This window comes from Lutra lutra, chromosome 7, assembly GCF_902655055.1.
Source record: "Lutra lutra chromosome 7, mLutLut1.2, whole genome shotgun sequence".
NCBI lineage: Eukaryota > Metazoa > Chordata > Mammalia > Carnivora > Mustelidae > Lutra > Lutra lutra.
The window spans coordinates 81,361,773-81,433,861 of NC_062284.1; the positions used below are offsets into that span (position 1 = coordinate 81,361,773).

At 39.1% G+C, this 72,089-nt stretch overlaps 2 protein-coding genes across 3 annotated transcripts; both read right to left on the reverse strand.

Annotated features, from left to right (window-relative positions):
- Positions 1-28,979: 28,979 nt before the first annotated feature.
- Positions 28,980-37,991, reverse strand: DTD2 (D-aminoacyl-tRNA deacylase 2). The gene is made up of 3 exons (XM_047737938.1): positions 37,779-37,991; positions 34,046-34,115; positions 28,980-30,021 (listed from the first exon to the last, which is right to left on the reverse strand). Exons 1-3 carry the CDS (start codon positions 37,887-37,889, stop codon positions 29,696-29,698), a joined length of 507 nt encoding a protein of 168 aa, XP_047593894.1. The 5' UTR covers positions 37,890-37,991; the 3' UTR covers positions 28,980-29,695.
- An 11,972-nt stretch (positions 37,992-49,963) lies between these two features.
- On the reverse strand, positions 49,964-56,849 carry GPR33 (G protein-coupled receptor 33). Of its 2 annotated transcripts, none has more exons than XM_047737563.1 (2): positions 56,732-56,849; positions 49,964-52,308 (listed from the first exon to the last, which is right to left on the reverse strand). In XM_047737563.1, the coding sequence occupies exon 2, from the start codon at positions 52,298-52,300 to the stop codon at positions 51,281-51,283; it is 1,020 nt and encodes a 339-aa protein (XP_047593519.1). In that variant the 5' UTR covers positions 52,301-52,308; positions 56,732-56,849; the 3' UTR covers positions 49,964-51,280. The 2 variants fall into 2 exon arrangements, with proteins under 2 accessions (XP_047593519.1, XP_047593520.1); XM_047737564.1 differs by having other exon boundaries at positions 49,964-52,306; positions 56,725-56,849.
- Positions 56,850-72,089: the final 15,240 nt, after the last annotated feature.

Sequence of the window (72,089 nt, forward strand, 5' to 3'; positions counted from 1 at the left end):
AATGTTGCAACTATAGGACAACGAACATTTTTCCTGAACCATTCGCTATTTAAGTTGCCGACATGATGCCGTATTATTCCTAAATACTTAAGTGTGTGTCTTACTAATAATCACCCTCAACTATGTAATCACCATCTACCAAAATCAAAACATTTACATGATACATTACATTTAGCCAATTGTCCCAGTAATTTTTTTTATGGAAAAAAATTATTCAGTTTAGAATCAAGCATTGTGTTTACTTGTCATGTATCTTTAGTTGCTTTCAATCTGGAACACTTCCTCAGTCTTACCTTTACTTTCATATCCTTTACACTTTTGAAGATTCCCGGCCAATTATTTTGTAGAATGGCTTTCACTTTCCATCTGTCTGATGTATATTTATGATTAGAATCAAGCTAAGTGTTTATGACAGGACTGTCACAAAAGTAATGCTGTGTTCTAATTCTGAGGCCAGATGCTTGGTTTCTCAAACTGTTTTGAAAGCAAAAGCAGAACTATAGTTGTATTAGTTGCATTATTAACTTAGCTGCACATATTGTTTTGTTCCTTATGTTTTATGAACCTTTTTTTTTTTTTTAAGATTTCATTTATTTATTTAATTGACAGAGAGACAGTGAGAGAGGGAACACAAGCAGATGGAATGGGAGAGAGAGAAGCGGGCTTCCGGCCAGGAAGGGAGCCTGATGTGGGACTTGATCCCAGGGGATCATGACCTGAGCGGAAGGCAAATGCTTAACGACTGAGCCACCCAGGCGCCCCTGTTTTATGCACCTCTTACCAATCATTAACTTAGGTTTTTCTACTCCTACTCCCAGTTTACCCACTGATTTTAGAAACCTAATGGGGTCTCACCGATAACATTAGTCTTGAAATTATCTGACATACCTGATCTTACAAGGTCCCAAAGGATGCCTCATTATCCAGAAGAATGCACACCTCCAGGTTGTTTCAAGCTTCCCTCCCTTCAAGGTGTCAAGAAACCCCTCACCCTCCTCTCGTGTATTCACCTCCTTCCCCAAACATATATAAGCTGTCTCTAGGCTTAACAGGTCACAGCAATCTTTAGAATAATTCCTTGCCTTCTCCTTGGGCTGCCCTTCTCACAGGGCAGCCCAAGGAGAGGGCTTTCTTAGCTTTCTTAAAGCTTTTTTAGCTTTTTTTTTTTTTTTTTTAGCTTTCTTAGCTAGAAAAACTCATGTCCAAGATGTTGGCTTACTGTGCATCAAGTGCATGGAGAAGTTTGAGTTTGGTAACAGTGGCATTCTATCAGATGCCAGGGTGGCTCAGTTGGTTAAGCCTTTGGCCCAGGGTCCTGGTATTGAGTCCCCCATTGGGCTCCTTGCTCAGCAGGGTACTTCTGCCTGCAGTTTCCCCAGCTTGGGTTCTTTCTCGGACATTTATTTATTAATACATAAAATATGTAAAAAATAAAAGTAAAAAAATTGCATCCTATCAAGTGGCACATTTTAATTAGTCTCATTATTAATGTTTGTTTTAATAAAGTAGTATCTACCAGGCTTCTGCACTGTAAAGTTACTTATTTCCCCTTTGTAATTAATAAGTATTTTGTGGGGGGAGGGTCTTTGAAATTATGTATTTTCTCATCAAAATTTTAATTTAATTGTCTATATCTATAAATTCAGAGTTTCCTATTAAATGGGTCATAATCTATTTCTATCATTGTTTATTTTGATGTTAAAATTATCCCAAGTTTGGTCTGGGGGAGCCCCATTCATGCTGGTTTCTGTGTCTTTGTGTGTTTTAAATTCTTTTGCAATATCTTTTATAAAACACTTTTAAAATACAGAAAATTTGAAAGAGTTTTATATGTCATATACCCACTATCCATAGTCTACACTAATATTTCACTATTCTGTGCCCTTCTGACACACCTCCATCATTCTTTGAGCACTCCCTTATTTTCTGGCAGTGTAAGATGTTCTAAGATCTTCTTGCCCCAATCCTAGATGCAGCCATTTATGCAGGAGCCCTGGTTCTTTTAGTGGAGAATGGTATTTAGAAGCACTAGGTGTGCTCAGTGCTATTGGGGTATCACTGCTCAGGCTCTCAGTGGATGCGGCTAGGGAATATTTATACACTCATACAGTGCATCTATATAGATAACTATATATATATATATATATATATATATATATATATCACATTTACACACACATTTCTTTATCCAACAATATATATTGAAAAACCATATTTCACAGTATTATCTCCAATCTAGCATCACACAGTATATTCTATTTTTCGCCCATATTTGTAACTCCTTTCTCCTACAGAGAGAAACCTGGATCTTATTATCCTTGAGATATTTACTTGTTTGAATACCTCCTCTATATTTAAGAAATAACCCATAGCTGCCATCTCTCCCTTTGGAGGATGCTGCTTTACCCACTACAGTTCTGAAACCCAAAATTAGCCATGACAAACCACCCTTCCAACTTTCTTCTTTTCTTACCCCTGCTCCCAAACCTTGTGCCAGTGCCCAGTCCATAAGCCCTCATCACTCTGCTCATGCTCCATCTCTTGTCAAGCATTCCCCTAGGCATCCTCTTTACTCCACTTGATATATATAGACACACACACAAACACAGACAGACACATACACAGACACATTGGGTACTATAAATTACCCTGAGAAAGGTACTAAAGTATTATAAATCCTGAAGGAGAGAGAAATTACTATGAAGTTCTATTGGGAGGCTCATAAAGGGTTTAAAGAAAAAGATGACATTTAAAATGTGGACTTTGGGGGTGCCTGGGTAGCTCAGGTGGTTAGGTGTCTAACTCTTGACTTCAGCTCAAGCCATGATCTCAGGGTCCAGAGACTGAGCCCCACGTTGGGCTCCAAGCTCCATGTGGAGTGTGCTTGGGATTCTGTCTCTCCCTCTGCCCTTCACCCTGCACTCTCTCTCTCTCGCTCTGTCTCTCAAAATAAATGAATAAATAAAATCTTTTTAGAAAGTTAAAAAAAGGGCACCTACATGGGTCAGTCAGTTAAGTGTCTGACTTCTGCTCAGGTCATGATCTTGGGGGTCCTTGGACTGAGCTCCACACTGGGCCAGAGGAGAGTTGGCTTCTCCCTCTCCCTCTACTCCTCCCCCTGCTCATGCTCTCCCTCTCTCAAATAAAAATAAATAAATAAATAAATAAATAAACAAATAAATAAAATCTTCTAAAAAATAAAAAATAAAAATAAAGTTTTAAAGATAAGTAAATAAATAAAATGGGCTTTGAAGGATGCATAAGAATGAATGAGTAGGATGTACGTATTCTATTAGATACTAAAAAAAACTCTGGAGGGCGCCTGGATGGCTCAGTCGTTAAGTGTCCACCTTTGTTTCCTGTCGTGATCCTGGGGTCCTGGGATCAAGTCCTGAATCAGGCTCCCTGCTCAACGAGGAGCCTGCTTCTCCCTCTCCCACTTCCCCTGCTTGCGTTCCCTCTCTGGCTGTCTCTCTGTTAAATGAATAAATAAAATCTTTAAAAAGAACAACCCTCTGGAAAATAATTTGAGCAGGCCCAAGGAAGAGAGTGTAATTCATTTTAACTGAATGTGTAGTACAAAAATAACAACACTAGAATTTTTAGAGCTGGAAGGGATATTATGTATCATTGAGTCCGACTACTAGTTTTACAGAAGATTCAAAGATGACTCCAAACTTTGAGCTTAAATGACTAAAAGAATTAAATGAGAAGGAGGAGTCAGTTTGGAGCGGTAAATAACACTTTTAACTGTAAACATGTCACATTTGAGTAGAGCATCCAGGGAGAAATGTGGGTCAGAACCAGAGATCTAGTTCAGAACTTTTTCATATGGAGCTGACAGCTGACACAAGGAAAGAGGAAAAGAAAGAAAACAAAGATAGAACCCTGAAAAAGAACCAGTTTACTTTTAACCAAACAGAAATGTGTTCTACCTTTCAACTTCTATTTTACTTTGTTCAGTCCCGTATTGGGATTTTGAGTCATGATATTATAATTAGCATTATTATAATAATAATTTTCTGCTAATTATAATTAGCAAAAAGAACACAGCTTTGGAATTAGGTCACTTGTGTTCAAATCCCAATTCCCCCACTTAGTAGGTATAACCTAGGGAACACCACTTCGTATCTTTGAAGCTCAGTTTCCTCCCTTTAAAATGAGAATAACGACTCCCTCTCTGAGGTGTAGCACAAGATTCAAGATATAATGGAAATAACTAGCAGGTTGCCCATTGTCAAATAATAGCTAGCATTGTCAGGCACTTGCCTTATTTTTCTGTCCCAACTTATTCCAGCTTGTTAACTCAGTTGGTGTTCTGTTTGGCACACAGAAGCCTCCCATCTGGTATTTGTTGAAGGAATGAAGAACTGTATATATTTCCTATTTTTTTAATACTCAGCAGTAGAGTGCATTATACTACCTCTCCTCGGCTTTTTATAAAGGAACAACTTCCCTACCAATAAATGAAGCATTCTTAGAACTGTTGATATTTAATGATGTATGTAAAAATTACAAAGTAAACCAGTAGTTACCCATTTGACTGGCTATGTGATATCTTGCTTTAATTTATTGTTTAAACACATCTGATATAATAACTCTAGGTTCCAAGCAGCATACATTTGGGAAACTGAAGATGATAGATTACTTTTAAGATTACCTCTACCCCTGAGATTATAAAATTCAATGATGGTAGAATAGTATTATCTAAACAATGGGACTCCAGCTCCCATAAAACTATAGGGTCCTGCTCTTTATTGTAATCCTTAAGAGGTTAATAGGTGTTCTTTTAAATAGGCATTCTTAAATAAATTTCACAAAGACTATATATTAATATAGCCATCTTCTAGAGAATCATCATGGATAAGAATAGGTGCATTTTATGTGGGGTCTCCCAAGCTTATTTGGCAATGGAATATAATCTCTTTTTTAAAGGAATGCATACTCGTATCTTTGAGAATTAGTCTTCCCTTCAGAGCAGACTTTGGGAAATATAGCTCTGGAAGTTTGTTATTAGTGATCCACTCAGTCTTAACAGGTTGCTCAGTTGATGAAACCATCAAGGAAACTGGAGCGTACATGTAGCAAGCTCATGTCACAAAACACATGGGTTGGACACAGCTTCCACCCTGTCGATTTCAATATGATCTAAAGCCTGAAATCACATTGATACCCCAGTCCAACAAAAGATCTGCTCACCCTTTGTGATACAGCTTTCTACTTTTTGGTCTATCAAGCATTATTTGTCAATGTACTGCTGAATATGCTGTAATCTGTGACAGATTTTTTTTTTAAGACTTATTTATTTTTAGAGAGAGAGAGCGAGAGAGAGCACATGAGGTGGGGGAGGGGATGGGGCAGAGGGAGAGACAGAGAGAATCCCAAGCAAACTCCCCACTGAGCCTGAAGCCCAATGCAGGGCTTGATACCAGGACCCTGAGAACATGACTAGAGCTGAAATCAAGAGTTGGCCATCTAACCAACTGAGCTATGTAGGCGCCCCTCTGTGATAGCTTTTAGCACTAGATTTCTTTTTTTGTTTAAGATTTATTTATTTATTTTTGTTTATTTGTGAGAGAGAGAGAGAGATAGCGAGAGGGAAAGCACAAGCAGTGGGGGAGAAGGAGAAGCAGGCTCCTGCTGAACAGGGTCTATCCTAGGACCTTGGGATCATGACCTGAGCTGAAGGCAGAACCTTAACAGACTGAGCCATCCAGGTGCCCAAAGATTTATTTATTTTAGAGAGAGAGAGAATGAAAGAGAGAAAGTATGTGTGCTGGGGGGAGGGGCAGAAGGAAAGGGAGAATGAGAGCTCTTGAGCAGACTCCACACTAAGCTCAGAGCTGACATTGAGTTTGATCTCACCACCCTGAAATCATCACCTGAGCTGAAATCAAGAGTCAGCAGCCCAACCGGCTTAGCCACCCAGGCCTCCTAGCACTAAATTTCTAATAAGAACTTTTGAGCCATGGGTAGGATTTTCTACAGTTGGTAAACTACTACTATAAATATTCAGCCAAGAAGTGATACTTACAACATAGCACAGGTCTTGATCTATGATGGCAAGTAAGTAATAGTAGACCATCTAACCTTGAAAGAAGCACTTAAAATCAGGGCTAGTGTTTCTAAGCAGAAATATTGAGCAAATGTAGATTTGCATCTATGCATTTAATACTTTATGCAAGAAACAATTGTAATTATGTTCATACTTGACTAGGACACCTAAAGTCCCTTCCAATTCATTTTTCTCCAATCAGATGAAGAAATACTGTGTTTTGCATGTGCACAAACTTTACAGTTTTGTTCCAGAGTTGCTGCCATATATTTTATAAGTCAGCTTTTTAATCTCTTTGGGCTTCAGTTCCCTCCTCTGGAAAATGAGCATGCATATTAGGTTTCTAAGATCTCTTCCAATTTTAAAAATTCAAATATTCTACTGTTATTCTTATAAAAACACCTTCAAAGTAGATAGAATAGCTATTATTTGGAAGAAATAGAAACCCAGGTTCAGAACAGCGAGGTGATTTGTCCATGTTTGGAACAAGATTCCAGAAGTAAGATTTAAGACTAGGCCTTCTGAATCCTCGTCTGATATCTTTTTCATATTATCATAGTACCATATATATTCAGAAATATACAAAATATGCTAAACAGAACAGCACTTTTAAAAGTTTTTCTTTAGGGCACCTGGGTAGCTCAGTGGCTTAAAGCCTCTGCCTTCAGTTCAGGTCATGATCCTAGGGTTCTGGGATCGAGCCCCGCATCGGGCTCTCTGCTCAGCAGGGAGCCTGTTTCCTCCTCTCTCCTCTCTCTGCCTGCCTCTCTGCCTACTTGTGATCTCTATCAAATAAATAAATAAAAGGTTTTCTTTAATATATATGTAGTAATGTTTATTTTAAAATATTCACATTGCTTGAAAATACAACTTTTTTTTTTAAAGATTTTATTTATTTATTTGACAGAGAGAGATCACAAGTAGATGGAGAGGCAGGCAGAGAGAGAGAGAGAGGGAAGCAGGCTCCCTGCTGAGCAGAGAGCCCGATGCGGGCCTCGATCCCAGGACCCTGAGATCATGACCTGAGCCGAAGGCAGCGGCTTAACCCACTGAGCCACCCAGGCGCCCGAAAATACAACTTTTTAAAATGCAAGGAAACAAAAACATAATCCTACCACCTCCACATAACAATCATTTTCACTTATTTGATTTTCTTTCAACTGTTACTTACATGTCTAAGTAAAGCGATATGCATATGACCTATCAAATTCATATTCATAGTCATTTCATTACACATAGACATCTAAACATCAGTTCCTGGTTATAGTACTGCTAGCATTTAGTTACCTGAACCTGAAGAGAGAGGAAAAAACTGCTCTCTCCTACTTACAGGTAGGTGTAATTGGCAAGGAGTGAAGAGGACCTAAAATGACTCTAGTTTACAATGATAACCCTTTTCAATTAATTTCTGGCTTTAAAATCTCATGATTAGACTCATTCTTCTGGTTTTCATAAAATAAAGCAAGAGACTTCAGGAGGCTGACGTTAAGATGCTCTTACTTGGGGTGGGAGAGAAAATCATGGAGATCTCCTGGCTTATTTCTTTAATATAGTTTCACCTTGGAAGACAGGGAGGATGTGACCCTGAAAGATTGATCAGCGGGACAGGAAGGTTTCCATGGTAAGGGGGAGGACTAGGCAGCAACAAACCTTCAATAGCCAGGGAAAGAAGGTTCTGGATAGTGGGATCCATAGCAGATTCCAGGAAGAGGAGAGGAGGTGTCTGTGGGGAATCAATAAAAATGGGGCTGAGAGGATTTAGATGAGAGTCCTTGGTCAGCTTGTCAATTTTTCCCTGCCAGAAAGTTCCTGATGGGAACCACAGGAAGCACCATCATAAGCCAAATTAATCATGTAGTTAATCTGTCAAGGTGAAGGAATAAAATTTAATGTCATTAGCAGCTTCGTTCTAAACATGAGCCAAAACCCGAGGAACGGGATAGGTCAAGCAAGAACTAGGACTAAAGAGGAGGGCTGTGTTACTAAATATTTTTAAAATTAACATACAATGTATTATTTGTTTCAGGGGCACAGGTCTGTGATTCATTAGTCTTACACAATTCATAGCACTCACCATAACATATACCCTACCTAATGTATTACACAAGCTGTCAACTTTAGCTGCAAGCTCTTTAGAAAGTAAATTATTTACCTGTAGACAGGTAACTTAAGAGAATAATTTAGTGCTTTCATTTAAGGATATTTTGTTCTTTATAAATAGCATATAAGGCATCCCACCAAAGCCTTATTCATCTGACATTTGAATGTAAAAACTGAAGATGGATAATTATCTACTAAAAAATGAAATATATTGAAACAATAATTATACAAGATAACATGGTAATATTAAGACCCATAAAATTTGTTGTAAAATTCATAAGCTAAGATTATTTGTCTAATTCAAGAAATTGAACTTCCCCACTAAAAGGACAAAACTCTACCTGGTTGATTAATAGTATTCCTACTGAATTATCACATGTGAGGAGAAACTATATAAAATATTATATGACATACTTATGAAAGTGTAATGTGTATATATAAGTCTATTACTAGCTTCTTTGGGACATGTTATTCTTGAAATAAATTCTAATAAAAATTAGTTCATATGTCAAACTTCTTGCTTACCTACAAACTTATAAGAGAGAATATTATCTAGATGCAAATATTTAACTGACTAGTATGAACAATAACTCAAATTAAATTAACCATATGGGGCATCTGGGGGGCTCAGTTGTTAAGCGCCTGACTTGGACTCAGGTCATGATCCTGGGGTCCTGGGATCAAGCCCCATATCCGGCTCCCTGCTCGGCAAGAAGCCTGCTTCTCCCCCTCTCTCTGCTGCTCCCCTGTTTGTGTTCCCTCTTTCGCTGTGTCTCTCTCTGTCAAATAAATAAATAAAATCTTTAAAAAAAAAGCTGTATAATATGATTATGGTAATCAGTGGAGCTGGAGTCATAGATCAGGAAGAAAAAGAAAAATGTTAATAATATGGAATAGAATTATATACTCTTGAACTCAATTTGCCAGCCTACAGGCATTCACAGACCAGAACACAAATCCATTTATAGACCATACTTGCTCATCTTAATAATATCTTACTGACTTACACATTTTCTCCTTTTGTCTGCTTCCTCTCCCTTACACTCCCTGAGAGCAAAACTTAAAAAAGAAAAAAAAAACAGTTTCTTATATACTTAAAATATAATATTAAGCCACAAAAAAGCAATAGCAAAATATAAATCCTTTTATACCTAAACTGTGTTAAAATATGTGTGTGGTTATGAACGAAGATTATAAGGGAATAAATAAAAATAAAATTATTGTATTTGAGGGGCGCCTGGGTGGCTCAGTGGGTTAAAACCTCTGCCTTCGGCTCGGGTCATGATCCCAGGGTCCTGGGATCGAGCCCCACATCAGGCTCTCTGCTCAGTGGCGAGCCTGCTTCCCCTTCTCTCTCTGCCTGCCTCTCTGCCTACTTGTGATTTCTCTCTCTGTCAAATAAATAAAGAAAATTAAAAAAAAAAAAAAATCCCACCTCCTAATACCATCACATTTAGGGGTAGGGTTTTGACTTATACTTAAAAAAAAAAAAATTATTGTATTTGAACAATGAGATTATAGGCCTTTTATCTTTTTTGATATTTGTAATTGTTTATCTTGCTTTTACAAAAAAGAAAGAAAGAGAAAAAGAAAAGCATTTTTAAAAGTTTTTTCTTTGCAATTTCCTGGTGCTATTTCCCCCCTTTTGAATAAGTACCTGACACATAGTAAGTGCTCAACATAAATTTGTTGAGTAGGTATGCAAAATGGCAATTACAACTGCTGGCAGATTTTCTTTAGGGAGAAGCCAAATGATAGCCCTGGCTATGTTAAGCTAAGGATAAAATAAGTCAGCATTCACTTACCCACCTGCATAGGTGCTTCTAATTACCTATCCTTGAGATTGTTATTTGTAGATTGTCCATATAAATTGTTGTCTACCTGGACATTTTTGAGAATGAAAAGACTTGCTATTTATAAATATGCTGGGTTCTTAGATATGGCACCTAAAGCATAAGCAACCAAAGAAAAAGATATGTTGGACATCATCAAAATGAAAAACCTTTGTGACTCAAAGGACATTATCAAATAAATAAAAAGATAACCCATAAATGGAAAAAAATTTGCAAAGCATTTACTCACAAGGGTCTAGTATCCAGAATATATAAAGAAAACTTATAATCAATAATAAAAAGACAGCTCAACTAAAAATTGGAAAAATAATTTAAAGGACATCTCTTCAAAGATGATATACAAAAGGGGAATCAGCACATGCAAATATGCTCAATGCTGGTTATAGGGAAATGCAAATAAAACCCAAAATGACATACTGCTTCACAGTCACTAGGATGGCTATAAGAAAAAAACTTGAAAACAACAAGTGTTGGTGAGAAGGTGGAGAAACTGGAACCCTCATATACTGCTAGTGGGAATATAAAATGGTGCACCTACTTTGGAAAATAGTTTGGTAGTTTCCCAAAAAGTTACAGTTTCTGTACAATGCAGCAATTCCACTCCTAAACATACAATCAAGACAAATGAAAATGTATGTCCATACGAAAACTTGTACTTCAGTGTTTATAGCAGCATTATTCATAATAGCTGAAAAGTGGAAACAAGCTAAATGTCTATCCATTAAATAACTGGATAAACAAAAATGTAGTATATCCATACAATAGAACACTATTTAGTCATAAAAAGAATAAAGTTCTGATATGTGCTACAACATGGTTGAGCCTTGAAAACATTATACTTAGTGAAAGACACCAGACATAATAGGTGAAATATTATATGAGTCCATTTATATAAAATGTATAGAATAGGAAAATGCAGAGACCAAGGGTTTGTGGTAGAGTGGAAGTGGGGAATGAATTCAATGGTATAAAACTTCATTTTATTTTATTTTATTTTATTTTTATTTATTTATTTAAAAATTTTTTTAAAAGATTTTATTTATTTATTTGACAGAGAGAGAGATCACAAGTAGGCAGAGAGGCAGTCAGAGAGAGAGGAGGAAGCAGGCTCCCTGCTGAGCAGAGAGCCCAATGTGGGCCTCGATCCCAGGACCCTGGGACCATGACCTGAGCCAAAGGCAGAGGCTTTAACCCTCTGAGCCACCCAGGTGCCCTAAAACTTCATTTTAAAAGGAAAATATTCAGGGCGCCTGAGTGGTTCAGTCGGTTGTGTCTGACTTCTGATTTTAGTTGAGGTCAATATCTCAGGGTTATGAGAATGAGCCCTGCACTGGGCTGTGTGCTGGGCATGGAGTCTGCGCTAGAGCGGGCAGGCTGGGATAATGGGGTGGACTGGAATTGAATTATGCTCATCATAGATCAGGCATTCGATGTATTTCCAATCCTGAAACATAAATAAATACTTGGAAAAAGTTGGGGTTGGAGAAGATGCCTAGATGTTTTTCCCCAGAACAAACCTTTTAAACCTGAAAACAAACTTTAAAAGAGATGCTATGCTAATATTAGATATCACACCTAGATCATCTCCATTTTGCTTCATCTCTCCTAAACAATATTCAGGCATAATTAATGCTTTTGTTTTAACATCCCTTCTCTCTCTCAATTTCTTTTGCTTCATTTATGACAAACAATATTCAGACAAAAATTAGCATTATAATTGCACTCACATTTCTTCTCTCACCTCCCTGCAACTCTTGTGTCCTTCTTTTTTTTTTTTTTCAAAGATTTTATTTATTTATTTGACAGAGATCACAAGTAGGCAGAGAGGCAGGCAGAGAGAGAGGAGGGGAAGCAGGCTCCCTGCTGAGCAGACAGCCCAATGCGGGGCTCGAACCCAGGACCCTGGGATCATGACCTGAGCTAAAAGCAGAGGCTTTAACCCACTGAGCCACCCAGGTGCCCCATCTCTTGTGTCCTTCTTAATGCCTTGTCCCCTCATCACGTAAGTCTGTCTAGTCACTTTTTCTTTTATCTGCTCTCTTTTCCTATGCAACGTACTTTGCTTATTCTCCTAATAATCCCACTTTATCTTCTAAAATACCATCCTATTGCTAATAAACTTTCTTATATTGTTAACCTGTCCTTAACAATCTTTTGACCTCTTTGCTATAGTGGAAATCCAACTTCCTCCAGAACACACACTTCCCTTCAAGGCCAGGAAATGGAGCTGACATTTCCCAGGCTTTCCCAGGGGTTTCAGACTAGCTCTCTTGTGGTCCTCCTCTGAAATTCACATCCTCCTGGAACACTACTCTCTCTCCAAACCCAACTCTGCCTTTTGCTGACCTTCATGTTATACTCTCACAGTGGTTAAGTATTTGGGCACAGGATTATGGGTATTTCTATCTATTCTGAGTCTTATCATTCTGGATTACCTTCATTGTCCAGATGGCATAGTCACCAACCCATTACCTTTAATTTTTTTTTTTTAAGATTGTATTTTACTTATTTATTTTAGAGGCATAGAGAGTTAGAGACAGAGTGGTTGGGGGGTTGAGGGTGGAGCAGAGAGAAGAACAAGCAGACTCCACACTGAGTGCAGAGCTCCATGTGGGCTCAATTCCATGACCCTGAAATTGTGACCTAGCTGAAATCCAGGGTCAACCACTTAACTGACTGAGCCAGCCAGATGCACCCTCGCCTCCGACACACCACCTTGTAAATTCCTTGACACATATACTGCAGCTACACAGTCCCATGGCCTCATCCCAGATCATATTATGACTCATGATGGCTCTACCTCAGAGATTTCATACTGTGCTTGGTCTCCAAGCCTTCCATAGCTCCCTCTCTTTGAACTTCCTCTGCTAACTTCTTCCCTTTCTAGTCTTCTTGACCTCTCCTGTCATCTAATCTGTTAGCTACTAGCTGCTTTTATTATTACTATTTCTAATCTTTTCTTTGTCCAGTTTGGTTTCTGAAGTCAGGTGTTTCAACCATTTTCTTACTTGCACTCCTAATTCCTTCCACCCCATGTCCCCTGCCAATCCCTGAATGTGGATCAAGCCAACCATCTGCGTTTTCTGATCTGCTCTTGGACTGCCAAGAGAATTACATAACCTTGCTTTCTAATTTGCTGCATTATTTATGATTTCTAGCCTCAACTAGTTGGCTCACTTACCCAATTCCTAAAGTGGCTTTGTCACACATGCACTACTGTCCTTCAGCCCTACTCTGAGCCATCTTCCTTTCTCCCAGATGATCAAGTCATGTTTTATAGCAAAAGAAGAGGGCATGATGTCTGAACTCCATTAGAACTCTCCTTTTCATCCTACATTTAGCAATCTTTTCCTCATCTCAGAGGATACCCAAAGTTTTCCCAAAACATCTGTCTACCTATGCCTTTGATATGGATTTTGCTCCATAAGCCCTTGGTTGTTTTTTTGTTTTACCTTCAATTTCTTTCCCTACTTCCCCTTCCTTTAAAAACATGCTCAGATTTTTTGCATCTTAAAAAAAAATCCTTTAATATTGGCTTCATACAAAACTATACCTCTTTGATTCCCTTCATCCTCAACTTCCTTGAAAGAAATTTGGCTTATCTCATTCCAAGGAATCTGTATTCAGTAACATTCAGTGACCTTTAATTGTCAATTCCAACAGCTTTTTAAACATTCTTTCCTATTTGTCCTCTCTGGTAGACTGGATATCTTTCACTACAACCTCCTTGAATAGAATCTCTCCCTTCTCTTGAGCTCCATGACATTATACTCTTTTAATTTTTCTGCTCTTATACTCTTTATTTTTTCTACTGATTACTGTGTAATTTAGGATGAGTGACTGTTGTAAGCTTAATGGTAGGTATCTTGCAATATACATATCTGTTTGCTTGTGATGTCAACTGCTGCTTTGCATATACTAAGTAGTAAGTATCTGGTTAATTAAATAATCTCAAATATTAATCAAACCGAGGGTATCAGTGGCTCAGTATTAAAATACTTGCATAATTTCCTACTTCTAAATGAAAATGTCAAGGAAAAAAAGAGGAGAACATATGAGAATTAATATGCTAGTACTATACTCCTACACATTTTTTAGGATAAACACAAATATGTGGGCTATATACTGGATGGACTTTATTCTGATCACATGACCTCAGTGAGTAAGACCTGCCAATAACATTTTCAGAAAAGCTTAGCAAATAGCAAATTTGTAATACCACTGAAAAGAAAAAGTAAAAACGTTGTTAAAGGATACGGGCACTCATCATTATTATTTATGAGATGGTAGCAAGAACACTGAGACACATTTAAAATAATATTCTGAAATCATCTTGAAACTAAAATTAGGCCCAGATTTACAATGGAAAAAAATCCTACCCAACATCAAGGTGACTGAGGGCACAAAATTTAATTGTTGCTCAAGACAATCAAATGTTTTTCTCTTTCCCTACTAAATATAGTTTTAAAACATGCATTAACTTCTGCCAATTCAGAGCCCTGAGAAAATAAGTCACTTTCTTTGTAGGAAAAAGGAGAAGGTTCTTATCAACAATGTAAAAGGAATGCAGTGTGGCCACAGCTTAGAGTGGACCTGGCAGATGATGAACGCTGGAATCACCAAGGAAACGTGGAGCTATGTAAGGGCAAAAGACTGAGTGAAATGCCTGAAGCTCATTCCAAGGTTCAGCTTTGAAAAAACCAAGTGAGAATTCATGAGATGCAAGAATTTAGTTATTGTGATGGGTAACTAATGAGCTAGTTGAAAGAAAGGAAACAAATATGGCTCGAATGAATATAAGCCTAAACATTTCTTTTCAGTTCATCTGATTAAAGTTTCACCAACAGCTTCTAATTCACGAGATTCAGTTTTAAGAGTTCCACAAAATGGTAGAGGTGAATAGAATCTTAGAATGAAGAGAACAAGAATCTCAGACCAAGTATAATTCCTTCCCCTTCAAGGTATGTCCTAGAGGGATTGAGTTACCCTAGGGTAGGATAACACACACAGTCCACGGGAAAGCTGAGACTCCAAAAGAAGTCTCCTGACTCTCGGTTTGGAGCTATTGCCACTATACGAGCAATTCTCAGATGCTAGTCCGCATCAGAGTTAAAGGTGGGAAAACAATGACTGTTAAAATGCAGATTCCCAGGCCTTGCATTAGGAATTCTGATTCAGTAGTTCCAGGGTGAGATGCAGGAATTTGCATTTTAACAGGTTTTTCTAGTAATTCCAATTAAGGTTGTCCTCAACCTGTCTTTTGATAAACTGCTAGACAGATCATGGAGCCATTTAGAAACTGCTTCTTAGCCATTCTCAGGTTCAGACTTCCAGGGAGAGCTTACTAAACTACCTTGAAGGGTGGGAATATTATTTCTCCCGTGAACCATCATTCGGGACCTTTCCTTTAAAGAAAAGGCACATGGAGTAGAGAGGTTTTCCCATAAAGATAGTTTAGGGAATCTGGGCTTATCAGTGAAATGCAGCAGGCTCACAACAACCTGGGCTTCTGAGGGGATAGGCTTGATCAGCAGTGGCAAAAAGTGAGGACAGAGGAGGAATAAATTAAAACCCTTGGCAAAACAAAATAGTCTCATTCTTGGAATAGACCCATAGATAGATAGGTATTAAAGCAAATATAACAAGATGCTAACTACAGAGTCCAGGTTGTGGGTATATGGGTGTTAACTACACAATACTTTGAACTTTTCTTTCTTTCTTTCTTTTTTTTAAAGATTTTATTTATTCATTTGACAGAGAGAGAGATCACAAGTAGGTAGAGAGGCAGGCAGAGAGAGGTGGGGGAAGCAGGCTCCCTGCTGAGCAGAGAGCCAGGTTCGGGCACCCATCCCAGGACTCTGGGACCATGACCCAAGCCGAAGGCAGAGGCTTTAACCCCCTGAGCCACTCAGGCGTCCCTATTCTTTGAACTTTTCTATATGTTTATATCCACTTCCCCAATTCTTGAAACCTTAAACTCCAGGATACCAGTGTTTCCACTTATTTGTTCCACTTTCTCCACCTATCTCTATCTGTCTGATGTTTGTTTGTCAATTTTTCCTCTTCCGTCTGTTGCTTTAAATCTGGTTGAAAGTCAAGTGCTTTTTTTGTTCTCTATATTCTCTCTTTCATATCTCTTTTTTAAATTTTTTGAAAACTTATTTGACAGAGAGAGAGAGAGAGCATAAGCAGAGGTAGAGGGGAAGGCAGGCTCCTGCCTCTGGGCTTGATCCCAGGATCCTGGAATCATGACCTGAGCAGAAGGCAGACACTTAACCGACTGAGCCACCCCAGCGCCTGTCTTATATCTCTTAATCTTCAAAATTATACTAAAATGTTAGTGCTCTCCTAACTAGAAGAAATCTCTATCTCCAAATCTCCACAGTACTGTTTTTATCTCTCTTCTGGCACCTCCAGTTTCTCTGTGTTCCAGTTAACTGTCCTAACACACCAGTTGTTACAATCTCCAAGAGGACAGAAATCACCCTTTTTTTTCTTTAGTGTACTTATACTTACCAGAGTAGGCACTCCATGAATATTGGATGATTAAATTTTGTCTATTTCTGGGGCCTCAACTATCACTTTCATAAATAAGACTTCCAAGTCTGTACCCTCTCTGACCCAAGTAACAACTCCACTTGGCATTTCCACTTGGATAAACTTCAAGCTCAATGTATTAAAATCTGAATTCATCTTCTTCGGTAACCCACACATGAGATTTTAATTTCTGATTCGTCCCTTTAGCCCCACCACAACGAGGCAGCTGCCTTGAATTGTACTTGTTTTCCAACACCTTCCAGTATCTCCAGTTATGTTTATTTCCATGTTCACAGACACTATCATGATCTAAGTCAGCCTTAACTTCCTTATGCCTGTACGGCTAAAAAAAAAACCATCTTCCTGCCACCAAATTTTCTTCTCTTTGAAATCCTCATGTACCACTGCCAGGTCCATCCTCCTTAAAATTGTTTTAATTATGCCACTCTTCTCTTTAAAATCCTCCAGTGACATCTTACTAATTAGCCCAACTAATAGAAATGCCTCTCTACCCCCTCCTTTGGGCCTATAGAAATTCTACCCATTCTTCAAGGGATAGCTCAAATTGCCATGCCTTTGTTAACAACAGGGATTTACCACTCCAGCCAGAAGTATCTTCTCTATCTGCTCCTACTCTATAGTTTACTGATGGCATCATCCAGATGTCACTGACCACATACTTGTATCTATCATGTTCCCTACTAGATGGTAATAAATTCCTTGAGATTAAGGATCGTATTTAAACAAAATGTATTTCACACAGCTCTCAGCTTGACTGCTGACCCGCAGATTCCAAAGACTACAACCTTTAAGTGGAGAGCAACTATCCATGATGCAGTATTAAGCAAATGTTAAAAGAACATTTTCAGGATGCCTGGGTGGTTCAGTCGTTATGCATCTACCTTGGGCTCAGGTCTCGATTCCAAGGTCTAGTCCTGCATACAGCTTCCTGCTCAGTGGGGAACCTGCTTCTCCCTCTGCCTGCCACTCCCCCTGCCTGTGCTCTCTCTCTCTCTCTGACAAATAAATAAATAAAATCTTAAAAAAAAAAAAAGAACATTTTCAACATCTGGCTCAAAAAAGGCAAGCATGTATACTGTGAAAAGAAATCAAAGCCATGAAGACTATCTGAAAGTAATGAGAAAATAAATTAATCCAGGCACTGAGCAAACTAAACTTTGAAAATGATCACATCTACTCATGAAGAGACTTCCTTGGGGCTGAAAAGTAGCTTAAAAGAATTAAGCCTTGAGGGGCATGTAGGTGGCTCAGTTTTAAGCCTCAGACCCTTAATTTTGGCTCAGGTCATGAGGTCCTGACCTCAGGGTTGTGGGACGTGTTGGGTGTGGAGCCTGCTTAAGATTGTCTCTCTTCCTCTGCTTCTCCCCCAGCTCTCTCTCCAGAAAAAAAAAATAAAAAAAGAAAAAGAAAAAGAAAAAGAAAAAAAAAGCCTGCATAGAAAGTGTGCCTTAGTTTATCTATGTGAAAACAAAGCTAAGTAAACAATATCTCTAAGTTGGAGTCAAGGATGGCATTTTTGCAGTCAGATTTTCCCTTAAAAACACTAACATTCCCCCTCCTCCCCAAAAAGTCCACAATTACTTTCCCAACCCCAACTGTTTATAGCTAATGGTTCTCAGATACTGTTACATAGGGTGTGGTGCATTCTCTACATACATTCTTCCCACATTCAGAAAAAAAGCTGATATAATAGGTCAAATTTTATTAAGCTTCTTTAGAGAAAAAATGCTGGCTAACCCAGAGCAAAAAATTTGTTCATATGGGAAAGTCTGGTAAAAAGAGGTAGGGTCATATTTATCACAAAGTTGGCTATTTGTGATGCATCCCACAGAACTGCTTTATTTTGTAATCAAATATAGAAGGGTCTTATTACTGCTTGATGCTTTAAAATTCATATTTATAAATAAAACACTTTTTAAAGATTTATTTATTATTTATTTCTGTGAGGGGGGAGAGAGAGAGAAAGCATGGCGGGGGGAAGGGGCAGAGGGAAAAGCAGGCCCCCACTGAGCAGGGAGCCCAATGTGGGACGCTATTCCAGGACCCTGGGATCATGAACCCAGCAGAAAGCAGGCACTTAACCGACCAATCCACCCAGGCACCCATAAATAAAATACATTTTTATTTGGTTCACAATAAGTTTGTTTTATGAAGCACTCAAATATAGGTTTCTTAAATGAAGTAGTTTTCCCCTTCTGTATTTTTAGAATGACTTGCTAATTTTACACCTTTTTAAAGTACGGGGTTATTGTGTAAGTACAGTTATACTATATATATAGAGAGAGTGAAACTTCAGAAAATGTAAAGTGACCACTCTGATGTAATAAAGTAATAAAACAGAAATAGCAATGCTCACAATTGTATTGAATCTCTATCTGTTTTAGTTTTCCTCAAACTTTTCTGGTGTCATCTACTATATTTTTGAAGCAAGGTGTAGCTATATTAAACTTATTTCCTGTGCATTCCAAACTTTTTATTCCTCAGTAGTAAAGAAATCCATATATTAAATACTGGTTTTACTGATTCAAAATTAAGAGTATTTTGGCCAACTGACGTATCTTCAAACATTTTTTAGAGATTTTATTTATTAATTTGAGAGACAGAAACAAAGAGAGCACAAGCTAGGGGAGCAGCAGAGGGAGAGGGAGAAGCAGACTCCCTGCTGGGCAAGGAGCCTGATGCGGGGCTTGATCCCAGTACTCTGGAATCATGACCTGAGGTGAAGGCAGATGCTTAAATGACTGAGCCACCTAGGTGTCTGACATATTTTCATATTAATTCAGGTAATATTTATGGAGAATTATGAGCATAGACAATATGCACAGTGATGTGTAAGTACTGTGGGAAACTACAAAAAACATTATACTATGTTATGTATGCTATTATACTGTCTCTGCCCAATGTTATTTATACTCTTACAGTTAAGACACATAAAACATAAAAGATTTAGAGCCAATGTACCCAACCTCATAAGACCCATCACAAGTGTCAAGAGTGGGACAACTACAATTTGGAGGAGGGTAGAGGCAGAACAAATTAGTCTGGGATCAGAAGAGATTGATTTGAGCTAGATATTGAATCCTGAAGGATTTAGCAAAGCATAGGGTAACTCAGGCATGAGCATTACTTAAGAAAAACAAGAGTTACAGTGAAAAATTTCTATTGGAAGTAGTGGGAGAAAGGGTTAGAGAGTCAAGCTGGAGAGCACCTGGGTGGCTCAGTCAGTTAAGTGTCTGCCTTTGGCTCAGGTCATGATCTCAGGGTCCCACACTGGGCTTCCAGCCCAACAGGGAGTGTGCTCCGCCCTCTCTCTCTCTGCCCCTCCCCCAACTTGTGCACTTGCGCAGGCTCTCTCTCTGTTTCTCAAATGAATAAACAAAATCTTAAAAAAAAAAAGTCAAGCTGAAGCCAGAGTTTAAAACTTTGAAAGCAGCCTCAGAAGTCTGGGCTTCATTCAGAGGAACAATGGTTCTGGGATTCCAGTGTTTATGAGCATCACCTGGGGGACACTTGTGACTAGAAAGATTTTAAGCCCTGAGATCTTTTTAATTAACATTTTAATTTTTTATTAGCATATATTATTTGCTTCAGGGGTACAGGTCTGTAATCATCAGTCTTACACAATTCGCAGCACTTACCATAGCACATACCCACCCTCCCCAATGTCTAAAACCCAGCCACCCTATCCCTCCCCCTCCACCCTTCAGCAACCCTCAGTTTGTTTCCTGAGATTAAGAGTCTCTCTTATGTTCTGTCTCCCTCCTGATCCTATCTTGTTTTATTTTTCCCCTCCCTACCCTCCATGACCCCCTGCCCTGCCTCTCAAATTCCTCATATTGGAGAGATCATATGATAATTGTCTTTCTCTAATTGACTTATTTTGCTTAGACTAATACCCTCTAGTTCCATCCACGTTGTTGCAAATGGCAAGATTTTGGTTTTTTGATGGTTCCATAGTATTCCATTGTATATATACACCATGTCTTCTTTATCCATTCATCTGTTGATAGATATCTGGGTTCTTTCCAGTTTGGTTGTTGTGGACATTGCTGCATAAACATTTGGGTGCACATGCCCTTTTGGATCACTACATTTCTATCCTTAGGGTAAATACCCAGTAGTGTGATTGCTGGGTTGTAGGGTAGCTCTATTTTCAACTTTTTGAGGAATCTCCATACTGTTTTCCAGAGTGGCTGAACAGCTTGCTTCCCAATAGTGTAGGAGGGTTCCCCTTTCTCCACATCCTCGCCAGCATCTGTTGTTCCCACACTTGTTAATTTTAGCCATTCTGACTGGTGTGAGGTGGTACCTCATTGATTTTGATTTGTATCTCCCTGATGTCAAGTGATGTTGAGCACTTTTTCATGTGTTTGTTGGCCATTTGGATGTCATCTTGTTCTTGTTGGCCATTTGGATGTCTGTTGATGTCTTCTGCCCATTTCTTGATTGGATTATTTGTTCTTTGGGTGTTGAGTTTTATAAATTCTTTATAGATTTTTGATACTAGCCCTTTATCTGATATGTCATTTGCAAATATCTTCTCCCATTCTGTCAGTTGTCTTTTTTTTTTTTAATATTTTATTTGACAGACAGAGATCACAAGTAGGCAGAGAGGCAGGCAGAGAGAGAGGGGGAAGCAGGCTCCCTACGGAGCAGAGAGCCCGATGTGGGGCTTGATCCCAGGGCCCTGGGATCATGACCTGAGCCAAAGGCAGAGGCTTTAACCCACTGAGCCACCCAGGCGCCCCTGTCTTTTGGTTTTGTTGGCTGTTTCCTTTGCTGTGCAAAAGCTTTTGATCTTGATGAAGTCCCAATGGTTCATTTTTGCCCTTGTTTCCCTTGCCTTTGGCAATGTTTCTAGGAAGAAGTTGCTGCGACTGAGGTCGAAGAGGTTTCTGCCTGTATTCTCCTCAATGATTTTGATGGATTCCTATAAGGTCTGTTTTTTCCAAAGCCTTTTATCTTTTTTTTTTTTAAGATTTTTATTTATTATTTTAAAGAATGAGAGAGAGAGCACATGAGAGAGCGAGCCCATGAGAGGGGCAAAGGCAGAGGGAGAAGTAGACCCCCTGCTGAGCAGGAAGCCTGATGTGGGGCTTGATCCCAGAACTCCAGGATCATGACCTGAACTGAAAGCAGCCACTCAACCAACTGAACCACCCAGGTGCCCCTCACATTGAGGTCTTTCATCCATTTTGCGTCTATTTTCATGTGTTGTGTAAGGAAATGGTCCAGTTTCATTCTTCTGCATGTGGCTGCCCAATTTTCCCAACACCATTTGTTAAGAGACTGTCTTTTTCCCATTGGACATTCTTTCCTACTTTGTCGAAGATTAGTTGCCCATAGAGTTGAGGGTCCATTTCTGGGCTCTCTATTCTGTTCCATTGATCTATGGGTCTGTTTTTGTGCCAGTACCATACTGCCTTGATGATTACAGCTTTGTAATAGAGCTTGAAGTCTGGAATTGTGATGCCGCCAAATTTTTGGTTATCTTTTTCAACATTCCTCTGGCTATTCAGTATCTTCTCTGGATCCATATACATTTTAGGAGTATTTGTTCCATTTCTTTGAAAAAAATTGATGGTATTTTGATAGGCATTGCATTAAATGTGTAGATTGCTTTAGGTAGCATAGACATTTCCAGAATAATTGTTCTTCCAATCCATAAGCATGGAATGTTTTTCCATTTCTTTGTGTCTTCCTCAATTTCTTTGATGACAACTTTATAGTTTTCTGAGTACAGATTCTTTGCCTCTTTGGTTAGGTTTATTCCCGTATCTTATGGTTTCGGGTGGAACTGTAAATGGGATGACTCCTTAATTTCTCTTTCTTCTGCCTTATTGTTGGGATATAGAAATGCGACTGACTTCTGGGCATTGATTTTATATTCTGACATTTGCAGTATTCAGTATTTCAGTGACACTTTCAGTATTCAGTGAAGTTCCTATATGAGTTCTAGCAGTTTTGGAGTGAAGTCTTTGGGTTTTCCACATAAAGTATCATATCATCGGCAAAGAATGAGTTTGACTTCTTCTTTGATGATCTGGATGCCTTTAATTTCTTTTCTTTTCTTTTTCTTTTCTTTTTTTTTGTCTGACTGCTGAGGCTAGGACTTCTAGTACTATGTTGAAATGCAGTGGTGTTAGTGGACAGCCTCGCTGTGTTCCTGACCTTAGGGGAAAAGCTCTCCGTTTTTCTCCAATGAGAATGATATTTGCTGTGGAATTTTCATAGATGGCTTTGATGATATTGAGGTATGTCCCCTCTATCCCTGCACTGTGAAGAGTTTTGATCAAGAAAGGATACTTGTTTCTTGAGAAAGGCTTATATTGCTGTACTTTGTCAAATGCTTTTTCAGCATCTATTGAGAGTATCATATGGTTCTTGTTCTTTCTTTTATTAATGTATTGTATCACATTGATTGATTTGCAGATGTTGAACCAACCTTGCAGCCCAGGAATAAATCCCACTTGGTCATGGTGAATAATCCTTTTAATGTACGTTGGATCCTATTGGCTAGTATTTTGGTGAGAACTTTTGCATCTGTGTTCATCAAGGATATTGGTCTATAATTCTCCTTTTTGATGGGGACTTTGGTTTTGGGACCAAGGTAATGCTGGCCTCATAAAATGAATTTGGAAGTTTCTTTCCATTTCTATTTTTTGGAACAGCTTTGGGAGAATGGTATTAATTCTTCTTTAAATGTTTGGTAGAATTCCCCTGGGAAGTCGTCTGGCCCTGGGCTCTTGTTTGTTGGGAGATTTTTTTTTTTTTTTAAGATTTTATTTATTTGACCAAGAGAGATCACAAGCAGGCAGAGAGGCAAGCAGAGAGAGAGAGAGAGGAGGAAGCAGGCTCCCTGCAGACGGGAAAGCCCGATGCGGGACTCGATCCCAGGACCCTGAGATCATGACCTGAGCCGAAGGCAGAGGCTCAACCACTGAGCCACCCAGGTGCCCCTGTTGGGAGATTTTTGATGACCGCTTTAATCTCCTTACTGGTTATGGGCCGTTCAGGCTTTTTATTTCTTCCTGGTTCAGTTTTGGTACTTTTTGTCTCTAGAAGTGCATCCATTTCTTCCAGATTGTCCAATTTGCTGGTGTATAGTTGCTCATAATATGTTCTTATAATTGTTTGCATATTCTTCGGTGTTGGTTGTGATCTCTCCTCTTTCATTCATGATTTTATTAATTTGGGCCCTTTCTCTTTTCTTTTGATAAGTCTGGCCAGGAGTTTATCAATCTTATTAATTCTTTTGAAGAATCAGCTCCTAGTTTCATTGTTCTACTGTTCTTTTGGTTTCTATTTAGTTGATTTCTGCTCTTTATTATTTCTCTTCTGTTGGGTTTAGGCTTTATATGCTGTTCTTTCTCCAGCTCCTTTAGGTGTAGGGTTAGGTTGTGTACTTGACACCTTTCCTTATTCTTGAAAAAGGCTTGTATTGCTACAGACTTCTCTCTCAGGACTGCCTTTGCTGCATCCCAACGATTTTGAACAGTTGTGCTTTCATTTTCATTTGTTTCCATCATCTTTTTCAATTCTTCTTTAATTTCCTGGTCAGCCCATTCATTCTTCAGTAGGATGCTCTTTAGCATTTTGCTCTCAGTTTTCTTGGTTTTGCTCTTGGTAGCTTTTGTTCCATGAACACTTTACACACAGCTCTGGAGGATGGGAATGAAAATGGTGGCCTCCCACTCCTTGGCCTCAGAGTTGCTGAGAGCTCGGGGCACCACTCTTCAGTGTGCCCTCAGAGAAAAGTAGTCAATCCCTCCCATCTCCCTGGTCTCCAGCTGCACTCTGAGCTCACCTAGCCTGTAACTGAGTGTTTCTATCCCTAGTGCACGGCCCCGTTTGGAGTTTCCAAACCCAGCTGATTTCTGCAGCATGCTCCCGCGCCTGTCCTCCCAGAGGACGTAGAAGGGGGTCCCTGCTTGAAGAGCAGTGGTCCGATTGCACCTTGGATCATGGTTTAAGGTAATCTTGAGCTGAGAACTCCCCCACTCGGCTCCATCTCTGCAGCCAGCTTCCCTCCTCCAATACCTGGGAGCTCTGCAAAACTCAGGCATCCCCAGTCTTCCTGTGACCCTGCAGGTCCTGAGACCACACTGTCCCCACAAATACTCCACTCCGGCTTAGCCCCTGGAGCGACATCCCTCAGTGGAGCGGACTTCTAAAAGTTCCAATTTTGTGCTCTGCTGGTCTACTGCTTGCTAGGAACTGGCACCTCGCCCCACTGTCTCTCTTCCTGTATATCTCCTTGGATTCACTTCTCTGCACGTCCTACCTTCCAGTAAGCGGTCGATTTTCTGTTCTTAGAATTGCTGCTCTTCTTCTCTTTGATCTCAAGTTTGTAGGTGTTCAGAATGGTTTGATAACTATCTAGCTGAACTCCTGGAACCTGATGATGTTTAGGTCTCCTACTCCTCCACCATCTTGCTCCTCCTCCCTAAATCCCAAGATTCTAATACATAAGTTTGGGATGGTCCTAAAAAAACACATTTTGTTAAAATATTAGGCTCCAGGTGAATCCTGGTCCACTGGCACACTTTGAGACACTCTGTCCGAGGACAAAAGATTAAGAATCTTTTTCTGCTTCTCCCAAGTCTTGTAAATTTAACCCTATTTTTCCAGAAGCTTGAAAATACCTAACTACTAGGCCTAGAGGTCTCTCCTCAGTCTTTGTGTTATTGTTTTTCTTGAGTATGTGGCACTGACTTTGTCACTATTTACATCTTGAAAATTATCTTCTGTTAATATTGCCATTTTTGGATTCTCTCTGCACTTCCGATCTCTACAGTGTCCTCTGGCCTCTCATTTGTTTGCTCTTCCTTTATGTTTTCTCAAGATTCTGACTTTGGTCCTCTCTACAGTTCTCCCTGCATGATTTCATTCACTTCTTAGGAGTATGGAGAATTTTCATTACAACTTCAGAAATTTAGACTTTGATCCATAGATAAAAGGTTATAAAAGTTTCTGAATGATAATGTAACACTGTATGTTAACTATCCTGGGGTTAGAATAAATAATAAAGCTTCTGAACTGTGGAATATTATGGAGATAAGAATGTCCTAGGATCATTACCTTGGAGATCATCTGCAAAAAGAATTAGAGGGAGGAGTAATAGGATGAAGGGAGAATAATTAGGAGACTTATCAAACATTTAAAGTCATCACTATGGGGTGGTTTTGGAATGAAAATGTTACTTTTCTATAGATCTTCCCTTTCTGAAACCAGTATTATTTCAATAAATTAATAGGTAAGACATTTCTATTTTTTTTTTTTAATTTCAGTAAGGTTGGGAATGATTAAACTTAGTAAAAAATGCATTTAAAGATTTTATTTATTTGAAAGCAAGAGAGAGAGCATGCCGGTGAATAGGAGGAGGGGAAGAGGAAAGGGAAAGGCAGAGAATCTCAGGTAGACTCCACACAGCATGAGGACCCTGATGGGGGCTTGATCTCACAACCCTGAAATCATGATCTGGGCCAAAACTGTGAGTTGGACACTTAACCCACTGAGCTATCCAGGTGCACTAACTATGTTTAAGTATAACAAGACAGGCCCTCTGCAATATTAACCATGGATGGTAAAAATAGGACATGTCACTGTCTTAAAATACCACTATGAGTTCTTTTTTTTTTTTTTTAATGTTTTTTCTTTTATTTATTTGTCAGAGAGAGGAGAGCGAGCGAGCACAGGCAGACAGAATGGCAGGCAGAGGCAGAGGGAGAAGCAGGCTCCCCGCCAAGCAAGGAGCCCGATGTGGGACTCGATCCCAGGACGCCAGGATCATGACCTGAGCCGAAGGCAGCTGCTCAACCAACTGAGCCACCCAGGCGTCCCACCACTATGAGTTCTTATTCTCCAAAACAAGTGGCATAGGACTCCACAGTATTTGATCTTTATACTTGATAAAGTATAAGTTGTTTTTTTTTTAAGATTTTATTTATTTATTTGACAGACGGAGATCACAGAGAAGCAGGCAGAGAGAGAGGAGGAAGCAGGCTCCCTGCTGAGCAGAGAGCCCGATGCGGGGCTCGATCCCAGGACCCTGGGATCATGACCTAAGCCGAAGGCAGCTTTAACCCACTGAGCCACCCAGGCGCCCTGGTAAGTTGAGTTCTTTCATTATGGAGTCAATAAATCATCATTAATTCAGACATGATTCATTAGTGGTGGGCCTTTTTAAATTTGAACTAATGAAGGGATGGTGTTTGATTTTACTTTGTATGAATATATTCAAGATATTAAAACCACATTCATTGGTAATCTGTGTCTTACAGTATTTTCTGTAATTGAACCCCTGTTGTTTCTAAATGGGCAGGTAAAATAATACTTAGAAATGAAATTCTAATTGAGACATTCTAGAATCTTAGAAAAACAGGGCAGAAGGCACATAAATTAGGTTCAACCCTGCTGCCACCTAACTCTATAAGTAAACCAATTTATTATTGGCTGTCCTTTCTTAAGTGATCCACACTGGGAGATGCTAAGCCTTTACCAAGGTCAATTTCAGCTTTTAACAATTCTCATTACAGGAAAAGTAGAAAGATGGATATTATTCCTCCCTATAATGTGATCCTGGGAAAATTATTTAAGCATTGTCTTACTTTCCACAGCACTATCCTCATTATATACTGGGAAGATAAAAGGAGGGATCTCTTGAAAGCTCTTTGAGCACCGTGGGCCAGAAGAGCTATGGAAAGCCAAGGTGTAGTTACTCACATATCCGCTATTTCTCCTGTCTTAACTCTCTTGTCCTAGCTTCCTTGGAAATGAAAGGTGCCATCACTTTCTGCTTAATAACCCTTCATGTAGGTGAAATTGCTATTCTCCACAAGTACTGCAAGCAAATTTTTAAAAAAATGCCTGAACTATAAAACAGTAATCTAGGGCTGTGAGTCAGCATTTCACCTACACACAAAATCAAAATGATTTAAAATAGGTAACACATAATCTTTTCAAAAGACATATACACCTCCTCAGAGAAGCTTTGAGAAAATTGGAGTTTGAAAGTTTATGAATAGTTTATTACATTTCAATAAGTGTATCATGAATCAATAAAGCAAAAGTTAAGGACAATGAGCTCATTACCAAGCCAGTTATTGATTCTCAAGTTCCAAAATAGAATAGTACAGGAAGGATACAGAGTAATGGGATTTTTGTGATAACAAAAAATTTAAGTATCTTAGAAGGACAGACCTAAAGAAATTATGACACAAAGGAATTTTTAGCAGCTACTTAAGATGTTTATCCAAGTTAATTTCTTCATCTTTTGATAATTAGAAATATGATTTGGTGTTTACTCTTCAAAATATCTTTTCAAATAAAGTCAGAGGAGTTTGCAAAAACTTGAGTATTATCTTTTATTGATTCATTAATTCCTTCAGTTTCTTATATATGTTCCTCTCTTGATTGTGAAAAATTTACCTTATTAGCTGTCTATCTTGTATCACTACCTTCATCAGCTCAGGTTGCCCTAACAAAATACCACAGAGTGGCTGAAAAACAGAAATTTATTTTCTCAACCTAGAGGCTGCAAGGTCAAGATCAAGGTGTCAACATGGTCAGTTTCTGATAAGGGTTCTCTTCCTAGCTTATAAATCGCCCCCTTCTCACTGCATCCTTACATGGTGGTAGCAGAGAGAGTGAGCCAGCAAGGTCTCTGGTGACTCTTCTTCTAATCCCATCACGAGGGACCCACTCTTATGCTCTCATTAACCCTAATTACCTCCCAAAGTCCCAACTCCAAACACCACCAAGTTGCTGGATTTCAACATGTGAATGGGGGCAGGGCACAAACATTCACTAACAGAAAAAACACTGGCTCGAAATCGTCAGATAAATAATATGAAAAAGAACAAGTCAGCTTGTTTCCAAATAATTGCAGTAGAAAGCTTCCCTTTTTCTTCCTCCTTTTATGACAAGCTATGTAAGAAAGGACTTCCTAAAAAATTAACATTAATTTCACAAAGCAGTAACTTTTAAAAACCAAGGACAGAAAATGAGACACACATTATTTGGTAAAAAACTGAGAAATACAAGTATTAATTAACTAACTGGTATATTAAATAAAAACAATTTTTAATCTTCATACCTTGTTCTTGTATCAACTAAAGATTTTTTTTTTTTAAGATTTTATTTATTTATTTGACAGACAGAGATTACAAGCAGGCAGAGAGACAGTCAGAGAGAGGAGGAAGCAGGCTCCTTGCTGAGCAGAGAGCCCGATGTGGGGCTCGATCCCAGGACCCTGGGATCATGACCTGAGCTGAAAGCAGAGGCTTTAACCCACTGCGCCACCCAGGCACCCCTCAACTAAAGATTTTTAAAAAAGATTTTATTTGCTTGAGAGTGAGAGAAAAAGCAGAGAGACAGAGGGAGACACAGACTCCCTGCTGAGCAAAGCCTGATGTGGGACTCAATCCAAGGGCTCTGAGATCATGACCTGAGCTGAAGGCAGATGCTTAACCAAATGAGCCACCCAGATGCCCCTCAATTAAAGATTCTTAAAATGATTTAAAGCACTTGGATGCCCTGGATGTAATATAATGCACAATAACATTTCTAGATTACATTTTCACAGATATTATTAAAAGGAACAGTAAATAGCATATTGTTTTCACTCAGAATGTGGAAAACTAAAGTAGTAAAACAAAACTGACAAAACTGCAATTGGTTTGTGTGGCATTTTACCTAATTTTAATAGTTATTTTTATTTCATACTTCATACATTTGAGGGTATAAGAATATAAGGGTATATTAAGGGTATATAAGAATATAAGGGTATATTTTTCTTGATTGAACAAAATTCTTCATGCAAAAATACTTAAATACAGCTCTCTAAGAGCATTTCCACAATGACTATAAAGTGAATAGAAAGCACTTTTCAAGTTTTCAAGTGGAAGTGTATGGGAAAGTAGGACAAAAGGTGGGGCTGAGATTCAGAGTTTGGTGACTTGGCAAGGCAAGGTCATCCAATTAACAGGTTGCAGGCGTATGGATGGCACCCATATTTTCTTGTCTAAAAATGCTGCAGATTAGTGTATTCAAGAAGAGGAAGAAAATCTAATTATAGTTGAGATCACTTTATAGCAGAAAACAACTGCAGAAACTAACTTTTAATTTTTCAAAACTCAATTAGGTGTGTGTATGGTCCGTTGGTATCCAGCTGTAACACTTGCCTGTTCCCGTAAGTACCATGTTCCACCACAACCCCAGCTTCAGCACACTTGCTGTTGGCAGCCAGTTCTTTCTCACACAGAGTCACAAATTGGGAATAAAGTTCTAAGCCTTCTTCTTTTCCAGAGTTACAGTGATACTGCATGTTTCTTCCTTTTACTCTCCCCCCAAGGGTGGCTTGAGGGATGATCAGAACATTGCCAGGTAGATCCAATATAGACACATGCTTGCCATTTTCTGTTTCACTTAACTTCACATTTAACAGTGTATTAACTGGGTGGGGAATAAAGGGAAAACATCTTCAAGTGAGAAACATGAAGAAAATGAATAATCATCCAGTCAGCAAATCTCATGTTTAAAATCTAGTTTGTTGGCTCATGCTTTTACCTAAAATCTCTATTCAGATTTAAAGAACTGCCTCATCTAAGCAAGAAAAATAAGGCAAGTTTCTTGCAAAAAATGGCAAGATGTTTTAAATCCACTGGGCAGTCAAGATTTCCTAAAAATAAATTGATGAAGTAAAGGACTAAAAATTAACCATATACCAAAAACCTCAAAATATTGTTGCCCCAGAGGGATACATTAGAAGATTCTGCCTCTTTGTTCCTTTTTATATTCCATAAGCAAACCTCATTGGAAAAAGGCCATGATGCATCCTCCTCACACCAAATTCTGCTTTACAACAAAGAATATTAAATAGAAATCTTAGAGTAACTTAATTGCCTAGAGTTCTAAGCTGAAACAACGTTTCCAGGTTTATTCTGATTATAAACCAGATAATTTTACGGTTTCATAATCTCAAAGGTACTACTTAACAAAGTCTAATCATATGACAAATGTAACCCAGGGAGAAGAGTAAAGGTGAAGCAAACATCATCAGAAACTCACTGTTACAACCAAAAAATAAGTCAAAAGATACATTGGTATTATGTTCATATATACACAAGAAAACATGGTGTTATTATTTTTATGGCACTGATGAAATTATACTCATAACTAGTAAGAACTGTCAAAAAAGCCATAAATATCTACGTGTAGCTAAAGATTTAAATTTAGAAAACCTGTTTACATCTCAACATTAGTCATTTTCAAGACAATAAACAAAAGAAACACCTACTATGAAGAGCCTTAAGGTCTTCTTGGCTCTGTAAAGGGTATAAATACCTTCTGCTTATAAAGAATATTTCTCAGGAGTACCTAGGTGGCTTGTTGGTGAAGCATCCAACTCTTGATTTTGGCTCAGGTCAAGATCTCAGGGTGGTGAGATCAAGCCCCCTGTCAGGATCCATGCACAGCATGGAGTCCGCTTCAGATTCTCTTTTCTCTTTCTCTGCCCCTCCGCATGCTTGCATACACATACACACTCTGTCTCTCAAATAAATAAAATCTTAAAAAAAAAGGACTACTCCTCAGAGGACAAATGATAAACTATAGACATCTCACACTCCTACCAGTAATTAAGCTTGAAAATGTATGCTTTCTAATAGGGTAGTCAATGGTTTCAAGTGCTGAAGGGTTTGTAGTAAATATTAGTAAGGACCCAGTATGGTTGCCCCACTCTACAAATCACGGAATTAATCTGGTAGAAACCTGCCAAGATGAACACCCAAATGAATTTCTAAGCTATGCATTAAGCACTATCAATTTTCAACTAATTTCTATTTTAAAATACCTCTAATTTTCTCTATGATGAATAGGACTTTGCTATAGAGCCAGCAGTTGTTATTGATTGCTTCTAAGGAAACCGTAACTCTCCAGAGCACTTAGCTCCAAGGGAAATATCTACCCAGCTATCCAGGCCTCAGGCTAGTGACACACTAAGTAGACAATTTTGAAATTAACAGGCGAGCGAGGTTAAGTACAATTTATTATACTTCCACACACCTCCCTCTACTGGCTATAACTGAGAAGTCAATTAATGTTGTTAGTATACAAATAACAGTATGTAGAAATAAACATAATACAAATACAAATGTCAGGAAGTAGAATTAAAATGAGACAATGAATTAATGGCATGTTGAAAACGCAAATATCTTAAGACAGGTTATCAATTAAGTATCTCTAATGATGTATATGGGAAGTTAAGCTTTGACAGGTCCCTGGATCTCAGTTCAATTATACTGAAGATGAATTGAGAAAGATTCTGCACATCTCTATGTTAGCCACATAACTTCAGACTTTATGGATATAACTGGTTATGTTCCCAAGGGGTACATGATTTGATTAGAAAGATATGAATTCATTTAATAAGTATGAGGTGAAGTTTAAGAGAATCCCATCACACTGGCTTACTTTGCCTAGAATAGAGGGAAGTACAAGCTAATGGTATCAGTAATAGATGGTCTTTTTTTGTTTATAACTTACACCAGCAGAATGGGATAGAATCACAGTTCTTTACTGAGAATCATAATATACACAGTTTTGTTTTAGACTGTCCTGTCCACTAAAAGAGTTAAGGTGGACCTCCTAGTTCATCACAATCTTAATGTATGTATTCAAAGTGAACTTAAACACAGATGGAAACACACAGGATTTATTTAGTATAACACAAAATGTAGTTTGGATTTGGTTGGTTCATTTCATTTTATTATGTGTAAAGTGTAAAGTCTAAAACAACTGTAGGAGTCAATCTTAAGTCACAATGACAAAAATTTTCTTCCTGTTTTCACAGATTTCTACTATACTTTTTATGGCCAATGAAAATTTAATTCAAGGCAAAATATTAACTTAGGAAAATGGACAGAATGTCCAATACCCAAGCAATAAGTTTTGGCAAATCATCCTCTGTAATAGGAGTCCTCATTTCATTTGCTCTCTTTTTTAAAGTAATCTCTATAACCAACATGGGGCTTGAACTTATGATCTTGAGATCAAGAGTTGCATGCTCCACTGACTGAGCCAGCCACGTGCCCCCCTCATTTACTCTTTAAACCCTGTAAAGCTCCCTATTGTCTTCCAGAATCAAATTTCAAACCATTGTTATTGGCATTCCACCCTCACCTGTCGTAGTTCTTTAAGTCTAGTTTTCATCCCCTGACAAAGTTGCCAAACATGTTTAATGTCTTGGTATACAATTAACTCTAGGAGTTTATAGTCTTTTGCCCCAGAGGTTCCTCACTGGGCTATTTACCTTAGAGTTCCACTACTTGAAGCTCTTCTAGCTTAACTTCTGCATGTTGCAACTACCCATTTGTATAATTTATATTTCTTTTCTTTTCTTTTCTTTTTTTTAAAGATTTTATTTATTTATTTGACAGAGAGAGATCACAAGTAGACGGAGAGGCAGGCAGAGAGAGAGAGAGAGGGAAGCAGGCTCCCTGCTGAGCAGAGAGCCCGATGCGGGCCTCGATCCCAGAACCCTGAGATCATGACCTGAGCCGAAGGCAGCGGCTTAACCCACTGAGCCACCCAGGCGCCCTATAATTTATATTTCTTATTAATGCAACTAATGGGTGCTGTCCTCTACTAATAAGGAGAATATAACCTGTCCCAACCTTAGGGATAGCTTCATTAATTCAGGTATTTTTGTACATAAATATTTTATCAAATACTACCTAGTACTTGATGTGGTTTTCTGAAACTATGCTATTATCACAATGTGCAGTGCTATGGACTATCAGGGACAGTGGAGAACTACAGGCAGGTAAATTAGTGTTCAGAAGTAAGTGAACACTGACCCTGCTTTTCTGTCCCTGGAGGAGGTGTGGCTGTGAAGACACTGAGCTTTGTTCAAGATCGGGAGAACCTTATGTTTACATACACTTCTTATTAAAAAAAGGTGCATAACTAGTTAGTTAAAATGTTTCCATAATAATGATGTAAGACTTAGCTGTCCTGATTTGATGGCACCCACATCTCACACATAACATGTCACTTACACGCTCCTGTCAGGAACTGTGGGAGACAAGGAAACTATATTAAGAAATGAAGCATCTGCTTTCTTCCTATATGGCCACCCTGCATCTAACCAGTTTCTGTTAAAAACATAGCTGAATCTCAAGTGTGTTGTCTGTGTGTGCATGTGTGTGTGTACACTCTTCTAAACCAATCTATAAGCCATGTGAAATGTGCAGATATTTTGAAAGAATTCCACCACACTTGCTTACTTTAAACTTTAGAAAAGGCAAAAATAGCTAAAGCCAACAACCGTAGTAGAGTTAATTCATTCAAAACTTACCAGTACAACTTAAGGTTGTGGTTTATCTATCTATCTTCTGGTTCATCTATCTGTTGCTATTCATTTTTAACTTTTTTTTTTTTCATTTTTAACTTTTAAAAGCAAACATCAAATACGTACCCATTTTGGGAAGAAGTTCTTTATTAGCTCCTTTGAAAAAACACACGTAGATTACTAATCCTCTCTGAACCTATGAGAAATCACCAAAGAAAACTCAGATTAGAAAAAAATACATAGGGATACAGAGGTAAATGAATAAAACTATGAAACTGTTAAATGGAGATTAAACCCAAAAGAAGAGAAATATATTTTTATAACAGATTTGATTTCTTAAATATGTGAGAAAACAAAGTCTTTTCCAGTATTTAATCACCTCAATTATTATTTCTTGCAAGAATTAAGTTTAAGATATAATCAAGAGCAGGGGCACCTGGGTGGGGTTAAGCTGCTGCCTTTGGCTCAGGTCATGATCTCAGGGTCCTGGGATGGAGCCCTGCATTGGGCTCTTTGCTCAGTGGGGAGCCTGCTTCTCTCTCTCTCTGCCTACCTCTCTGCCTACTTGTGATCTTTCTCTGGCAAATAAATAAATAAAATCTTAAAAAAAAAAGATATAACCAAGAGCAGTGAAGACCACAAGTTGTACACTCAAACATTACTTCTAGTCAAAGTCATTATGACTATGAACCAGCCTCCTCTCCCTTAAGCTGACACACAGAAATGCTTAGTTTGCAGAGCCCCATTTATTCAGCACCAAATGAATTCACATTATATAAGATATGGGTGATGTATAAGCAACAGCATGACTGATGTCTTTTGACATCATTACTCTTTATTCCTCCAAATCCATCTAATTGCAGGTTATAAAACTAAGGGTCTGACTCTACTTCAATAAATTCCAAGAAACTGCCCAATTATTTTTTGTTATTCTCAATGCTTCCAATCAACATAGTGATTAAGGTTTGATACTGCATTTATGATATTAAGTTCTACATCATGAGGTTGCCTGTTATCAGGAATGTAAGCTTTTTTTTTTTTTAAGAGAGAGTGCACTAAGGGGAGGAGGCAGAGTATCCCGGGCAGGCTCCACCTTCAGCACAGAGCCCACCTAAGTGGGGCTTGATCCCATGACTGAGATCATAACCTAAGTTGAAACTGAGTTGGACGCCCAAATGGCTGAACCACCCAGGTGCCTCAGGAATGTAAGCTTTTAAATATAATGACTTGGATATTTCTTTATTAGCTCTTGCAAGATATATATGGAAAAGAGAGAAATGATAAATAACTCTGATTTTGCCACCGAATCATTGAATTCTTATTTTGTAGATTAACCTGGTTGAGTCCAAGAGCTATTATAAAGATTTAATAAATTAATATTTGTAATGTGCTTAAAACAGTACCTACTTCATAGCAAGAGCTATATAAGTGTTTATTAAATTAGTCTGTAAAAATAAATTTAAGGGCTAAAGCACAATTTATTTTACATTTTAATTCCCAAAGCATTTTATAGACATGATAGGGACTCAATTTATCTATTGTTTGCATTTAAGGTCAACTATATCTCATAGGCTCTATGTGTTATCTAAATATGTCTTCTATATAAACGTAATAGCAGCTTTGCACTCACAGTTGATTTACTGGAAAACAAATAACTTTTTAAGAAGTGCAAATGTGCTTCTGGAATAAGCAAAGGTCTCCAAAGCACACCCATAGTATGGCGCTGGCAGGATGAATGATACAGATATTTGCACCACTGTCACAGGCCACTCCACTGGGATTAATTTAGCACCAGCCCAAATCTCAAGCACATTCAGTCAAAACCTCAGGCATATTTGTATTTGGACACTTGAAATGTCAGAATTAACTATCTAATGATATGCAGAAAATAGACACGTGTTCTTTCCACCCACCATACTTCCTCCTCAGTAAGGTATTTTCTTTTAGTTTATTCTAGTAATAGATCTTAAGTTGTGATCTACAAATTCCCCTCTTCAAGTCAGAACCACTTTTCTTGTAGCTTCATTTGGTAGAAAACATTTTACATATACACGAAATCACATATAATTCCCACCATAGTTTTGTTTTGTTTTAAATTTTAAAGATTTATTTATTTACTTATTTATTTATTTTAGGAGCAGAGACAGAGAGCAAGCACATGCATTACCACCGGGAGGTGGGAGGTGTAGAGGGAGAGAATCTTTAAGCAGACTCCCTGCTTCAGGCAGAGTCCAATGCAGAGCTGGATCCCAGGACTCATGAGATCATGACCTCAAATGAAACCAAGAATCAGACACTTAACCAACTAAGCCACTCAGGCACCCCTCTCACTACAATTTTTAAAAAGTTCACCTTCCGAAAGGAAAACAGCCCGTGACAGCAAAGGTCTAAATGAATAAAACTGAGACCACAAGTAACCTTCTAATCTTTTGACAAAACAATATTTTCCTTAGAAAAAATTGTAACTTAGAATAGGGAAGAGCATGTCTGAGGAAGAAGAAAAAATTTACTTTCTCACTAATTCTCAGCTCTTTATATTAATTTAGATATGTGTGGGAGTGAAAGGGAAAGCTTTAGAATAGCTTTTAAAGTTTAGGAACACAAACTGATAGTTTGGAAGGCTGCGATAAAATACCTGACTTTGCATAAGGAACTGTGGCATGAAGAATATAAAAAGATTTAAAAAATGGAAGAAATCTAAATGATTACTAGTTTGGAATTTATAGTCCCAAGAGTTAACTATAAAAATAGGCAATTCTTTGGATAGGATGACAAATAAATTCCACAGTAGGAAGAGAAATCAAGACCTCAAAAAGGGGGGGGGAGGGTTCATAACAAAAACAAACATGAATTCGAGAAAGAAATGGGTAGATACAGGAGTACTTATGTTTATAAATATTTCTAAATTAGCAGAGAGTAATTCTGATTTAAGAATAACCACCCACATATCATAGTTTATGGATCATATTTAACATAATGACTAGGGTTGTGTTAAGGAATGCTAGATCTGGGACCGAATCCAGCAGATGAGTGAAGATGCTACTTCTACATTAAGTTTTCGAGTAGCTCCAGAAGCCTTAATTATCAACTAATTTTTTCATCATTTTAACTTACTCCAAAAATAGGTCGGGGGCGTCAAAGAACATTGTTTTTTGCATAAACTTGGGGCTGGCTCCCTTTAAAGGGCAAATCCTAAAGTAGAAGGAAATCCTATCTCTGCAAAGGTTTTAAACTCTCCTGAGGAACTGTGTTCAACAACAACGCAACATTCTAGTAAAAGTTGTAGTCTTTGTTTCTAGTTGCAAATACATAAAATTTTTAAGTTTCATGAAAAAGGTTTCACGGGAAGTCTCATTTCTGTGCCTAGCTGCAGGGTACCTAAGAGGGAATTCCACAGGATCTGCAGCACAGGTCGGAACAGGTCTTGAACGTTTGCAACTAATCTAACCTACACGGTCGAACCAGACCAGCACTAAGGCGTGGAAAGGCCCTCGCTCGTCTGAAGCAAGAGATCTGAGACGGTCAGTCCGCAGGTCTACCGAGCGCAGGTAGGCAGAAGGTGAGAGGAAGTTCAAATTCCCGCGGTCCTAAGCAGAGGGCACATTCTTCCGGCTGCGTAATAGGTACGACGGAGAAGGGCTGGGGCCGGCTGTGCAGTTCTGCGCGAACAAGCCGAGCTGGCAGGCCTCTGCGGGAGGAGGTCAGCGGGCCGAGCGGAAGTTCGCACCGCCCACAGCACGTGTCAGCGCCACGCACCGCCCGCGCGGAAGGAGACGGGGGGCGTGGTCCCAAATTACCAAAAGAATGCGGGAAGGCCCGCCCCTGCACGCGGTACCGGGAGTGGCGGGGCTGACGTTACCTCCACCCACTGGCTCTCGGCGTCTTCCTCGGCCGGCCGTACTTGCAGCCTGGCGTGCAGACACTGCTGCAATAGCGCCCGGGCCTGAGGTATCCGGCCGCTCTCGGCCATGGTTCGAATCCGCGTGGCAACCAGATACGTTCGAGGATCGCGCTGCGCAGGCTCCGCCTCCAGCGCGCCGGGAGGACGTGGCGGATCGTGGCGGCGGGGCGTTCTAATGGCGCGTGGCACCACCCCTAGGTGGGCGGGGCCGCTGCCTGGCTCCCGGGTGACCCGGATGTGTGGTTTTCAAAGACGATTCACTTAACCCCTACCCTGAAACTATCCAAATTTACAGAAAGCGCTAAGCGGTAAGCGTATAGTTTCAACAGGTGGGAAGACTCATTGGATCTCTTTCCTACACACCATTTAAAGAAAGAGATTTCAGATTAGAAAGCTTAAGTTTCCAGACGTTGAGAAATTTTAAATTTTAAGTCTTTATTATGCCCGTTATGGAGGTAGATAAATAGAACGAATCAATTGAATCACGAAACAAGCAGAAATGGAACTAAAAGGCATAAATCTTTAAAAAATTTCCTTACTCCAATCAGTAAAACAAGATACTTCCTCTATTCAGGAATACTAGAAATCATTCTGATGCTGTAGTTTTGGAAAGATGTTGGTATGCTATGTGAATACACTCTTGGAGTGAAGTTCTTTAGAGAATATCCTGGCTAAAAAAATTCGTATCCAAGAAAGTGTGTCATTGTTGATAAAATTTTTATCGTGCTGCTAAGGCGAAAATAAAACATGTTCTGATGAACATAATGATGTAAATTTTGTGGGGTTTCCTGTAAGTAGATATTAGAATGTAAATAAAATTAGACAAAGCCTTGATCTTCTTTCCCACACAACCTGTTGCTTGAACATGCATCAGATTAGCATTATTTTTCTATGGGCTTGGAGGGTTTAGACGAGGAATAATAGTGCTACCATGATTGCATTACTCAGGTCATTGATTTGGGCTCAGTTGACACAATATGCCTATACATTCGGGTCTGTTGTTTTAGAAGATGACATCACTGACAGTGTTTTTATCCATATAAAGTAGTGTGACTGAAGAAAATAATCCATGCATATTCAATGGTCCTTTCTACACAAAAGTGAAGCTGCCTGTTTGCTGGTTATCTTGCAGCCTGCTTTATATTTTTTGTAAAAACCAAAAAGCAAAATCTCACATTATCTCTGATTGCTGCATTGCAGGTGTCCTGCATTTATTGACATTTGTCTACAAAGCACAGACAAGCTGCATTGTTTGTGTCTTTATTTCATTATAAATATTGAATCTCTTTTCTCTTCACTCCCGGACTTAAGATTTACAGGGCTATAAGGAACTTTGACATAAAGGCCTTTAGCCTTGACCCAGAGTAAGAGAGGCCTATGATGTCCATTTGTATATGAGTACAGAAGACAGTAAGTTCTCTTGAAAATAGGATATATGGTTCCCAGAGATCTTTCCACAGTGAAGGGACGTTAGCAAATTGGGCAGTCCTTCCTGTGAAAGGTGGAGTCTGGTTGGTAATGGCTAATCTCTCAAAAGTCACCAGTTGCGTTAAACCTTTCTGTTAGGTGAGAATGTCTTGGACACTACTGCAGGTAGTAATAGGTTGTGACTCATTTATTCTTCCCTTCCACCTGCAGAGGGCAGTAGAGAGTAGGCACTAAGGTATTCCTTGCTGTATTTTATTTTTTGACCTAATCTCTTTCCACAAAGAATTCAAGAAGGCAAGACATACATGCAATAAAACAGTAAAATGTGAATAAGCATAAAGCACTAGGAGTAAAGAAAATAGAATTTTATCAGTAAGTCCCAGTGGGAGAAATTGGAAACAAATAGATAAACAATGGTTCTTGCCTGGATTGCTGAGATGGTAAGAGTATGCAGCAGTCTTCACAGATATATCACTTTTGGTTACAAAACAGTTATCCCCGGGGCGCCTGGGTGGCTCAGTCATCTGCCTTTGGCTCAGGTCATGATCCCAGGATCCTGGGATCGAGCCCCGCATCTGGCTCCCTGTTCAGTGAGAAGCCTGCTTCTCCCTCTCTCACCCCCGCTGCTTGTGTTCCCTCTCTCCCTGTCTCTCTGTCAAATAAATAAATAACTAAAATCTTAAAACAAAACAAAACCAAAACTCCTTAAAAAAAACCCAAAAAACAAACAGTTGCATCCATTGTCAATCAATCAAGAAGAGTCTGTAAAGTAACCAGGAGCATTTATTTTGGGGACTTAGGGATTACAGTCCTGTACCCACAATCCTGGACTGAAATTGAAAGTGTGTTCAGAATTGAAAGCGCAAAGTGCAGACATATAAAGATAAAGCCCAGGAAGTTATATGACTTTCTTCGATTGAATCGTGATTGGTGCTGACAGAGTTAAAATGACTAATAAACAATGAGCTATTTAGCTGAGAGAGATTACATTATCTCTATTTCAGTCCAAAGTAGAAGGATGTGTTCTGGAAGGTGGTGGGGGTGCAACTGAGGAAAAATCAAAAGTCCAGGGTGTTCCAAAAATTGAAACAGAGGTCCATATGACTTCTTCCATACTCCCCTGATCCTATTTTCGAATGACTCTCTTAGCAATGTTTACTTCACTTTGGAATATTTTTTCATACCATCATATATAATGTTGAGGTGGTGCACATCATACAATTTCCTTCAATTTAAAAGTAAAAGGTGAGAGACAACTGGGTGGCTCGGTTGGTTAAGCATCTACCTTAGGCTCAGATCATGATCCTGGGGTCCTGGGACCAAGCTCTTAAAAAAAAAAGGAAGTAAAAGGTGAAGTGCATCATTAAGTTGGCTCTAGGGGAGGTTGGTGGTTGAACAGGAGCATAAGAGTATGCAAGAAATCACTGTCTGAGCAGGAATAGTTTTTGAACAGTTGTAGTGCTACAGAACGTAGGGCTAGTAGGTTATGCAGGAATGCGTTCTAGGCCCTCTGAGATGGTACAGAGATTGATTTAGAGTTTTGTGGGGTTGTTTTTTTTTTTTATAAGCATATAATATATTTTTATCCCCAGGGGTAAGGTCTGTGAATCGCCAGGTTTACACACTTCACAGCACTCACCTTAGCACATACCCTCCCCAATGTCCATACCCCCACCCACCTCTCCCACCCCTCTCCCTCCAGCAACCCTCAGTTTGTTTTGTGAGATTACGAGTCACTTATGGTTTGTCTCCCTCCCAATCCCATCTTGTTTCATTTATTCTTCTCCTACCCCCTTAACCCCCCATGTTGCATCTCCACTTCTTCATATCAGGGAGATCATATGATAGTTGTCTTTCTCCGATTGACTTATTTCGCTAAGCATGATACCCTCTAGTTCCATCCACGTCGTTGCAAATGGCAAGTTTTGTGGGTTTTTTTTTAAAGATTTTATTTGTTTGACAGAGAGAGAAAGGGAGAGAGTGCAAGCAGAGGGAGTGGCAGGCAGAGGGAGAGGGAGAAGCAGGCTCCCTGCTGAACAGAGAGTTGGATATGGGGCTTGATCAGAGAACCCTGGGATCATGACCTGAGCCAGAGGCAGAGGCTTAACCAACTGAGCCACCTAGGGCCCCAAGATAGATGTTTTAATCTTATAGAGGTTGATAGAAATCTAGGCCCCCCCACTTGAAAGCTCTGAGATTTATTTTTTTTCGGTAGTTAGCGAGGTGATCAGGTTCTGAGAAATTAGTTCACAATAACTATAATGCACACAAATTGGGGTAGAACCAGAATACTAATTTATTCATTTACAATAAGAAATATTGCTGTGACACAGAGTGGAAATCCTCACATAGGGCATGATCAACACCTTTGCCCTTGCGTTCAAGCATGTATACAATGTCATGTTCAGAAGTCTCCTAACTAATTTCTTATGAGAGATAGTCACTCTTCTACCAGAGCATAGGAAACTGAGGTTGGAAAGACCCTTGTGGGATTCTGGCTTTAAGATACTTGGCCACATGCATTAAGACTGTGAGGAAAGAGGAAGCAAGCATACTTAAATAAGAGCCTGAAACAAAACAGTCCACAGGTAAATGCTCCAAACTGCAGGTCTGTATTTTGTCAGGAAGCCTCGTCTTACACAGGCAGAAACTGAAGCCAGGAATGTTAATCCAGTCAAAGCCCCTCTAGGTGGAAATCCGAGGCCTGGGAAAATGACAGTTGCCCATCTAAGAGCTGAGTCTATCTTTTAACATGAATAGTTTGTACAACCAGGTAGAAGATGGGATTTGGAACTTGATATTGATTGTTCTTTTGTTCAATTTGCTTTTTAAAATTATTTTGTTACCGTGCCACTTGCTGGTGGGTTGCCTAGGTAACTTGATACTGCAAGTGCTTTTAACTCTAAGGCAGTGATGGATATCTGGCAGTCTGTAGGTTTTCCCCCTGGTAGGCTAATAAATTACCTTGATCTTTGGGTTATTTTTCAGTCCACAGTGTTGTGATAGCTTAGCAAAGCATTGCATAACCCTTTGAATATTTGTATAGTTGTGTTAGCCATTTTGTCAAGTCAGGCCAGCTGTTGTAAGGGCTTTTTTTTTTTTTTTTTTTAAGATTTATACATTTATTTTAGAGAGGGGGGAGGGGCAGAGAGTGAGGTAGAGGGAAACTCAAGCCAACTCCACACTGAGCAAGGAGCCTGATGCGGCGCTTAATCTCAGGACCTTGAGCTCACCACCTGAGCTAAAACCAAGAGTCGGGTGCTTAACCAACTTTGCCATCCAGGCACCCCCATTTTATACTTTATGTTTTATAATTTGGACACCTGCATCCTTTGTAGGAAAAAAACAAACAAACAAACAAACCAAAACCATGGAAGATTTTGAATGGAGAGAAGAGATTTCTAGATATCCTTTTAAGACAATGCTGGAGCCTCTGGAGATACCTTTGGTCCTAAGGGGCTATTTAGGATTTGTCTTGACTAGGCTGTCTTATAACTCTTTAGAGATAGAAGTTAACTTGTTCAACACAAATTGTAAGCAAATTGTTCCTGTCCATAAAAATGTAAAATTTAATTATTACTCTGTGGATGCGGACTGATTTTGTCCATTTTACATCCCTTTGTAAATTCATTTCAGCATTCCTTTCCCAATCATACATGTGTAGCACCTTGAGTTTTCTCTGTCTTTTGAAAATAAACTTTAAATTTCATAGTAGATTTAGATGTGTAGAAAAGATGCAAAAATAGTATAGAGTTCTTATATACCCCTTACCAATTCCCCCTTTATTCACATCTCAAATTACTATGGTATGTTTGTCACAACTAAGGAAACAGTGCTGGTATGTTAATTAAACTCTATCCTTTTTTCAGATTTCTTTAGTTTTTTCACTAAATCCTTTTTCTGGAATCCATCCAGGATACCACATTACATTTAGTTACATGTTTCCTCAGGCTGTGGCTATTTCTCAGATTTTTCTTGTTTTTGATGACCTTGGCAGTTTTGGAGAACACTGGTCAGCTACATTGTAGGATGTCCCTCCCTCTATGGAAATTTGATATTTCCTCATGACTAGACCAAGGTTATGGGTTTTTGAAGGAGGATCACAGAGGTGAAGTGCCATTCTTATTACATCATATCAAGGGTACATGTTGACATGTCTTCTTTGCTGATGATATTAACCTTGATTAACCGGAATAAAGTTAAACCTTCCTTCCCCTTCCATAATATACTCTTTGGAAACAAATTCCTTAATACAGCCCATACTCAAGGGGTGTCACTATACACATTTTTGAGTGGGGGGTATCAGCATAAATTATTTGAAATGAGCCCTCTTTTGAGCCTTACTGTTTTTTTCCTTATTGAGTTAAATATTAATGAAGTAAAAATCTTTCACACATGTTGATTTTATATTCGTATGAGAGTTTGCAAGTTTATTCTTTTAAAACTTATCCTCTCATATTCCCCTCCCAAAAAATGTTGTGGAAATTATCTTTTATATAGTTCTTTGACATCCATGAGTAAATGCCATACACATTATTTTGAAGAGAAGATACAGAATATTACTTATAGTCAAAGAAAAAAACAAGCTTTTTTAAATTAAAAATATACTTTTTTTTTTTTTAAATAACACTAACTGTCAGTCAGAGTCCCATCAGGAATTGAATACATTCTAAATAGGATAACCTGGGAAATTATTTACAAAGGGACTATTTGCAAAGGTGTAGGTGTAGAGGAACCACAGGGGTACTGTAGTAACCCAGGGCATGGTAGCAGCTGATATGTTTGTTACCGATCCCCCGGCTTGAAGGGAGAAAGGGAGGGAGTCTGGAATTAAGAGGTAGAGACTTAACACAGACCCTTAAGAGAAGGAGTTGACTTTCTTCCAAGAAGCTCAGCCAACTCCAGTTGACCCTTTTGGAGACAGTTAGGAAAATAAATACCTGACCCCATTTTCCATCTTCCATGCATTTCCTGCCAGAGCTCTCCATTGGCAAACCTCTACCAGAAGCTAGGAAGCAGAAGACCTGTTGCTGACCCAGGCTCTGGGGCAGAAGACAGGGTAGAGAATGCTTGAATGTGGATCTGGAAGGAAGCAAAAGGCCCCAAGCTCACTGACTGAGGAAGATGTTTTAAAGGCCACAATGGGGACTCTTTTGTCATCTTTTTGTTGGAAGATGACAGCTAGGGAGACAGAGATAGCTGAGTTAACATTTCTAATGGAGCTCCTTAATTTCTCTAAGAGTTGAGAGAAGTGAAGTTAGACTTCATGAATTATTAGTGTGAGATGAGCCAAGGTCCTTGCATTACAGCTCTTCCCACCTTCACTGCCACCCTGTCCTTTTTTTCCAAGTCATTGGAGGTATGGCTAAGCCCTCAGGGAGGAAATTTTTTTTTAAAGGTTTTTTATTTATTTATTTGACAGGCAGAGATCACAATTAGGCAGAGAGGCAGGCAGAGAGAGAGGAAGGGAAGCAGGCTCCCTGCTGAGCAGAGAGCCCGATGTGGGGCTCGATCCCAGAACCCCGGGATCATGACCTGAGCCGAAGGCAGAGGCTTTAACCCACTGAGCCACCCAGGTGCTCCCAGGGAAGAAATTTTGCTGGGATCCTTGCCTTGCTGAAAATGCCATCTACACAGCCCAACTTGCATGGCAGAAAGAGATGGAGCTGCTGCTTCCAAGGGGTCTTACAGAATTGGATAAGAGGTATGTTATAGGAGACCATTAAAGACCCAAGTCCTGAGAGCTCTTCTGGAATCCTTTGCTCCTTGAGGGAAGGGACTTGGAATCAGATCTGATTTGATATAGAAAAAAATAATGAACCACGTTTACTGTTTCTGAGTGTTGTAACTAAATAAAGTTGATACTGACTCCTACAGGAAGTGAATAATAATAGAAATTTCCACAAAGAATTGTTCATATATACCTAAATCTTCAATTGCATTTGCTTGAGATGGAAGAGGGAAAGCTGGTGTTCTCAGAGACAGCTCCCTGTTTGTCTGTTCCTTTTGACAAGTGAAAGAAATATTATAGATTCTTTGTTTGCTTAAGGAAGAACATTCTAAAAACCTCACAAATAGAATTCTAACTCCAGAATTAATTTATAAGTGCATGTATGTATTTATCCAATTGTTTATAAGCATTTATCTATCATGTAAGATACCAAGTTAGGTGCTGGAAATACAGGAGGAATTAGATGAAGGTTTTACTCTCAGGGAACTTAGAATTTAGTAAAGTGACAAGGAAAATGATGGGGGAGCATTAGAAAAACTGTTTCTCTTTCTACCAGTGTGTTCTTTCCCTCCCAATAGGGAAAAGACACGACTTGGAAGGGAGACCACCTCCTGGAAACCCTGAGTTAAACTAAACTGGGGTGACTGGCCTTAACTGGAAGGAAGATAAGGTCTACCACCCAAACAATTTGGCATAAACTGGATTTTCTGGGCCATATCACAACTAGGCAACTTTTTTCTTAGTCACCAACTGACTCTCTCTTCAGAATACCTCTCCCTATACGGGAATTATGCAAACTTCACTGTCTCCAAAGTACACTCCAGGCTTGACCTCCAACTCAGAAGTTTTCCTGCCTTTAGGCCACAATCCAAAGTCTAATACTCTTTTTTTTTTTTTTAAGATTTTATTTATTTATTTGAGAGAGAGAGAGTTGTACTCAGGGAGGGGGAGGTGAGAGGGGACAGAGAGAGAAGCAGGCTCCCCACTGACCAAGGAGCCCAATGTGGGGGATGCGGGATATGGGGCTCCATCCCAGGATCCTGGGATCATGACCGGAGCTAAAGACAGAGACTTAACTGAGACACCCAGCTGCCCCCCAAAGTCTAATATTCTAAGTACTGTGTTTAGATGCACTCTGCTGGGTGTGAAGTTGATTAAACTAATTCCTATTTACTTGTGAATGAAATGTAACCTTCTTAAAAGGTATATTTGCATTTTAATGGCAGTCCCTTAATGCAAATTAATCTCTAATTAGTAGAATGTGTGAGAGTTACTTTTTTTGTGGGAAGAAGGTAGTGGAATTACTCCTTAATTCTCCATGTTTTAAAGAGTTGCTACTCTCAGAGCCTTTGGCTTCTCACCTCCCAGACACCACTCAGCACGATGCAATTTTGTTTCTCTTCCTGAAGTTAATCATTTTGAAGAGCTTTTCTGGTTAATTTCAATGGACACCATCAACTTTTTTTTTTTTTAAAGATTTTATTTATTTATTTGACAGACAGAGATCACAAGTAGGCAGAGAGGCAGGCAGAGAGAGAGGAGGAAGCAGGCTCCTCTCAGCCGAGCAGAGAGCCCAATGCGGGGCTCGATCCCATTACCCTGGGATCATGACCTGGGCCGAAGGCAGAGGCTTTAACCCACTGAGCCACACAGGCGCCCCGACACCATCAACTTTTGAATCACTTTTATATTTGGGGAAATTGCTACATTATGAGCATCCTTTTCCCTCTCAGGTGGAAATCAGAACTCAGCTCCCTGGGCTGCATGGCAGCTAGGACGCAGGCGTGCTAAATAGATACCTTCACGCAAGATTAAACTTGGAAGCGAGCAATGTGAATAAACAGGCTCTGCATAGGGCTTCCCTGTTCCTTATGGTGGTGTTGGCAGAGCTCTTGGGCACAGGACAGTTCAAGACTTGCTGCAGACGTGGCATTGGTTACAGTAAAACCAAGTTGCTGGTGCTCAAAGCTGAGTGGGAGCAGTAGCAGAAGCTGCTGCTATTTACTGAAGTAGAGAACACCAGTAATCAGATGCCTGGGTGGCTCAGTGGGTTAAGTGGCTGCCTTCAGCTCAGGTCATGATCCCAGGGTCCTGGGATCTAGTCCTCAGTTGGGCTCTCTGCTCAGTGGAGAGCCTGCTTCTCCCTCTGCCTACTACTCCCCCTGTTTGCACTCTCTCTCTATCAAATAAGTAAATAAAATTTTTTAAAAAAATTCAGGCATTTAATGACTGAGTCACCCAGGTGCTCCTAAATAAATAAAATCTTAAAAAAAAAGAAAGAAAAGGAGAACACCAGTGATAGATTCCTGATCTGGGTGGTTCTGTGGTAAAGTTTTGGGCGCTATTCCAGGAATCTTTGTCTTGGATGTTTCTCCAGCCACCCCAGTAATTCCGTGAGCTACTTAATATCCATTAATAAATCAGTTTGTGGTCAAACCAGCAGAATGAAATCTGCTGTTGGCAAATAATTGATACAGGAGTCATCTTCAACTTTCTCCTCTCTTTTGACTTCTCAACCAACAGAATTTACAGGACAAGACTCTGCTTTTCTCCACCCCCACTCTTACTGTCTTAGTTCAGGCCACATCATCTGTTACTTGGATTACTCCAACACTGTCCAGTTCGATCACCCACCCCCAGTTTTGATCTCCTCCTCAGAGCAGCCAGAGTGATCTTCCTAAAATGAAAACTAAATTCTATCACTCTTGGCCTGGAGATCCTGTCATGGCTCCCTAATGCGTGAGGATAAAGCCTTGGATCAAGTCCAGACTCCTTGGCAGGCTTTTAGGATGGAGGTCTAGTTGAATTTTCCTGCTCATCTTGGCCATGCCTGCTTCTCACACCTATACTCCAGTCGTACTCTTTTCTTGCTTGGAACCAGCAGTAATGGATCCCCTGGGATCCTGTTACAAATGCAGACTCTCAGGGTGCGAGGGTGGCTCAGTCAGTTAAGTGTCTGCCATCAGCTCAGGTCATGATCCCAGCGTCCTGGGATGGAGCCCGGCATGGGGCACCTGCTCAGCAGGGAGTCTGCTTCTCCTTCTCCCTTCCTAGCCCCCCACCCCTGCTCATACTTGTGCTTTTCTCTCTCTCTCTCTCTCCCTCTCATGTTTTCTCTCTCAAATAAATAAATAAAATCTAACACACACACACATACACACACACACACACACACCACACACACACACACACACACACACAATCTCAGTCCTACTCCATACTCGGTGAAGCAGGAGCAGCGTTTAACATGATTGTTAGGTGATTTGTGTGCATATTTATCATGGAAAGTGCTGCTTTAGGGCCTCATGCTCTCTTTCCCTCTGGGGCTTTTATACATTCTTTTATACATTCTCCATTGTATGGAGAATACAATACATACTATGGACTGTGTTTCTGTGTTTAAAACTCTGTTCTCCAAGATTTGTCTGGGAAAACCCTGACTGGTGAAAGCTGGGTTGGGGCTTTTTTCCCCCAAACATGGCACTTATTCCTTTGTACAATAATGCCCCTTTAACTCCTTTTTCTTTCCCACGAAACAGGGGTTTTCTGTTCTGGTTGTACTTTAGAGTCTGCCTGAGAACTTAAACAGAAGACAGATTCCTGCGTCCCACCACTAGAGATTTGGGTTTTAATTGATTTGAGTAAGGCCTAGATACTGGTATTTTAAGAAGTGTTCCAGATGATGATAATGGGGAGCCAAATTCAGAACCAGCACACCAAACTTTAAGCTTCTTGGAGACAAGATTGTGTCTTTTCACTGTTGTATTCTTAGAGCACAGTCTCATTGGATAGTTACATAAACTCTACTGGTGAAGAGTTGGTGCCCCTAGTTTCTCAGGGCTACGGATCTGGATTCTGTTGTTCATACCATGCTACACCACAACCCCTCCTACATGTTCACAGCTGGGCAGTCCATTCCTCTCATGAAACCAAGGAGCCATTTCTTGAGGAAAGAACTCGAGCTGGCATTTGAGACATGTCTCTAGTCATCTCTGTATTCTTTTCTTGAGCACATTTGATCCTGACGTAATGAAGCACGTTTATATAATTGGATGCTAATAGGCACATTGTTTTGAAAGACTGTCTCCAAACATGAGTTTCAATAGCAAAACCACTAAATGGGTCCTGAGACCTTATAATAGTGAGGAGGTTGGTGTGATCAATACAGTTATAACAGACAGGTTTTCTCAAAGTTAACCATAGTTTTATGGGAAGTTAAAAAATACACTCTGGGAGAATTTTCTTAAGTTTCCATCCCATTTTCTTAAAATTCAAAGCGACAAGTTTAAAAAAAAAAACTCTCTTAATAATATATGGATGCAGTGTTTTATATTTTAGAGGTAAATTCATTTCCACAATCTCAATAAAGAATGTCCCCATATTATAGATGAGGAAGCTAAGGCCTAGAAAATTTGGATAACGCCTCATATAAAACACCAAATTAGGGGCACCTGGGTGGCTCAGTGAGTTAAAGCCTCTGCCTTCGGCTCAGGTCATGATCCCAGGGTCCTGGGATCAAGCCCCGCATTGGGCTCTCTGCTCAGCAGGGAGCCTGCTACCCTTCCTCTCTCTCTCTGCCTGCCTCTCTGCCTACTTGTGATCTGTCTGTCAAATAAATAAAAATCTTAAAAAAAAAAAAAAAAAAGAAAGAAAAGCCAGTTGGAATATTTAGGGACTGAGTGTGTGTTTTGGCTTAAATGTCTGCATTCTGTATCAGTTGAACCAGAAGAGCTAGACCTATCTATTGATTAATATCTATTGACTGATATATAGAACTAATGAGCTAAATTATGAAACGTAATTATGTCAGTGATACTATGTGATCCTACATAACTTAGATGCTACAAGGTATTGCAAGAACTTGAACCAAAACTTGAAACCAGGGAAGATAAATTAGTATTGTTATGGCTATTCTAAAATTAAATACATTATGACATTACCCAGGTAGATTCTTTTTTTTCCTTTTTTTAATTTAAAAAAATTTTTAAATTAACATATAATGTATTATTTGTTTCAGAGGTACAGATCTGTGAACCCAGGTAGATTTTTGAACATTTGTAATTATCTTAGTCACATATTTCTGAGACAGTTCAATCTATAGGTTTTCAAGAGAGACATTTAAGATATCTTTACATTAAAAACATTATAGTATAAATTCTTTGTACTTTAACATAGATAGGAAAAAATCAGTGTTTTGTCATCCCCATGTTAAATTTTGTCCAAAGCAATTAAATCATTTAGGTGCTATGTAAATAAAAAGGGATCTTGGTCCAAATGTCTATTTGCTAGAAGATTTTGTGACAGAAAAGTCAGATCAGTAGACACTATTGCTATTTAGAAATTGATATTCCTGTAGCCTCAAAAGTCAGAGGTTGAGAATCACATTTGCACCATTTCACACCAACTGGGATGGCTATAATTGAAAAAAAAAAAGGAAAATAATGAGTGTGGGTAAGGGTGTGGGGAAAGTGGAAATTGAACATGCTGATGGGAATGTAACATAGTACAACTGCTGTGGAAAAGTGTGGCTGGTTCCTCAAAAATTCAGACATAAAATTGCCATATGACTCAGTAATTCAAAATAATTCAAAATAATTGAAAACAAGGACTCAAACACATGCTTGTGTATCAGGGTTCACAGTAGCATTATTCACAATAGCGGAAGGTAGAAACAACCCAAATATCCCTTAACAGAAGAATGGACAAACAAAACACACTGTGGAATAAACATACAATGGACTATTATTTAACCCTAAAGAATAAAGTTCTGGTATGGGTTACAACATGGCTGAACCTTGAAAACATCATGTTAAGTGAAGTAGGCCAGACATAAAATAAGAAATGTATGCATCCACTTACATGGAATATCTAGAATAGCAAATTCAGAGACTGAAAGTAGATTGGAAGTTATGAGGGGTTGTGGGGAGGGAGATATGAGGAGTTATTAGTTAATCGCTGCAATGAACTAATCTCTTTAGGGTAATAAAAAGTTTTAGAAATGATAGTGCCTGCAAAACACTGTGAATGTAGTTAATGCCACTGAAATGTACATTTTACAATGGTGAAAATGGCAAATTTTATGTTATATATATTTTACCACAATAAAAACAGAGTAAGAATAATTATATTTGCAACATTACCCATTGCTTGCTTTCTTACAGCCCTTTTCATAGTCATGGATCTAGCCATGGTACAGCCTAGATGTCTCTCTAATACAGGGATTATATTCTATAAAAACAGAGGGTATATCTCTGATGGTGTAATTGATTACGGGTCCATTGTTTCCTCTGGGATCCAAAATTTAAACGTAGGCTTCTGAATTTAGGTTTTGTGTCCTTTCTGCCAAAAATTCCTCACTGAATGTTGACTCAAACAGAGCAAGAAGGGACTTCTTGAAAACATTTTTGAAGTTCTCCCCAGTAAATAGATAGAGTGTAGGAGAAAAGAGAGCATTGAAAGAAATGGTTATCACTGTAAGTAGCTGAGTCACCTGTAAAAGTACTGATTGATGCTCAGTGAGAAGTAAGCCCTGGTGTACATGGTAGGGCATCCAGCACACAAAGAAAGAGAGAATGGCAGTCACCATGACTTTGAACGGCTTATTAGATTTAAACAGGCTCCTCTCTTTCATCTTGTTGGCTACTCTTTTGTAACAAACCGTGATGATAAAGAAAGGCAGAAGGAAGCCCAGCAAGAAGCGGCTGATGAAACAGGCTACATGAATCCTTTTCCCTAATGTCTGCATCTTATTGCTTTCCCAGTTAGGAGATGCAGCGTAGTTATTTTGGCAGGTCACTCTTCCTTTATGGTCATACTTTGTCTCTCTGAAAACCAAATAGGGCATGGCGAGGGCAGTGGCGGACAGCCAGATTCCCAGGACGATGCCGGTAGCCCAGCGTGGGGTTCGGTGAAGCTGTGACCACACTGGGTGAAGAGTGAGAAGGTAACGGTCAATGCTGATGGCTGAGAGGAAGAAAATAGAGGCCAACATCCCTGCCGACAAAGTGGCATTGAAGACCTTGCACATGGCAGTTCCAAAGCTCCAGTGATTGTCCTGAAGGTAGGTGGTGGCTATAAATGGTAGAATCAATGTTGAAATAAAATAGGAGAGAATGAGATGAAAAAATAAGAGCGTATTGACAGTCTTTTTCATCTTGAATTTTAGCACCCACAGGTAGAGACCATTGGTGATGGTACCAATTATAACTGACGTGCACAGCAGAAAGGCAATGATCACATTCGAGGCAGGAACTGGAAAGTGAGTGCTGTTTCTTACTAAAGTAGAGACACTGAGCAAATCAGTCAAGTTGACCAGATCCATAATTACCTATATAGAGAGAAAAACAGAAAACGACCACGAAAAAGAAGCAAAAAAAAAAAAAAAAGGTTAAATATAGAAATATAAACAGTAATCTTTGCATAGTAAGGGTCAAAATGACACAATTTTTAAAAAGGCAAACATTGGGGGCCCTGGCTTAGTTGGTGGAACATGTGAATTTTGAATTCAGGATCTTGAGTTCAAGACCCACATTGGGTGTGGAGCCTCCTTAAAAAAAAATTATAAAATGGCAAACATAATATTTCCACAATAATACAAATCAGATATTTTCCTGAGCTTTATATTTTTATTTTGTATGAAGAATTAAGATCAGATTAATTTGAACATCCAAAATGGAAACATTACAGATGAAATTAATGTGAAAGAGAAATAAAGTTTGGGATATTTGGACTTGAAGTAATGAGCTCAGGTAGCCAAACATCTTCTATTTAGAAATGAACCAAGTCTGACCCTCCTTCATAGTCATAACTTCTTGAATAAGGCAATGTAGGATCAGTTTTATCTGACTAAGTTTTGGTCAGGGCAAATGTTGCTAATGAAATTGAGTAACAAAATTAACAACTGCTCCAAATCAGTAATCATTCAGAGCTATAATTAGTTTTCTCCCATAAGTTAATTATTATATGTAGTAAATGCTAGTATTTTAATAGTCAGCATGTGATAAGAACCAATATTCATTTGGGAGCCCTGGGCTAGAGCACCATAAGAGGGTGACATGTTGGGGCGCCTGGGTGGCTCGGTCAGTTAAGGATCTGACTCTTGATTTCGGCTCAGGTCATGATCTCAGGGTCCTGAGATCAAGCCCCACCTCGGGCTCTACTCTGGGAGTGGAGAGGCTGCTTAAGATTCTCTCTCTCCCTCTGCCCCGTCCCCCCAAAAAAGATTGTAAAGTGCCTTGAAAATCATCAATGAAAGAGGAGCATGTGCTGTTGAGTATAGTGGTAGTTCTTACTTGGGGAAGGAAGAGAGGGAGAGAGGTCAAGGAATTGATATTTATCTAATACTTCTTATATGCCAAGAGCTTTATAAAAGAGTCATTTCTTTTTTTCCTCATAAAGACAAATACTTAAACAGAAGAGAAAGTGAGGCTTACAGGGGTTAAATTTCTTATTTATCAAAATTTCCCACTGTCCCTCCATTTTTGTGGCAGGTGGGGAACCCCACCAGTGTTTTATGTGACTTCTTTGAAAACTAGTAATTCATGTGTAGTGTTTTGATAATGCTCCATGAATCAGAGTATTTGATGATCCAAGCTAGCCCATTTCTTGGAAAGTGATTCCTATAGTATTGAAAATATGAACCTGAGAATGTTTTGGAAAATAGCTATTATATATAGCAGTCATATCAACAAATTGGTTTTTGATAAATTGGATAAATTGCTTTAATGGAAATTGCTAATTTTTTTTCACTAAGCAAAAACATCTTAATATATGGAGAGAAGAAATAAAAGAATTGCTATTAAAACCACAATTATTTTAAGTTAATTCTGCCTTCTAAGGAAGTTGCAAAATTTTTCTCTAAAGTAGAGAAATGGTCCTCTTGGGGCGCCTGGGTAGCACAGTGGGTTAAAGCCTCTGCCTTTGGCTCAGGTCCTGATCCCGGGATCCTAGGATGAAGCCCCGCGCATCCATCCATCGGGCTCTCTGCTCAGCAGGGAGCCTGCTTCCTCCTCTCTCTCTGCCTGCTTCTCTGACTACTTGTGATCTCTGTCTGTAAAATGAGTGAATAAAATCTTTAAAAAAAAGAAAAAAGAAAAAGGGTCCTCTTTAGGGAAATACCTTAGTAGTCTGCTTTGAATAAAAAGCGAAGTCTTAGCACATGGAATGGGTGGCAATGGTGAGTGGAAGAGTGGGAACCTGCGAAAGAGGTTGTGTGAAGGCCCTGGGGCCATGAGTAGAGGGAGGAGGGATTTGGTCTTCAGAGAGTGAGGTACAGGAAAAACACTGCGGGAGGTTAGAAGGTTTGAGGAGGAGAAGAATTCAGTGAAGCAGAAATGGCACAGAGGATTTAAAATGAGGAATTGTTTAATATTCAATTTTAATCCATTTGCTATGCTTTGACATGGTGTAATGTCCCTTCTCTTTAATCACAACTGTCTTGTATTGGTGGTTGCCTTGGGGAATCAAAGGAAAAGAGCTTGTGTTCCTGATTTGGGATGCAGTGGGATGGAGAGAACAGACCAGCAGCAGGAGGTGAGATGTGAATGAGATGATGAATATGGTGGAAACCGGAGAGACATTGGAATATGAATAGAGAAGGAGAAACAAAATCACATGGAGAATTTCTGATGCTGTGTGTGGATAGCCTTTGTGTGTCTGTCTGTGCATGTGTGTCTGTGTCTGTGTGATGTGTCTTTGGTTTGTCTCTATTTATGGTGTATTTGTCTGCATGTATGTGGATATATACTCTTGTGTGTGTCTCTGTGGTGTGTGTTTGAATCCGTGGGGTGTGCATGGAGGGGGATGTGTGTGTGTGTGTGTATCTGTGTGTGGCCTCTGTGTGTATGGTGTACGATGCCTGTAGTCTGTGTGTATTTATCTGTGTAGTGTGTGTTTATGTGGTGTTTGTAGGTCTGCAGTGTGTGTGTGTGTGTGTGTGTGTGTGTGCGTGCGCGCGCACATGTGGTCTTTTGGTGTATGTGCGTATAAAACACTGGATACCTGAATTACAGGGAAGGGCTTTGTTTTGTTTTGCTTTGTTTTTAAACAGTTGTGTGGCTGAGCTATAGAAAGGCATCTGAAAGTAATGTGGGGCTTGAACAAAAGCAACATGGGTAGTGGTTCTGAATAGAATATAAAGTTTCCTAGGAGCTTTGATTAATTGCACAATAACCAGGAAATTTCTTCATTCTTAAAGAGCTTTTAACATGGCCTTAAAGTGCTAGAGTATAAATTAGTGGAGCAGAACCTGGGCTCTAGAGTCCCATAGACCTGGGTTTCCATTCTCTCTCTACCACTTACCAGTTCTGTGGACTCTTAACTCTGAGCCCCTTTCACTTTCTAAAACCCAATGAGTGTTTATGAGGATGGAATGACACAGTGTATATGAAACACTTAGCTTGGTTCATGGCACACATTAAACACTCAATAACTTTTTACCTATTATTTTGCTCAACTTGTTATTTGAAGGCTAGCAAGTACTTCATTTTGCCTTTTAATACTGCAGGCCACCTGGCCACTGCAGTCCTTTCCTCTTCAAAATCTCCCTACTGAATCTCAGAGGACCAGCAGTAACTTCTGAAAAAAATCTAAATGTTCATCTATTGGGGCAGAAGTTCTCAGATATGGAGTTATTTTGAGGCCTTGCTACAGTGATACCTTTGGCACAGAGTCTTTCAGGTAGACCCCTCCCCCACTCCTTGGGAACACTGTGCTCCTGTGGGGTAGGCAGAAGAACCTTGGGCAGCTGATGTGTGTTAATTTAGAAATTTCATTGTAATGTAATAGTATAGTGGTATGTTCTTTTCTTCCTTTTTTTTTTTTGTTTTTTAAAATATTTTATTTACTTACTTGACAGTGAGGGAGCACAAGCAGGGAGAGAGGCAGGCAGAGGGAGAGGGAGAAGCAGACTCCCCACTGAGCAAGGAGCCCAATGCAGGACTCGATCCCACAACCATGGGATCATGACCTGAGCCGAAGGTAGATGCTGGACTGCCCGAGCCACCCAGACGCCCCTGTTCTTTCCCAGCTTTTCTACTACAGCTCTAAAAACTTTCCCAAGAATTAAACAAATTCAATGAATGTTCTCCCAAACAGTGTGTTCGTCATTAGCAATGACCTATCCCATTTAATGCAACAGCATTTAATTAAAAAAACAAAGCACTGGCCTTCCCCCAAATGATACTTTTCCTTTATAATGCTCAAATCTGAAGATTTCTGATACATATTGGAGGTCGCAGGGTCTGTAGGCCCTGCATCTGGATTTCCTGTTGAGTTTGTTGCTGTGGTAGGTACAGGCTCCCCCTCACTGCCCACCACAGGGACTAGAAAACTGTGCACTCATTTCCCCGAATTTCTTTGCAGCGAGCGATTCACTTTTTTTTTTTTAATTTTTTTAAGACTTTATTTATTTATTTGACAGATAGAGGTCACAGTAGGCAGAGAGGCAGGCAGAGAGAGAGAGAGGAGGAAGCAGGCTCCCTGCCGAGCAGAGATCCTGATGCGGGGCTCGATCCCAGAACCCTGAGATCATGACCTAGAGCCGAAGGCAGAGGCTTAACCCACTGAGCCACCCAGGTGCCCCGAGCGATTCACTTTTAAGCATCAAGGGTTTCATGTGATTCAGCGAATCATAAGGCAATGCCACCTGTGCAGTTTCTGGGGTTGGAAAGCTGATCTGGAGTAAGCCTAGAGGGTTTATTCAGATGATAGCACGAGGATAAAGCCTGCTGGCCCAGGGAATCTTACCTTGGAGTTATATCTGCATGTCAGGTGGTCTTATGTGGGCCAGAGTGACTCTAGGACAGTAGTCTTCTCTCCAGGGACAGAAACAAAAATCAGTGACACTTTGACTTCATTTCGTCTGCCTTTCTTCTTGCTGATCCTATTCCCCAACGTTGAGCCTACTATTTAAATATTCTGTGAGGTCTTTTGGCTCTTTCCCAGTTCCTTTTTCTGTGAAATGTATCTTAAGAGGGAGGTAGAGAAAGGACTACTTCTTCAAATCATTTCTCCATTTTAAGTAGAGATTTTAAAAATTCCATAAAGAGTCATTCCATGTAAGGTTGATAAGCTTGTTGCAGGTGTTAAGACACTGATGAGAAATGACCTTCTCATATGTGGTCGCCCCCCCAGGCACCCCCTTGGCCTTGAGTGGAGTGTGGTCATTAGTATATGGAGCATGGTGCTGGGTGCATAGGGAAGTGGTAAATACCTAGCATGGAAAAAAAAAAGTAAGTCTGGAAATGAGTGACCTAATTCCGCTGGAGTGAAATGGTCAGGAAGAGAAACAACCACTGAGTTTCACATTAAAATGAAATGTGTGAAGACAAGGCAAAGATTAATTATTTAGTTGAGAAAGATGCAGACTTTTATTTCTTGTTTGGATCTGTACAATTGTTGAGAATGGTTGGCAAGAACACAGAGTTGGGTACCGTATCATGGAAATCTCATTATAAGGAAATCCTGCAGCACAGGTAATATATTTATAAACCGAGTCCTGCATTTCCTATTTTCGTCTCCCCAGTCCATCTTGACATTTTTTAGGATTAGCTTCTCTGCTGACCTCAGTGTCTTGATTTCTTTCCTGCTCAGTTTCCTTTTGATCTCTGCACTGCCAGTAGAGAAAAAGACATCAAAACATCTGTGTGACTTCAGTGTTGGAGCTCAGGAATCAGTCATCTAGTTGGTGTTAGAATTTTAAAGCTTTCATGGCTACTGTAACCTTATTAGAAATAGGCTTAAATTTTAGTTCTTAATTCATTTGGGACTATGACCTTAATCCTGGGAACTAATCTTCTTTGCTTCAGGATAAGTTTTCAAACTTGCTACTGCATTTTAAGAGTGAGTTTTGCTCAGTTTTCATGCCCTTTGGGTTAATTCACATATCTGGAAATGACCTCAGATATTATTTGGTTCAAAACAGCTAATTTTGAAGATTAGGAATTTGAGGTGCAGAGTTAAGTGATTCAGTTTTTAAATTTTATTTAATTAATTAATTTATTTGAGAGAGAGAGAGTATGAGATAGCACAAGCAGGAGAAGCAACAGAAGAGGGAGAGAGAGAAGCAGCCCTCACCATGAGCAGGGAGCTGGATGAAGGGTTCGATTGCCGGACTCTGGGATCATGACCTGAGCCAAAGGCAGACAGTTAACTGACTGAGCCACCCAGGCACCCCAACAGTAGTTTTCACCAACACAATAACAAGGGCTCCTTCTGTTGCCCTATGCTGTTTTATTAATAAAAAAGATTGAAGGGGATGTGGGCTAAGTTTCTCCTCCTCTTTCACTCTGTATTTTCAAATTTTACAATTAGTAAAATTCATAAATAACAAATATATTAGGGACTAGTGTTTAACACCCCCCCCCAAATGCACAGGAGCTAGTACTACCATTAGATAGCCTAAAATTTAACTCTTCTGTAACTGTCCTCAGAAATACTCTAATTAGTGAGCATTTTCTTCAAATATGTAGTTAAACCAGTGACATTAACTTTGTTGGGAAATATGTGGACTGTGTTTGAGGAAGTCTCTTCTGTGGCTTTGGTGACGTGACTTCATTCATTTCACTTTTTATATTTCAAATTAAGTCAAGTGATTTCAAGGAAAGAAGTCATGGAAGTGGAAACTGTTTTATGTTGTTTTGATATGAACACAGTATGAAATATGTAGAAAAGCAGAAGCAAATGATGTTGCAAAATTAAATGCTCAAAGTTCTAGGAACTCATATTTGCATATAGTTTTTAGAGCCGGAAGAGGCCACAGAGTTAATTTCATCTAATTCATGATTCTATAGGTGAAGAGAGTAAGACTCAGAGATATTTGAGAGCTTCTTTCCATTATTATTTAATAAATAACGGGGCAGAAATAATATACACTAAAAATCCTGATGCACTACATCGATTGCACAAGACAATATAGGATAAGAAAAAAAAACCTAGATATAAATTTCAACTCTATTACTTACATATGTATAACTTCTCTGAATGTCTTTTCTCTATGTAAGTGGAAAGAAAGAAAGAAAGAAAACACCTCTTCTGAAGTATTATTTTGAGGAATAAATGATATATTATAGGTAAGGACTTAGCATAGTTCCTGGCACATGGTAAATGTGAAATAAATGATAGCTATTATTAACATGTAAGTTGTAACAAGCCCAGTGGGCTGGAGCAAATCTCTGAGCAGTATAATTCAAGAAACATTTATTGAGTATCTAATGCATGCCACAATGTTTGAGACTGGGGAAACAAAATAAATAATTCAAAATAATTGTCTTTAGTGTTTATAGTTATTAAAGAAGATGGTTCTCCAACTGACTAGCTTAGGAAGGTTGAGGAGAGCATATACTAGATCTGGCAATCAGTATGGTTAAAGGTCTAGCAAAAGAGAGCAATGCTTTGTTATTTTTGCCTGGTTTTGCATTTTTCAAGATTACTTCCCAGCACCCTCTATGTCCCAGCATAGTTGGAATAACAAGGCTGGTATTAGCCCAGCAGTTTCCATTCTGGCTGATGTCAAAATCACTTGGAGGTCTTTAAAAAAATGCAAAGTATCCCTGTGATTTAATTCATTTATCTAGTATTTATCAAATACTTAGTGTATTTGAAGGACTGTTCTTGCCTTTGGGGATATAAAGAAGAGCTTTGTTCCCATGGGCCTTACATTCTAGTGCGGAGAAATGGACAAGATCCAGTTGATAAAGAAGTATATTACCTAGCACTACAGTATTATGCAGGGTATAAAACATGGAGATGTGATGAGTAACCAATTGGCTATCTAGATAGGGCAGTTGGAGGAAACTTTCAGTAGATAACATTTGATGGGATTGGCATGATATGAAGGAGCCAATTGTTCAGTGATTAAGAGGGAAAGTAGGGTGGGGGGAAAGGTGAAATAAGTGAAAGAGATTAAGAGGTAAAACTTCCAGTTATAAAATAAATAAGTCATGGAGATGAAAAGTGTAGCATATGGAATATAGTTAATAATATTGTAAAAGTTTACGGTGACAGATGGTGACAACAATTACGGTGAGCATTGAGAAATGTATAGAGTTGTTGAATTGCTGTATGACGCTTGGAACTAAGATAACATTGTATGTCAACAACACTTCAATAATAAAAAAAATTTTAGAAAAGTAATATTTTTCATTTTATCCTTTATGTTCTCTAATGTCCTCTTAAATGGATAACTTTTCTTTGTAATTACAACCATTTAGACCACCAGTTTATCATTAAAGTTATAAAAGACCATTTCCTCAGAATACTATTTTATTATAGACCTAAGTATTTTGGACTCTGTATTAAAACATGAATTATTTTATTATTTAAATAGGCAGACATATGTCATTACATAAGGCAACCCTATCCTATTTTATTCCCATTTTATACAAACACAGTACCATTTGTTTAAGAAAAGTTATTTTTAATAGATTACTACTGGGGTGGTTTGCTTCTCTGTTAGAGAGATGCATACTGCATTTTCTTTTTTTGTACCTATTGGCTTTTCAATGATGGTGATGGTGCTTTCAATGGTTTGCTTTTTCAAAAAATTAATTCTGGGTTTCAAATATTGAACCATCAAAAAGCATTAAAAATTACCATTCTAAAGAATACAAAAACACTAATTCAAAGAGATTCATACAGCCTGATATTTATAGCAGCATTATTTACAATAGCCAAGATATGGAAGCGGCTTAAGTGTCCATTGATTGTTGAATGGAAAAAGTAGTATATGTATGTAATGGAATATTATTTAGCCATAAAAAGGAATGAAACCTTGCCATTTGCAATGATGTGGTTGGAGCTAGAGTGTATAATGTTAAACAAAATAAGTCAGTCAGAGAAAGATAATTATTACATAATTTCACCTCATATGTGACATTTAAGAAGTAAATGAGCAAAGGGAAAAGAGAGAGAGGGAGAGACAAACCAAGAAATGGACTCTTAACTATAGAGAACAAACTGATGGTTACCAGAGGAGTTGGGTGGGGGATGGGTGAAACAGGTGATGGGGATTAAAGAGTACACTTATGAGCACTGGGTGATGTATGGAATTGTTGAATCACTATATTGTATACAATATAACAGTGTATGTTAACTGGAATTTAAAAAAAAACTTAAATAAATTACCATTCCAAACCAAAAAAGAAAAAAAGAGGAAGAGCATTATTACCTTGGACCTAACTTACATCTTGCTCCTTGTCATTTCTCTGTTGACCCCTTTCTACTTCTTATCTGCTCTTTCTCTCTTTTTTTTTTCTTTAAGATTTTCTTTATTTATTTGTCAGAGAGAGTGAGCACAGGCAGACAGAGTGGCAGGCAGAGGCAGAGGGAGAAGCAGGCTCCCCGTTGAGCAAGAAGCCCGATGTGGGACTCGATTCCAGGACACTGGGATCATGACCTGAGCCGAAGGCAGCCACTTAACCAACTGAGCCACCTAGGTGTCCCCACTCTTTCTCTCTTAATTGGGTCTCTCCATTTATTGGAATCTTGGCTCATGACTTTTTAACTTTCTATGGTTTATGGCTTGTATTCTCCTCCTTGGCAGGGTCCTTTTTATGACCACATTCCTGGAAATGAGAATTGAGCTTTATTCAGGAGACTTCTGGGTTCTGCTCCCAGCCTTGTTAGATACCATTCACCTCGTCAGGCTCCAGATCCTCTCCATGTTGGACTGCATTCCTGGAACTTGAGGTAGGATGTAGCTGGAGGAGAAGCTGGAAGTGAGGTTGGGAAGTTGGCCCAGATATTGATTATGAAAGGACCTGAACTCAGGTTCAGTCTTGGGGGAGAAACATTTGGGGTTTGAAGCACAAGTGGAAGAGGGAGGTTTTCTACAGGAGTGAAAGAGTTAAGACGGATAGATTTGTAACCCTGCAAATTCAGCCCCAGCGTAATCTGCTGAAAGTGAACAGAGGAAGGATGTTGGGAAGTGATGAAGGTTTAGAATTTCCTATGAATGTAATGAAATATATAAAAAATAATGAGTGGTGTTAAGGGTCTGTTTGAGGTTGGGGACCACTCATTTGTGGATCTAGCCTCCTGGGAAGAAATTACCTCATTGTGTGCATTTTAAATTCTGAGCAGTAATTTACTGCTGTTACATTTACTTCCAGCCTGGGTACAGAAGCTGAGGCAGATTGTCAAAATATTCAGGGCTTACGGTTTCCTCAAAATAGTCAGGGCCGGTGGTTTCTGAGCTGACACCACCAGTGGAGGAGGCCAGCGGAATTAACAGTGTCGATAAGAGAGCAGTGGAAGTGATGTTGCCAGGGGGTTAGTAGAACAGGGAGTGTGCAAAGCCATGATCAGTTTGATAGTTGGGAAGAAAGGATTGAAGAATTGAGGGCTGGTGTTGACAGAGTAGTAGTGTTTGTATGAGGATAGAAGGTTATGGCCAGAGTGTGAGATACTGGAACTTTCCATTTCCAAGGTATAGCAGTTCTATGTGATTGTAATATCTCTAACGTGGCAAAACTCAGGTAGTAAAGCAGTCAATGGAATTGACATTCAGAAACTTGAAACTAAGGTATGGATGGTCTTTCTCCTATGAGTGGTGGGAAGTTGAAAGGTTTTCGGTAAGCACGATATGGTCACAGTGGCAGTTTAAAAAGATAACCTGACTTTTGAGATGGAGAATGGATTGGTGAGAGGTGAGAGTGAAAGTAGGAAGACCAATTCACTTAGTTTGGGCTCTGAAACAGGATTCTAGGGCAAGTAGTTTGTTCACAAAACAATTCCAGGAAACCTGGGTAAAGGGAGGCGAAGAGAGATAGGGAAGGGCAGAGCAAATAAAAAGTGAATTATTAAATAAGATATAGCTGTGGGTATCCTAACATACAAGCCCACTGTAGAACTCTTGTAAATGGTATAGAACACATAATGCTGGATTACCTCATCCAAGGACAAGGAGCTGTGGTATTTATATACCAACTCCTGTTAGTTACTGGTTGAGGATTCCTGTCGGGGAATGTTAATTTCTTGGTACTTTCTCTGCCACACATATAGGAACAGAGTGGGATCCTGTGGCCAGAGAAAGCTTTGGGGGAAAAAAAGTAGAAAGTAGATTTTGGCAGAAGGAAGTCTGACATGGGGCTCAATCTCATGACCCTGGAATCATGACCTGAGCTGAAGAGTTAGACACTTAAGCAACTGAGCCTCCCAGGCAACCCCCCCTTTTTTTCAAGACAAAAATTATTAATGAAGTAGTTTATAGTCTTGTTTTGTGCTAAGTCTTTAAAATCTGATGTGTATTTTACAGTTCATGCACACCTTAATTTGAACTGGCCACACTTCTGGCACTTAGTTGTTGCTATATTGGACAGTACCGGTCTAGGGTACGGGTTATTTAAGAAATGCTTTTTTTTTTCTTCAAAGATTTTATTTATTTGTCAGAGAGAGATAGAGGGTGAGAGAGAACACAGAAGCAACAGGAGCTGCAGGCAGAGGGAGAAGCAGGCTCCCCACTGAGCAGGGAGCCCAGTGCGGGGTTCCATCCCAGGACCCCGAGATCATGACCTGAGCCTAAGGTAGGCACTTAATTGACTGAACCATCCAGGCTCCCTGGATAAATATTTCGTATAGTTTGCCAGTTGAACAGGAAGTCCCCTTTAAGTTTTTGACATCAATATCAGCCTTTTTATAGCTCATGGTCCTTTCATGTCTCTTAGGCCCTCTCTTCCTTTCCTTATTTCAAAACCCAAAATTATCAGCAGGTAATATAAAGCTGAAATTCAGAGCTCATGGTCATATGAATCATATTCATGCTCCTTTTCTTTCTCCATCTTCATGATGGGAATGGGAAATTGCTATTGCCAGGTCAGTGAGATAACTTAGGACAATATAAAATGGTCCTTGAATGAGATTGTGACCTAATTATCAGAGGGCCAGAGATACTGAGATGAATAGGATGAAATATTTCAATATATTTACAAGTATACAATTGGATCCTTTAGGATACTTTTATGACAGCCATGGTCAATGTGGTTCATTTATGTTTTTCTCTCAATTTGTTCATATAGGCAGTATAAAAATGAAGGCAACTCAGGCCTAGAGTGGCTTAATTGACATTAGGAGTCATAATGCCTATAACTAATTTGGAGATGATAAGTTTACTAGTTATAAAAATCTCGTTTTCATGTGAGCTCTTTAGGAAGTGTGTAGTATATTTCCTTATTTTATAAATGAAAAATTCCCCTCATAAGCCTGGGCCACCTTGTAAAGGATGGCCAAAGAAGTAAACTAACAAAGTATGAAAAAAGCTTTGGATCTTTGGCTTCAGGTACACGTGGATCAAATCCTGGCTTTATTATTATTATTTTTTTATAAGATATGGCCTCAGTTCTATTACTTAGGTTCTCTAAGTTTCAGATATTCCCAATATATCTTAAATAGTTTTTAAAAAAAATGTATAACTCACTAGTTATCACTTGTTGCTGTGATGTATACACCTAAGTATGTGGGCATATTTCTATAAAAATGAGACCATATTGTGCATCCTGTTTGGTAATTTTTCCCATTTAGTAATATGTTATAGGGGCGCCTGGGTGGCTCAGTGGGTTAAGCCTCTGCCTTCAGCTCAGGTCATGATCTCAGGGTCCTGGGATTGAGCCCCACATTGGGCTCTCTGCTCAGTGGAGAGCCTGCTTCCCCCCCACCTCTCTCTGCCTGCCTCTCTGCCTATTTGTGATCTCTCTCTCCCTGTCAAATAAATAAATAAAATCTTAAAAAAATAATATGTTATAAATGTTTGCCATATCAATAAACAGTATGCTAATCAATATACATCTATATCATCATACAGTGGTCCATCCCAAATTACTTTGAGGATTAAATGTGATAAAATACATGAATATAACTGTTATATAGTAATTTAAGAACAACCACAGAATATACATGTTACTGAAATTTGGATTTCATCAGGTCAGCCTGGTGGTTGACCTTTGCTAGCTGGCCGCCATCCTACAGGTGGTCTCCAGCCACCTTAAAGCAAAAGCTCCATAAAAATTGCTTCCCACTGGGGCGCCTGGGTGGCTCAGTGGGTTAAAGCCTCTGCCTTTGGCTCAGGTCAGGATCTCCGGGTCCTGGGATCCAGCCCCGCATCGGGCTCTCTGCTCAGCGGCGAGCCTGCTTCCCCCCTTTCTCTCTCTCTGCCTGCCTCTCTGCCTCCTTGTGATCTCTGTCTGTCAAATAAATAAATAAAATCTTAAAAAAAAAATTGCTTCCCACATCAGAACCAGGATTCATGTGTTTCAGACATCACGTAGGCACCACAATGAAGGTGGCTCAGGGACCTGCATAGAAGATGTTTGTATGTCTGAAGGTAAATAATAGAATAATATTGAGGTCTTTAAAGAAAAAAAATGTACTATAACTAGTTCAAGACATGAAGGGCCAGCAGACCCCAGAGGTTTTCTCAAACATCGTTCCTCGGAGCAGGAAGTTAATTTTCATTTCTGTGAAGTCGTTTATTTCCATCACCCTGAAAGTGTTTTTTCCCTTCCTTATGGAACAAAGCTCAGTTAATGACCTTTCCACTTCAGCAAGATTGTCAGAACATGAAGAATACTCCAGATTTCTGTTTGAAAATATGTGTTCCTCCTACTACATTTCTAGTTTTAAAATACCTTCTTTAACATTCCAAGAATTATTTTTGTAAATGATCTTGGCTGCAGTTCAAAACACTGTATGTAGCATTTGCTAGCCTATTTCCTAGTTCTCCTCTGAGTGCCATTTTATAGAAGCACTCTCAGATGGTCTGGGATGGAGACAGATCCTGAGGCCTGAGCTCCATGATGTTTCCTAAGTCGTATGGGGCTGGGTCTAAGAGAGGAACTTTGAGGTCTATTGTTAGCCATTCCTCCTTTTAACTATGTCTCTTGAGGAGGATACTCTGAGCTATGAGTGCTGGTGAAAATAGATCCTGAGGGAAAGGGCTGCATATTTGTCATCTGATGGTACTGCCCCAGGGGCTTCTCAACTAAGCCAGTTGATATATCAATTCCTCAACAGAGGTAATTGTAAATACCGAAACAGAGAACCTGTCATATGGTCAACTAATATTTATGGAAGCCCCCCTATTTGTCAAGGACCATGCTGACATTGTAGATCGAGAAGTAAACAAGATGGGAGTAGTTTCGTTCTTGTGGTCCTTCTGAATTAGAAGGAAAAAAAGGAGATATGAGGCAAATAATAACAACTGTGTTTAGGGAAATTGCCCCAGACCAGATTCAAGGAGATTTCCCTGAGGAAGTGACCTTTGAACTGAGGCTTGAAATTAAGCAGGTAATGGGAGTGGGGGACTGGCACATCCAGCAAAGAAAACACCGGTGAGAAGTCCCAGGTATGTATGAGAACTAAGGCTAGAGGGCAGAGAGCTAAGGAGAGGGATTAGGTGGGAGATATCCACAGGGCCAAATCATATAGGGCTTTATAGGCCCTGCATATTACACTCATTTTATTTTACGGGTAAGAGGAAGAGGGAAGACACCATATGTATTAGTTTGCTAGGGCTACCATAGCAAAATGCCACAGACTGGGTGGCTCAAACAACAGAAATTTATTTTCTCACAGCCCTGGAGGCTGGAAGTCCAAGATCAAGGTGTTGGCAGAATGAGATTCTCTGAGGCCTCTCTCTTTAGTTTGTAGATGGCTGCTTTTTTGCTGCCTCTTCATATGGTATTTTCCAGTGTGTGTATGCCCTGGGGTCTCTTTGTGTGTAGAAATTTCCTCTTCCTCTAAGAATACTGCTCAGATTGGTTTGGGGCTCACCATACTGCCGCATTTTAACTGAATTGCCTCCTTAAAGGTCTTATTCCTCAAAGAAGTCACATTCTGAGGAATTGGGGGTTGGGGCTTCAACATGTGAATTTCGGGGGACATAATTCAACCCATAATACTATTAATGTGCCTGTAGTGTGGAAAATAGGTTGGAGAGGGGCTGTATGGAGACACATAGGAGGTTACCGAGAAGAATGATAGTGGCTTGACCAGGGTGTGTGCTGTGAAGATAGACCTGCGTCAGCAGGTCTGAGAAGCACTCTGTTGGAGGATTGATGGGATCTGAGGGTCAGAGAGAGGGAGGAGGCAAAAATGACTCCTACATTTCTGGCTTTTGCATCTGGCTAGATGATGATGCACTTTATTTAGATAAAGGACAGAAGGGAAATGAAAGAGTGGTTTGTGGGGAAGATGATGGGTTTGGTTCTGCTCATGTTGAATTTGACATGCTTGTCATTCACCAAGTGGAGATGAAGAGTAGTTTGTTTACTGGAAAAGAAATGAACCTTTGTAACAGAAAGAGCAACATCCATATATTATATATACCAACATCCATAATAGACAAAATTGCTCTTACCTGGCTCTTATTTTGTTTTCTTTGGAAAACACTGTAGCCTTTTTCAAAAAGGTGCTCTTGACATCCTTAGAAATTTGTTCTCAAAATTTGCTAGATTAGGGTTTTTATTAGTCAATATTATAGAATATTTCTTTAACCATTTTTCTTAGCTTGACTTGTGATTTAACGTACCTAAAGAAATTGCCTAATGTTTATTCCTTCTTTTTGAGGATACAATAAATCTTTTTTCATTTCCTTCCCACATGCCAGAGCTTAGTGAAGGATGAAATCTTACATAAAAAATGAAGTCCGTGAAACTCTTTTTTAAAAAGATTTTATTCATTTGAGAGAAAGCGTGCACCACAAAAGAAGAGGGAGGAGCAGACTCACTGCTGAGCAGGGAACCCGACTTGGGACTTGATCCCAGGACCCCGGAATCATGACCTGAGCTGAAGGCAGAGGCTGAATCGACTGAGCCACCCAGGAATCCCCAGAGTCCGTAAAACTCTGATGTGGATGGTAGAACAGAGAGATTTTTTGTGGCAGCATTGAAGTCCCAAGAGTACAGCTTGGTGGGGGCTTGGAGGCCCCTGGGTGGAGGCAAGGGTGTTAGTGGTAGATGGGGAGCAGAAAGGCAGTGTCAACAGGTAGCATGGGCTTTGGCACCAGGGTCACAGATAGTGGTATCCTTGAAATGAAGGGTGAACTTTGGGGCAGCTGGAGGCAGGTTGGAGCTAAATCAGCAGTCAGGGAAGAGCCGGGTCAGTCCTGGTAAAATAATTTTGTTGCGTGCCCTTCCTCACATCACTTCAAGGGCCAAGGGGGAGATACCACCTTGCTAAAAGGCAGCCGTAAGGAATTAGGGTGACCAACCTGCCTGGTTTGTCCAGGCTAGAGGGGTTTCTGAGGTGAGGGACTTTTGGTTTTAAAACTAGGAATGTCCTGGGAAGACTCCTAGGAAGATGGCTACCCAGTGAAAAGATTGGAATAGACCTAAGATCCTTGGTCCTTAAGTGGTCTTAGAAGGAAAAATTTTAGTGTACAGCAAATAAAGCTGCATGACTCACTCATCATAACCTTCTTAGTAAAAGGACTACTACAATTTGCTTTATGTTTTAATAAATCAAATAATTTATGTTTTTAAAAAATTTGAGATCATTAGGTTGACCTAATCCTAGTTTGCCTGGGATGATTCCAGTTTATGCCTGTTGTCTCATGTTATTAATAGTGTCCTTTTCAGTCTCAAAGTGTCCTGATTTGAATGACAAATTATATAGTCATTCTATCTTTAATAAAATGGTCTTTCTAATTCGTTAAGAGTACTGTTTTGTGAATCTTGGCAAAGCAGGCCAATTTTTATGTCATTATGTTTGACAGTGTTCCTTTTAAGATGATTCAATATTTATTACTCCTAATGAATTAAATTTTAAAAATTAAGTTTTTCTATTCAGAAGTACTTGACCATAGTTCCACCTCTGAAGTCAGAATTTATTATACACTTATATATTCTTTCTTCATCTCACTCACATTCTACCATCTCATTATTTCACAAAAGTATCATGAATTTTAAAATTTATTTCTAATTAAACAAATTTTTCATAACATTTTATAAACAAGAAATCAGAATTTGAAATGGAGAAGATACTAGCGCAAATTAAACAAGGGAAGAGGGGGAAGGATTATCTTATTAAGGAAAAAAAATTAAAATAATCAGTGATGTGCTTATTGCTCAAATATATTAGATAATTTTGTTGAAAGTCACATTTTATGAATAGAAAATTAATTATACAGAATGTCTAAAAATGATTACTGTGAAATAGAAATATTTTATTATTCAAAGAATATAGAGAGTATCTGTGGATCTAAAGAAATTGTATCTCAAATAAACCTCTTTTCGGATTATGAGACAGATTTGAACACATTTCACATTTGTTTACAACAAAATTGAATGTCCATTTCCATCTTTTACCCACATCTAAGATTACCCTTGTTTGGGTTTCCATTTCAATGAATGTCATTAGCCACTAGAGGGAGAAACAAGAAAAGCTTTGAAAATTTTGACAACTTGAGAGATTAGTTACAAGCCAGTGGTAAAATGTATTAATTGTAGTGAATAAGGATTCAAGGAAGGCATTAACAGATACTGTTGGTTGTTGGAGATCTGTCAGTTCTAAGGGATTCTATAGAAATAATGTAACAGAAAGATGATGTGGCTTCTTTAAAGCATATTATATTTAATATATATATATAAATAAAATATAATAATATATTTAAAGCTATATTATAGTTTTATTCAATGTGTACCTTAATCCAAAGAGTAAGTGCCATAAATAAACATATCTAAGGATGAATGATAAGAGGATTAGCTGCTTCAGGCTTCACAGGTGGGGATAGTGGCAGTAAAGGAAAAATACTATTATAATCAAAACAATTCCCTGTATTTTACATTAAGTGAATTTGACAATTAATACTTAAAATTATAGTTAGATATGTAGAACATAGTTGTCATAAAGTGTGGAAAATCTAATCAGCTAAAGGAGTGGTTATCTCAAACTATTCAGTACATGAATTTATCAAGAGATAATTTCTTAAACTCTTACTTCATTAGAAAATATCTTTGAATTATTTGTTATCTAAGAAATTACTGACTCCTTAGTTATATGGAAAAGATATAAAATCTATTAATTTGGAGGGGAGATTTCTATGTAAAATAAAAAAGATAGAATCTTTAAAAAAAATCTATTAATTTAACCAATATATGTTGAATATCTATTCAATGTAAAATACTCGGGAGATTCAAGACTGACTTGGACATGAACTCTTTTCTCAAGAAGTCTATAGTGTGAAAAATCTATTCATAAAAATCTATAAAACAAGGTATACGTGGGACATGCCATTAGAGAAGCAGAGTCAGTACTATGAGTATTGGGAAGGAAGAGTTACTCCTAGTTTGATGTGTCTGTGGGGGGGTAGTCAGACAGGAGGAATCAGAGAAAGCTTTCTTTTTTTTTTTTAAATTTTATTATTTTTTTTATAAACATATAATGTATTATTAGCCCCAGGAGTACAGGTCTGTGAATCACTAGGTTTACACACTTCACAGCACTCACCATAGCACATACCTTCCCCAATGTCCATAACCCCCCCCCTCCCTACCCCCCACCTCCCTGGCAATCCTCAGTTTGTTTTGTGAGATTAAGAGTCCTTACGGTTTGTCTCCCTCCCGATCCCATCTTGTTTCATTTATTCTTTTCCTACCCCTCAACCCCCCACGTTGCATCTCAACTTCCTCATATCAGGGAGATCATATGATAATTGTCAGAGAAAGCTTTCTAAAAGATGGGGTATTTGAGCAAGGCCTGAAAATATTTAGGATTTATAAATGTGGCAATTACCGGAAAAACATTCTAGGTACATGGAACAGCATGAGCAAAGGCATGGAGTTAAAGTCCTGCTGAGCAAATGCAAAATTTTTAAGTACATTAAAACAGAGAAAAGGACAGATAATCTAAAAAGAGATAGATTCATTCTAACATGATATATTCTTGGTTTGAACGATATCTGTGATGGTTAATTTTATGTGTCAACTTGATTAGGCCATGGGGTGGCCAGATATTTGGTCAAAAATTCTGGGTATTTCTGGGAGGTGTTTTGGAGAAGGTTTAACAGTTAAATCAGTAGACTGCGTAAAGCAGATTGCTCTCCATAATTTGGGTGGGTCTCATCCCATCAGTTGAAGACATGCTGACCCTACCTCAACTGAGAGTTCTTTCTTTCTTTCTTTCTTTCTTTCTTTCTTTCTTTCTTTCTTTCTTTCTTTGACAGAGAGATCACAAGTAGGCAGAGAGGCAGGCAGAGAGAGGGGGGAAGCAGGCTCATTGCTGAGCAGAGAGTCTGATGTGGGGCTTGATCCCAGGACCCTGAGATCATGACCTGAGCAGAAGGTAGGTGCTTAACCAACTGAGCCACTCAGGTGCCCCAAGTCATATAATATTAAGTACAGATAGTTAAAAAATATAGTGATTTCCCTTTTGGAAGCTAACCGAATTTACTTTAATATATTACTTTGTAAGAATGCTTCTTTAGCTATTACACTAGCATTCTGGCATTTATGGGTTGTTCCCCCAAACTCTCAATTATTGATAATAAGACTTAAAAGTGTACTCATGATTTAAGCTTTAGATTAAGGCATAAAATGAAAGCAAATTTTTTTTTCTTCAAGTAGCCTAGAGGATTTTTTGGTAAGCTATAAATATTTTATTCCTTTTTAAATGTACTAAATATTCATTCAGTTGGTGTCTGTGGCAGTCATTTCACATATTGTTATGGTCCACATGGGATCTTACGATTCCAGACAGCAGGGGCAGTGGCTGCAGTTTCTCTAATCCTTTCCTCCCAGGCTTTGACATAAGGGTAGCTCTAGGATATTGCATGAGGCAAAGGGGTGAGACAATAAGTCATCATCATGTGTAACTTTGCTCACATAATCCCACCAAACTGAATATATTAGTTATCTATTCAAGTATAATTAACATACAGTGTTATATTAACTTTAGGTGTACAGTTTAATGATTTAGCAATTCTATGCGTTACTCAATGCTCATCACAAGTAGCCCTAATTCTCTTCACCTATATCACCCATCCATTTGAATTTAAATACCCGTCAAAAGAGGGACAATCAAGACATAAAAATAAGTGATACATTGGTGATACCATGTACTCAATATATTGAATCAGCTTGATTCTCCTCTTCTTCCAGAGAAAGGGCTGGTGATAATTGATG

Excerpts from the sequence above, each read along its gene's own strand:
- DTD2 (XM_047737938.1), bottom strand. The coding sequence starts at position 37,889 with ATGGCCGAGAGCGGCCGGATACCTCAGGCCCGGGCGCTATTGCAGCAG. Across the intron at positions 34,116-37,778 it reads CCGAGAGCCAGTGGGTGGAG|GTTCAGAGAGGATTAGTAAT; the intron begins GTAACGTCAGCC and ends GATTTCTCATAG. Across the intron at positions 30,022-34,045 it reads AGAACTTCTTCCCAAAATGG|TTAATACACTGTTAAATGTG; the intron begins GTACGTATTTGA and ends TTCCCCACCCAG.
- GPR33 (XM_047737563.1), bottom strand. The coding sequence starts at position 52,300 with ATGGATCTGGTCAACTTGACTGATTTGCTCAGTGTCTCTACTTTAGTA.